This window comes from Nomascus leucogenys, unplaced genomic scaffold (assembly GCF_006542625.1).
Source record: "Nomascus leucogenys isolate Asia unplaced genomic scaffold, Asia_NLE_v1 000844F_81089_qpd_obj, whole genome shotgun sequence".
NCBI lineage: Eukaryota > Metazoa > Chordata > Mammalia > Primates > Hylobatidae > Nomascus > Nomascus leucogenys.
This window is the reverse complement of record NW_022096220.1, coordinates 1-70,852: the sequence shown is the minus strand read 5'-3', so window position 1 is coordinate 70,852 and position 70,852 is coordinate 1. Positions and strand designations below refer to the sequence as shown.

The window sequence follows — 70,852 nt, the reverse complement described above, 5'->3', positions numbered from 1 at the left end:
GCCATGCATTGTTCAACAGGCTCCAGGCCCATCCCAGTAAATGCTATCATCAAAGTCCTAACCAAGACCTGGGGGAGTAGGAGGAGGAGGTAGCAGTGAGACTATACACATCCTGTACTGTAAAAATGGCGAAAGCATGCAGATCAATAGCCTCTGGGCCACACCGAGTGAATTTTAATGCAGGACGGAAGCACACAGATGGGTGAGCAGGTCTCTCTTTACTGAAACACAGAATATGTGCCAAGGTGAGTCCAAGGACACCTCTGGGAACAGGTGAAGCCCCTCCCCACACATATACTCTGGTGGACGGGAGCGAGGGTCCTGTTGCCACATCTGGGGTCAGGGGCTTGGACCTGCTGCCCTTCCTGGGAACCTTGTGTACCTCTCAGCACCGTAACGCAGCTGCAGTCTGTCGGTGGGGGCCCAGGCCGGGGCAGCACCCTCTTTTGGCGTACAGGACATGCCTGGCTGCAGCTGATGTCCGTTAGCCTCTCCTGACGCGCAGTAAGGAGACCTGGAGGCGAGGCACGTGGGCATGGAGTTCCCGGCGGAGCTGGAGAGCAAGGGAGCCAGCTGTCCTTTCAGCCCATCTGGCCCATGAGCTCACCACAGGCAGAGGACAGGAAGGGACAGTGGGACAGAGTGCATGCGGAGGACGGCAACCCTTCCTGGGCCTCCTACATGCCGGACACAGGCTGGTGCCTCACACACATTATGTCATCTAAACCTCACAGCAACCTTGTAAAGCAGGTGTTACGATCCTCATTTTATAAGGGATGAAAGTCGCGTGGAATAACTTATCAAAGATCACACAGTTGGGAACTAGAATTCACACCCAGATCCAGCTGGTTCCGAAGCTCATTGTCTAATCCCTGAGCCCAAACCGTTGGGCTGTCCCCGGACACGAGAACTGACACCCAACCCCACATGGCCTGGTGCCTGCGCCTCAGCTGCTTGACCTGCTCCTGATCTCCCAGTTTCCTTCCGATTCCTGAAATCGTTTCTGGTTTGGGGGCTTAGACCTGAGATTCAAAACTGGCTTCCCGGCCGGGTGCGGTGGCTCACACCAATAATCCCAGTGCTTTGGGAAACAGAGGTGGGTGGGTCACCTGAGGTCGGGTGTTCGAGACCAGCCTGACCAACATGGAGAAACCCCGTCTCTACTAAAAATACAAAAATTAGCCAGGAGTGGTGGTGGGCGCCTGTAATCCCAGCTACTAGGGAGGTTGAGGCAGGAGAATCGCTTGAATCTGGGAGGCAGAGGTTGCAGTGAGCCAAGATCACGCCATTGCACTCCAGCCTGGATGACAGAGCGAGAATCTGTCTCAAGAAAAAGAAAAGAAAAGAAAAAAAAAAGAAAAAGAAAACAAAACTGGCTTCCCAGCCAGGCGCAATGACTCATGCCTGTAATCCCGGCACTTTGGGAGGCCGAGGCGGGTGGATCACAAGGTCAAGAGCTCAAGACTAGCCTGACCAACATGGTGAAACCTGAAACTCCATCTCTCCTAAAAATACAAAAATTAGCCGGGTATGGTGGTGCGGGCCTGTAATCCCAGCTACTCAGAAGGTTGAGGCAGGAGAATGGCTTGAACCTGGGAGGCGAGGTTGCAGTGAGCCAAGATCGCACCATTGCACTCCAGGCTGGGCGACAGAGCGAGACTCAGTCTCAGAAAAGAAAAGAAAACAAAACAAAAACAACTGGCTTCCCCCTCCCACAAGGATTCACACTCGCTGCTTTGCTTATCACGTGCCGGGGCATTTGTCATTTATTTGGCCATCGGGTGTCAAACCCCCGTGCCATGTTTAGGGAACTCCTTACAGTGGGAGTCACGATGGGCCTCGCTGCCGCTAAGAGAACTCCAAGGACACAGATATCCCTTCTTCCCATCCCCTGGCACCTGGCTGTGGGCTCAAGGGAGTATAAGGGCTAAGCTCGGCCTATCGAATGTTCCTACTCAGGACTTTGGCTCTGGAGCAAAAAGTCCAGCGAGACAAAAAGGCAGCGAGAACCTGTGTGAACGTGTGCGCAGGCTGCGTGATGCCCGTTGGCTGTGACGGCATCCAATAGTGACTGACCAGCAAGAGGGACAGTGTCCCAGCCAGCGTGATCCCATTGTCTGGCCCCCAGAGCCCCTGGGGGCCCTCCTGCCTATTTTCCAAGCCTGCTCTCCTGGCATTGCTTTGATTCTATGCACTCTGGGACGCTGCCAGCAAATCCCCCTTTTACTTATGACAGACAGAGGTTTTCTTTCGCCTGCAACAAAGGAGCCCACTCTCCACGGACATATCTTGCTTCCGTCTGCTAAGGGCAATCACTCCACCTGTCTAGCCTGGCTATGAACCCTACACCTGGCATAAGACCCCCAGCCAGCATCTCTGCCAGGTTTACCCTTGCAAGGGATGACAGGAAGCCTGAGCCACTTTTAAGCGGTGCGGCACCCATTGACTGTGAGAGGTGCTAAATGCAAGCTTCAGGTATCAGCAAGGGCGCTGTCAAAGAGGCAACCCACATTAGACTCTGCACTGGGCCTGTTTTCACGGTCACATCTGTGAGCAGAGCTTAGACACTTCCCATCATGCCCCATCTGCTACTTTGTACTGCACAGTAGGAGAACCACCGCCCCCTCAGCAAGGCCAGGCCTGTGACATCTGCACTGAGCTGACGCAGTCTAACCTCCAACAAGCCACACCATCCCCATCCCCAAAACCCTGACCCCGGAATTTCACCATCGGAAGTTCTGTCCAGTGGGTTTTAGGAGAATTTTCCCAGCCTGTGCAAATACATCCCAGTCATGGTCCTCATCTACAGTGCCCATCTCTGGGGATTTTTCTGTCCAGCCTCCCTGTGTTCTTGGGGCCCATCCTTCCTCCTATGGGACCCTGATTGGGTTGTCAGTCATGGTGACCCTTACAGGCCACGGAGACCTGCTCTTCCCCGGATGACATGAAAATTTGGGGAGAGGGGGCCGGGCGCAGTGGCTCACGCCTGTAATCCCAGCACTTTGGGAGGCCAAGATGGGCAGATCACGAGGTCAGGAGATCAAGACTATCCTGGCTAACACGTGAAACCCCATCTCTACTAAAAAAAAATACAAAAAAAATAGCGGTGTGGTGGCGGGCGCCTGTAGTCCCAGCTACTGGGGAGGCTGAGGCAGGAGAATGGCGTGAACCTGGGAGGCGGAGCTTGCAAGGAGCTGAGATTGCGCCACTGCACTCCAGCCTGGGCAACAGAGCGAGACTTTGTCTCAAAAAAAAAAAAAAGAAAGAAAGAAACAGAAAAAAGAAAGGAAAAGAAAATTTGGGGAGAGGGAAGTGCCTTGTGAATCCACGGCTAACAAGGCTGCCTTTTCATACATATGAAGAAAGACTCAAGAATGAAGGGAGTAGAGCTAAGACAGCGAGAGAAAGAGAAAGCCCCCGTGATCGCATTGAAGCTGCTGGATCCAGCCGTACTGAAGCTGAAGAGAAGCTTCTAGGTTTCTCAGACCTTGCCTTTTTTTTTTTTTTTTTTTTTTTTTGCATAAACTGCTCTGACTTGGGTTTCTGCCACTTGCAACCAAGAGTCCGGCCTACCCTCCCATCAATATCACTGACCTTCGCCTCAGGGCCAGAAGGCCAAGCTTCCCAGGACCAGAAGAAATTGGGGGCTCCGGCAGTCACATGTTTACATTGCAGAGAAGGAAATGAAGAACTCGGAGAAGGCACAGAAGCAAAGCCAGGCAGAGACCCTCAGATTCAGCTCCTAATTATCCGTAAGAAACGAGACTCCCTTCCAAATGCGGTAGCTGCTCTTCTGTGTCCTGCGGGTCTTCCCGGCAGCCCCTGCGAACCTCACCCCTTCCTCTACTCCCCGGGAGGCAGAGGCTGTGGTGAACCAAGATCGTGCCATTGCACTCCAGCCTGGGCAACAAGAGCAAAACTCCATCTCAAAATAAAATAAAATCCGACACTTCAACTGCACTTACTGTATGCAAGCAACAGTTCTAAGTATTAAGCTGTATTCATTTATCCTCAACAAAATCATCTGTTTACAAAACAAGAGGCGTGGGGTTTAAGAGGACGGGGCGCCGCGGCTTGCCGGAAGCAAGCCCAGAGGCGCACTGGGAGTCACCGGCCTAGGCAGCGTCTCCCCTCGGCCCGGCCACAGCCACGGCCTGGCCACTGCTGCCCTGTCCCTGGAGCAAAGTGATCCCACCCCCTCCAGGGCTCAGCCTCAGGATGGGGGCTCCTAGTCTCCCACAGGGCGAGCAGTCTCCAGGCCCCCTCTTCTTCCTCCCACCACCAACTCCCAAGGATCCAGGCCCCCTCCTCTAGGCTCCTGAAAACAGCTCAAAGCCATGCCCCGGGTGGTCAGGGCTGGGGGAGACCCAGAGGCCCCTCCCCTGAAGCTCTTCAGAAAGCACAGCCCGGCCTGTTTCACCTCTCCCCTGAAAACACCAGCTAATGCAACCTCTGCTCCACTGTGCCACTCCCCTCCATGCTCCCTGACCCAGCAACAGCGCGCTCTGCACAGGGATGCGCGTGGGAGGACGGGCAGGACTCCGGGATCCCCGGTGAGGGAAGCAGTCCTCAGGTCTCAGTCCAGGGTGACTCCGCAGGGGTCCCACCTCCCTCTAAGTCCCCCACCAGCCCCAAGCTTCTTTGTGCAGCACAGGGCATGGCTGCAGCTCCTCCCGAGTTCAAACACTCTCCAATTCTCCATGGGCCTGGCCCCCAGCACCTCGTGAAGTCTGCACACCTGTGTCCGTCACTACTCTGTGGCCACGCAAACACACAGGCCAACAAGAATGAATGCGGCAGCCGCAGGAGAGGCCGCTTGGCCCGGAACCCCCGTCAAGGCCTCACTGGCGGGGTCCCTCAGCTGCTCCCAGTCTTGCTCTCTGCCTCTCAGTCAAGCGCTGGTGCTGAGGAGCCCAGCCAGTCCCCAGCAGTCCAGCCCCTGCCCCCACTCACTGTGTACAGGCGTCGCCGCAGTCTGGCCAGGAGAGGGAAGAGAGCTCCAGGTCAGGGAACCGACGTGCTGCCGGCATCTCCACGCAGCGGGACCCCCCTGAGCAGTCACTGGGGATCCGGCGGCCTCGGCTCCGGAGCTTCGCACTCTGCCCAGGAGCCCCCCAAATCCCACACCAGGGGTGGGGAAATGAGGAAGAACGGGGTGCGCTCCTCCGCTCTGCTGCAGGCTCAGCTGGGTTTGCACAGCTGGCCAGTCTGGCAGGGAGCGGAGGAGCTTTCCTCACGCTGGCTGCAGCCGGGATCCTCTGTCCTGTTTCTGTCTTCTCTCCGGGGCAGTGGTCACAGTCCAGCCCTACTCCCCGGCTTCCCCACCCGACTGCCTGCCTGCCCTCCCTCTTGCCTGCCTCTCTCTCTCTCTCCCTCCCTCCCTCCCCAGCTGAGCAGCTCTGACACTGGCTGAAAAAGGACCTTTCTGAATCACTGCCAAGAGGGCAGCAGGAATGGGGGGGACTCTTCCTCCCAGCCACCCGCACTGGCCCCCTGCCTCCCCATACACAAGGCTCCTGTCTCTGGCTTCTACCCCAGCCCTCACAGTTGCAGACAACTCCTGGGGACTTTAGGGTGGGGGCTATGTGACTCAAATAGCATGTGGACTCCCACATGGGCTTGTGTGGGGACATGGGACTAACACACAGCCTGAGTGGGAGGCTTGGGCCCCAGAGGCCCTGCTGGGCCCTGCAGATGACTCCTCAGAGACCCTCCCCCACCCCCCAGTCCCAGCCTTGGCTGGGCGTCTCCTGGCTCAGACCCTAATGTGGCCCTGTTACCCTGGTGCCCGACGGAAATAGGAGGCCGGCAGCCTGCCAGAGTGGGGCAGTCCAGCCAAGAGCAAGGGTAGGGTGGGGTAAGGATCCCCACCCCTCCCCGGGTGGCCTTGTCTGCTGCCCAAACACCCAGGTGCCTCCTACCCAGACCAGGTGGCCAAGTTCCCAAACCCCCTCAAACAAACAAATATGCCCTGAGACTCCTGCTGGGACGCCCCCACCCCAAAGCTGTAGGATGTCTCCTGTATAATGCCCCGACACAGACCACAGCCTCAGATTAAGGGGCCTAGAGACACTCCGTCAAGCCCCCGTGGGGCCCCCATGTTTCTAGAACTGACAAATGATCTCTCTGGCCCTCTTCAAAGGGTGCCAGCTGCTCTCACACCCCTCGCTACGGCCCCCAGACACACCTGACAGCTGCAGGAAGCCCTCTCCAGCTCCCCAGGCGCCCCCCTCCCCGCTGAGCCATGCCTAGGGAGCCCGTTTCTTGCACACTGCTCTCTTGTCCCTGTCCAGCTGGCCACCAGCTCAGGGAGCCTCAGCTGGCTGGAGGGGTGGGCAGTGGGGAGCAGGGCTTTGGGGACTCAGCATCCCAGGCTCCCTTCCCAGGCCTCTCCCAGTGCTTGACCTCCCTGATGATGCCGAAAGGGACAGCCATTTTCCTGGTCTAACTCCAGGAGGTGGGGAGGACACCCCAACTTCAGTCCCTCTTCCTCATCCCCCTGCCATCCACCCCACAAAGCTCCTGGAGATAGCAGGTGTGGACTGAGTGGGGCTGAGGTCAGGTGGACAAGGTCAGGCCTACGTGACACTGGAGCTGACTTTTCCCCAAACCTTGGCTGACTGTGCCCTTGCATCAGAGAAGTCTACAGCCTACCCTGGCACCAAGCAGGCCTGGAAGGAGACCCAGGGACCGGGGCCGGGGAACAATTTAAGCAGGGTTATTCCCTCTACTTCAAAATGGGTCTGCTGGATCAGAATGGCCAGATTAAAAACTCTAACGTCCCCAGAAATATGTGTCTCGAAGTCATCAGAACCCCATGCCTGACCTCCCTTCCTGGATGTCCAGTAAGAACAAGACCTGTAACTGGCCCAGTAATCCAGCTGCGGAAGAAGCAAAGTATGTGCGGGTCAGAGCCAGGCCAGCTCCTGAAACCCCCCTCCTTTTTTTTTTTTTTTTTTTTTTTTGAGAGTCTTGCTCTATCGCCCAGGCTTGAGTGCAGTGGCGTGATCCTGGGTTCAAGTGATTCTCCTGCCTCAGCCTCCCGAGTAGCTGGGATTACAGGCACCTGCCACCATGCCCAGCTAATTTTTTTTTTTTCCGCCATGTTGGCCAGGCTGGTCCCAAACTCCTGACCTCAGCGTCCTGGTCTCAGGTGATCTGCCCGCCTCGGCCTCCCAAAGTGCTGAGATGACACCGCGCCCGGCCCAGCCCGGCCGGCCCAGCCCCCTTTCTCCTCCCCAGGAAACAGCCAGACCTTAAGCCCCAACGCTCCCGCCGAGTACCCCCTTTCTCCTGTCGGCTACTGCCTCTGTCGGTCGGGAGAGGAAGTCTTTCTCTCCAAGGGAAGGGAAGCTGCCCCATCCATCAACACAGTGACCATATTTTCAAAAGCAAACAAGGACATCTGGCTTATATTCATACTCAAAAGGCCAGTAAATGGGAATGCCCAGGACATACAGACACAGTTCTCCTAAAAGACTGAACCCCAATCCTAGCAGTGCTTCCTGGACTCCCTTGGGGCATGGAAGACAGCCCGGCGGGCAGCTTTTTGGGGTCCCAGGGGATCCATGCACAGAGACAGATGCCAGCATCACTAAGTCACCCCGCCACACCCACATAAACACACCGCTCTCTGTCCCCTGGCCCAGGAGCAGACACCTTCACTCCTGAGGCTGCCGCAGAGGGCAGCCCTGGGCCCGGCTCACAGCAGACGAAGGGGTCTGGTGCCCAGGTATCTGGCTATCCCCAGCCTTCCCCATTACCTGCGGTCCCTCCTCGCCCCCAGCCAGGCGCTGGTAAGCAGATCTCTCCCCCACGGAGCCCAAAATCCCAGTGGCTGCGGTCAGGGAGAGAAGCAGCGCCCGCAGCCCCCGCCCCGCAGCGGCACCGGCAGCGTCACTGCCCTGCGTCCTGGGGGCCGGGCCTCGAGCATCCTCCAGAGGAGCGCAGGGCCGCTACTGCGTCTCAGCCCCGGGGGAGGCCCCAGTCTGTGACCCCCGCCCCCCACAGCCTCATCCGCCCTCGGCCGGCAGCCGGGTGGTCGCGCCTCTCCTCCTCCTGCGGGCTGCGGCCATTCCCTCCTGCGTCCGAGCTCCGTCCTCCTCTCCGTGGCGCTGCTCCCACCCTCTCCCAGTGAGACAGCTGTGCCAGCCCCGGGCTGACCCCCCCCGAGAGCCGGGGCTCTGCCTTCGCCGGCCGCGGAACCGGGCTCCACTCAGCCCTCGGCCCGCCTCCAGGGCCCCAGAGCCACCAACTGGGCCTCGGGGATCACGAGCCCCCCGTATTCACGGTAAGGGCCAGCCGGGAGGGCTCCGTCCGACTCCATCTGAGACCCCTCCTCCTAGGCGTCCCGGGGCCTGCAGCCCACCCCGCCCCCAGCCTGCCCCGGCGGCCGCTCTGCTCCCAGAACGCCGGGCGCCCACCTGCCCGCAGCTCGGCCCTGAGCTCAGCCGGCTCCGCGCCGCCTCCCAGCGCCCGCCCCCCGCCCCCGCGCAGGCCACGCCCCCCGCCCCGAGGCCCCCCGCGCCGATTCCCCGCGCGCCACTCCCGCAACGCCGCACGCGCTGTGCGCTGGGCACGCACTGACCTCCCTGACTTCAGAGCGGTGACCGAGGGCCCGGACTCCTGCTGAAAAGCCGCCCCAACACAGGCCCACGCGGGGGGTGCCGCGCCCAGCACTGGCGCGAGGCCATCGCCGGCACAGGAAGTCCCAGGGCAGAGGCTCTTCCTCTCCCCCGGGGCCTCAAGGCACCACTTCTCATTCTGGTGGCATCTGAAGCAGCCACTGACTCTTTAGTACCGGGTATTTAGGGCTGAGCTCAGGGCACCCTCCCTGGGTTGGGGCAGAGAGACAGATGCTGCGACCTCTCCTCCCCACGCAGCGTCAAGGCTGAGCCAGACCCTGCTAGGGCACTAGGTGAGGCTCCCCCTAAGGCCCACTCTCCTCACACAGCCCCTTCCCCACCCCGAGCACACCAGGTAGGTGGATGACTGCCGGCGAAGCCCCCAAACGCCTGGTTCTATGCTGTGCAGAAGCGGGCATCTTACTGCAGCTAAAGGCACACACTAGTCTTGGGAGTAGCTGCAAAGCGGGAGGCTGTAGAAGGCAAGGCAGAAAATACCAGGCCCTCCCTTCTTGCCCTGGCTGGATAAAGGATCTGATCCAAACCACTGCCCTTTCCCGCTTTCTCCCTGCCCTCACCTCCCCCTGTAAATCTCTTGCGTCCTAGTACCATCCTAAGACATCCACGGGATCCAAACTACCTCTAGGATTTCGGGAATCCACCCCACGTGTACAGACCCTCTGCTCTTCACTTGTCTCTTCACATCTCCACTCTGCAGAGCTAAAGGAAACAAGAGGCTGGAAACCAGCCCAGCTCTGCTGTCCATTCCCCTCTCCAGCCTCTCCAACTGCATGCGAAGTGACAAATCCACACCAAGGCGCAGACATGACAGGCAATTTCCGGCCAAGAGGGTTTTTCCAAAACCATCTACCATATTCTCAGGAATATACGCCAACCCTCCCTCCCAGCCGGCCCTCTCCCACCTCCACCTCCCTCTTCTCCAAGCCCTGAAGGAAAAAAGAACATACTGAAGAAGAGAAGGGGGCTTACAGCTCCTCCCCCAGCCAGAGGATTATCTTGCTTCCACATGTCAGCCCCACCAAGTTTGGTCAGCCTTAACTCACCCCTCGGTGCGCAGAGCCCAAGCTTCTGGAGCAAGGCCAGGCTGGGTGCCCTCAGAACCTCATCCCAGAGAAACCTGCACCAGGCAACCCTGCACCTTCAGGTCAGCTGGGCCTGACATCACACTGGTCTGGGGAGGAGGCTGGCCAGAGCCCAAGAAAGAAGAGGGAGTGATTCAGACACACACCATGACTGTCCATACTCTCCATCCCCAGGACACAGGGGCCCACTCCCTCCCAGGGGGCCTGGCAGCTGAGGTCCTGAGGGCAGGCAAGGCTGTGTCTGCTGGCAGTGCTAGGCCCATGGTCCAGCCCTGAAGCCTCTTCACCCCCACATGTTCTTTGTTTGTTTGAAATAGGGTCTCACTGTGCCCCCAGACTGGAGTGCAGTGGTGTGATCTTGGCTCACTGTAACCTCTGCCTCCCAGGCTCAAGCAATCCTCCTGCCTCCATCTCCTGAGTAGCTGGGATTACAGGCGTGCACTATCACACCCAGCTAATTTTTGTATTTTTTGTAGAGATGAGGTTTCGTCATGTTGCCCAGGTTGGTCTCAAACTCCTGGGCTCCAGCATTCTGCCAGCCTTGTTCTCTCAAAGTGCCGGGATTGCAGGCATGAGCCACTGCGCCTGCCCACCCCCACCCCGCCCCCAGCTTCTTAACTGTTGGTATTTCCTAAGACTTTTGAACTCATGTTTCCTTCTATTCTCCACTGATGCTCTGCTCCCTGGGGTCACCTACGCCTCCAGGGGCTCCTGTTACCACCATGTGCTGTCTCCATTCCTGAATTCCTGTGGCCCCAGACCCATGCTTCCAGACATTTACAGGGCAGCTCCGCCAGGAGGCTGCACAGGTACCACATACTGCATATCCAAACTGGGCTCAGCATCACCCCTCAAACTCTGCTTCTGCGCTCCTGTGTCCTGCTGAAAACATCACGAGCCAACACCAGCCACCCGAGGTAGAAACCACACCCCACCACGGACCCCCAACCAAGACTCCTCCTCCTCCCTCTACCTTCTCCACCAGGCACACCAGTCCAGCTGCTTCAACCACCTCAGAATTCCTCCCAATGGTGACAGTGAGATCAGGAGTCAGACAGATGGGGGCTGAAATCCTGACTCTATCACGCTCCAGTTGGGCAACTTTTGAGCAAATAACCTCTAAGCCTCAATTTCCTCATCTGTAAAGTGGGGATAAACAGAATCTCCTTCATAAAACTGTCATGAAGAGTCAAGCACAGCACCTGGCTGCCTACTGTTACTGTTACCGGCTGGCACGCAGGCCCTTCCCTCAGTCCTGAGGGCCCAATCCCCTGCTGGCACACAGGCCCTCTGCGCTCCACTCCTCACCTAGTTCCCCACCTCTCTCGCTTAACATTCCCTTCAAATGTCTCTATGTCCCAGCCAAGTGTTTGCCCTTCCCTATGGGGTTCTTGTTTTTTGTTTTTAAGAGACTGGGTCTTGCTCTGTTGCCCAGGCTGGAGTGCAGTGGTGTGACCATGGCTCATTTTAACTTTGAACTCCTTGGCTCAAGTGACACTCCCACCTCAGCCTCCTGAGTAGCTGGATGATAGGCACTAGCCACCATGTCCGGATGCCCTTTAATTTTAATGTCTGCGGCCGGGCTGGGTGGCTCACACCTGTAATCTCAGCATTTTGGGAGGCCGAGGCAGGTGGATCACCTGAGGTCAGGAGTTCGAGACCAGCCCGACCAACATGGTGAAACCCCGTCTCTACTAAAAATATAAAAATTAGCTGGGCGTGGTGGTGTGCACCTGCAGTCCCAGCTACTCGGGAGGCTGAGGCAGGAGAATCGCTTGAATCCAGGAGGCGGAGGTTGCAGTGAGCCAAGATCGTGCCACTGCACTCCAGCCTGGGTGACAGAGAGACTCCGTCTCAATAAATAAATAAATAATAAAAAATAATTTTAATGTCTGAGCTATTTTTTGTCTGTGACACTTCTACTCTTTGTCTACATGATAAACTCCCACACACTCCTCAAGACCCAAGTCAAATGCCATCTCTTCTGTAAATTCCCATTTCCTAGCCACAAATGGTTATCTCTGCTGTTTTGTTGGAGGGATGCTTGAAAACATGTGCAGTAAAACTACACAATAATACATGTGAAAAATAGTCAAAAGAATTTTTTTTTTTAATGGAGTCTTGCTCTGTTGCCAGGCTGGAGTGCAATGGTGCGATCTCGGCTCACTGCAACCTCTGCCTCCCGGGTTTAAGCGATTCTCCTGCCTCAGCCTCCCGAGTAGCTGAGATTACAAGTGTGCGCCACCACGCCCAGCTAATTTTTATATTTTTAGTAGAGTTGAGACGGGGTTTCACCCTGTTGGTCAGGATGGTCTTGATCTCCTGACCTCATGATCCGCCCACCTCAGCCTCCCACAGGGCTGAGATTATAGGCGTGAGCCACTGCACCTGGCCAAGAATTTTTAAAGTTTAAATTATCCATCATGTTCCTATCCTTAAAGGGTCCCTATTCCTATAACTCTTTGTATCAGCACATAATTGTGCTGAAGGAGCCGTCTGAACACCTCTGCTGTGGTTTGTACATCGTAAGGGAACCATCTGTCCACATCTGTTGCCCTGAAGGGAGAGCCTGGCAGGGGCCCTGGGTGTGTCTGCTAAGAAGGACTCAGCCTTTGTGAGGAACACTGGAGAACGGTGGCTGCTTCTTCCCCCATGAGCTGCTGCCAGGTTGCTTTCCCACTGGGTGCCAGGAACAAGCCTGGTTGCCCTCTCCCAGCCCCGGCTTTGCCTCCCCCATGATTTCCAATCCAGAGACACCAGCACCTTTCTGGGAAGAGGGGCTGTCAATGTCATCACAACCACTCCGACCCCAGACCCACTAAGCGACTCAGTCCCCCAAAGCCATCTCAGAACCAGAACAACTCAGCCAGTCCCTCAGGCAGAGGGAGAGCCTGACATTGGCCTTAAGGAAGGTGCCTTCTCACGGGACTGCGGACGGGTGCTGGGGCGTGGGCTGCCACACAGGGTGACGGGAAGGGGGCCTGCGTCTGTCAGGATCCCAGCTCACCGAGAGAGAGGAGGGGAACAGGCAGGTGCCAGGGTGGGAGGACAGAGCACAGAAGCAGAGGCAGACACACCAGACAGGGCCCTGCTATGCCTCGTCCCCTCCAACTCCAGTGGAGAAGGGAGCGTCACTTGAGAGAGGAGGGGCGAGGATCCGACTAAACAGCGTGACCCAGTCCACACTGAACCTGAGGCTGGCTGGACTTGGTGGGGCTGACATGTGGAGACAAGCGCATCCATCTGTACCATGTCTTGAAAGTACTGTGAAACCGTTTCATGCTCCGCCAGCTGAAGACCGGAGTGTCAACGCCGACACACAGAGACAGTACACTGAGGGCCTAATGCGCTCCTGGACCATCGCTCCACAACAGACACCAGCAGCAGCAGGTGGCAGAGGACACATTGCTGCAGCTGTCTGGGCCTCACTCCCATGCACGCCACACATGCCCAGGTGCCGAGGCCGGGACACGAGTGCCGCAGAGAGCTGCCTCTCGTTGCCTGTCCTGCCCTGCACTGCCATGGCACGAGGGCCCAGAGGGAAGGATGCAGTCTAGCTCCCAGCAGCTAGCCACTCCCAGAGAGAGCTCTTCCAGGGCTGGGCAGAGGCTGCCCGGCTCGTCATCTTGCCCGCTGCCAGCTCAGGCCATACCCCACCCCCAAGCCCTACGCAAGAGCCCAGAGCTGAAGGGGCCTATTGTTGGCCCTGGAGGTGGAGTGTGGAAAGGAGTGGAGAGGAGATGCCAGAGCTGGGAAGTGAACATTCAGTCTACAAGATACACTGCTCATCCCCTCAGGACCATGTCTACACCAAGACCCGGAGCTGGGAACATGTCATCTAGAGCAGGCTGGAGGGCCCAGGAAAACCTGGGAGCCAGAGAAATGTCTGGGGCTTCAAGACATACACCTTAAATCCCACTGGATCCTGCTCACCATTTGACCCTTGAAGAGCCCGGGATCCTCAAAGGGAAGGGGCTTGCCTGGTCCAAGGCACTAGGAAGCTGTCATTGGGAATGGAGGCTCAGGATCTGGGGGAGGGCAAATGTTAGGGGAACGGTGACTCTCTTCTGGCCATGGGGTAGGGGGAGAGCCCTGCCAAGGTCAGGGGACCAGAGAAGAGGCCCTGCTTCATTGGCAGACACAGTATACAGAGGACAGAGAGAAACAGAAGAGTCCAGCTGGGGAACCCAGGAGGTACAGCTGCTGCACCCAGGAGGTACAGCTGCTGAGGAGGGGGGCCAGGAACACCTCTCTCCCCGCTCACCCTCCTTAGACACCCACCATGCAGCCCACGTGCCCACCCGATGCTGGTTTCTGGGAGAATATGAAGGGGCAGAAGTCATAGCCTGGGTCTTCAGGAAGACACTTCGCGCCGCTCTTCACTAAGAGTGCACATTCGCTGGCTGACCGAAAACCCGCCTTACTACCCCAGACTATCCCCCCATTTTACAAATGCGGAAACAAGCTCTGGAGAGGCGGCCAAGAGCATCCAGAGAGTAAAAGGTAAAGCCAGAATTCAGCCCATTCACGACTGTGCTGCTTGGCCCAAGGATGCGGGCCCATGGAGGTCCCAGCGGAAGTCTTATAACCCACATCGGACTCGCCGAGTGGATACCATGTCATTCGCTAACGCTGAGTCAATATGTGGATTCTGTGAAGGAGTCTGAAGAAGGCACAGGGGTTCCAGGAAAAAACAGTATATTCCGCACAATGTCACTCCTTCCTGAAACCTCACCAGAACAATTAAAAAAGGATGTTTTGGATGCCATCGGCCCCTAGGGAGGGGGAGAATGGTAGAGGAAAAACCACCACGGAACTTTGGAAGCTGGAAAGCAGACGGGCTGGTGGCACTTGAGAGCTGACCCAAGAAAATCACAAATCCCAGCGTGAGAGATACTTGACTGACCGCCTGGAATCCTCAAAAGCCCAGGAACTGGCAGCCCCGGCAACCTCTGGAAGAAGAGGTGAGTGTTAGAAGGGCAATGCTAAAACACAGAGGATTACTGAAAAGTTATTTAAGAGACAGTAAGGGCCAGGCACGGTGGCTCACGCCTGTAATCCCAGCACCTTGGGAGGCGAAGGTGGGCGAATCACTTGAGGTCAAGAGTTCATGACCAGCCTGGCCAACATGGTAAAACCCCGTTTCTACTAAAAACACAAAAGTTAGCTGGGCACGGTGGCATATGCCTTAATCCCAGCTACTCAGGAGGCTGAGGCAGGACCATTGCTTGAACCCAGGAGGCAGAAGTTGCAGTGAGCCGAGATTGCGCCACTGCACTCCAGCCTGGGCAACAGAGCAAGACTCCATCTCAAAAAAACAAAAAACAAAAAAACAAAAAACAAAAAACACCTCTCAGCAAAGTAGGAATAAAAGGGAGCTTTTTGCAACCTGGTAAAGGTCAGATATGAAAAACCTATAGCTAATACTACTTTTTTTGTTTTGTTTTGTCTTGTGAGACAGTTCCACTCTGTTGCCCAGACTGGAGTGCAGTGGCACGATCTCGGCCCACTGCAACCTCCACCTCCTGGGTTCAAGTGATTCTTGTGCCTCGGCCTCCCAAGTAGCTGGGATTACATGAGCATACCACCACACCCAGCTAATTTTTGTATTTTGGGTAGAGACAAGGTTTCACCATGTTGCCCAGGCTGGTCTTGAACTCGTGACCTCAGGTGATCCACCCACCTTGGCCTCCCAAAGTACTGGGATTACAGGCGTGAGCCACCGCACCTGGCCAGCTAAGACCACCTTTTTTTTTTTTTTTTTTTTTTTTTTTTTTTGAGACAGAGTCGATTGCAGTGGCTCGATCTCGGCTCACTGCAACCTCCACCTCCCAGGTTCAAGCAATTCTCCCACCTCAGCCTCCCCAGTAGCTGGGAATACATGCACCTGCCACCGCACCCAGCTAATTTTTTGTATTTTTAGTGGAGATGGGGTTTCACCATGTTAGCCAGGATGGTCTCAATCTCCTGACCTCGTGATCTGCACACCTCGGCCTCCCAAAGTATTGGGATTAGAGGCGTGAGCCACCACGCTGGGCCAGCTAACACCACTCTTAATGGTGAGAGACTAAATGCATTCCCTGGAAGATCAGAAAGCAGGTATCTACTCTTCTATTCAACATTATACTAGATGAAGCTGGGCTTAGTGGCCCACCCCCATAATCCCATCACTTTGGGAGGCCGAGGCAGGCAGGTCACCTGAGGTCAGGAGTTCGAGACCAACCTGGCCAACATGGTAAAACCCCATCTCTAGCAAGGATACAAAAATTAGCCGGGTGTGGTGGCAGGTGCCTGTACTCCCAGCTACTCAGGAGTCTGAGGCAGGAGAATCGCTTGAACCCAGGAGGCGGAGGTTGCGGTGAGCCGAGATTGTGCCACTGCACTCCAGCCTGGGTGACAAGCGTGAAACTCCATCTCAAAAACGACAACAACAACATTATACCAGAGGATCCAGCCAGTGCAATCAGGCAAGAAAAATAAATAACAGGCATAAAGATCAGAAAGGAAGAAGTAAAACTTTATTAGCAGATGACATGGTGCTCTATGTAGAAATTCCAAAGGAAGTTACAAAAAAGCTTACTAGAACTAATAAGTCAATTTAGCAAGACTGCAGGATTCAAGCTCAAAATACAAAAATCAATGGTATTTACATATATTAGCAACAAACAACTGGAAAGTAAAGTGTAAGCAACGGTACCATCTTATAACAGCATTACTGACAATAGCCAAAAGGTGAAAGCCCCTTGAGGCCAGGAGTTGGAGACCAGCCTGGGCAACATGGCAAAATCCCGTCTCTACAGAAAATTCCAAAAAAAAAAAATATTTGCCAGGCATGGTGGTGCACACCTGTAGTCCCAGCTACCCAGGAGGCTGAGGTGGGAGGATCACCTGAGCCCAGGAAGTCGAGGTTGCAGTGAGCCGTGATCACACCACTGCTCTCCAGCCTGGGAGACAGAGTGAGACCCTGTCTTAAAAAAAAAAAAAGGTGAAAGCAATCCAAGTGAATGGATAAACAAAAAGTGGTATATTCATACAACAGAATATTATTTACCCTTTAAAAAGAATAAAATTCTGACATAGGCTGCAATGTAAATGAACCTTGAATACACTACGCCGAGGTGAAATAAGCCAGGCACAAAAGAACAAATACTGTAAAATTCTCCTTCTATGGGGCACCTACAGGAGCCAAATTCAGAGTCCGAAGGTAAAATGGTGGTTCTCGGGGGCTGAGAGAGGAGGGAGTGGGAAGTTACTGTTTAACAGGTGCAGTTTCAGTTTCACGAGATGAGAAAAGTCCTGGAGATGGATGCTGGTGATGGCTGTGCAACAGTGCGAATGTATTTACCACCATTGCAGATGGTTAAAATGGTAGCATATTATGTATATTTTACCACAATTAAAAGTTTTTAAAAATAAAAAACCGATACTACCAGGAAAAACCAGTATCATTTACAACAGCATAAAAATAGGTACTATTTAAGGATATGTTCAATAAAAGATGGAAAAGACTGATATACCAAAAACTACAAAACACTGCTGAGAGACAGTAAACAAAGCCTAGATAAATACAGAGATACACACTGTTCATGGTCAGAAGGCTCAATATTGCTAACCCATCGATTCTCCCCAAATTGATCATACTCCCAATCAAAATCCCAGCAGGCTTTTTCGTAGAAATTGACAAACTAATTCTAAAATGTATATGGAAGTACAAAGAACCCAGAATAGCTAAAGCAATTTTGAAAAGACAAAACCAAGTTTGAGATCTTATCCTGATTTCAAGACTTACTATAGTTTATAAACCCACAGTAATCAAAATAGTGTGATACTGGGATACAGATAGACAAATAGATCAATGGAACAAAACAGAATCCAGAATTAGACACACACAAACAACTGATTTTTTTTGTTTTTCTTTTTGAGATGGAGTCTCACACTGTCGCCCGGGCTGGAGTGCAGTGGCGCAACCTCGGCTCACTGCAACCTCCGCCTCCCGGGTTCATGCGATTCTCCTGACTCAGCCTCCCAAGCAGCTGGGATTACAGGTGCCCGCCACACCTGGCTAATTTTTTGTATTTTTTAGTAGAGACAGGGTTCCACTATGTTCACCAGATTGGCCTTGAACTCCTGACCTCTTGATCTGCCCACCTCAGCCTCCCAAAGCGCTGGGATTAGAGGCGTGAGCCACCGTGCCCTGCCAGCAATTGATTTTTGACAAAGATTCAAAGGCAACTCAGTAGAGAGATACATCTTTTTAATAAATTGTGCTACTAGATCAATTAGATCTCTACATGCAAAAAAACGGGACATTGATTCATACCTTGCACCACATACAAAAATTAACCCCAAGTGAATCCTAGATCTCAATGTAAAGCCCCAAACTATAAAATGTCTACAACAAAACACAGGGCAAAACTGTTGGGACATTGGGTCAGGCAAAGATTTCTTGGACATGACATCAAAAATGCAATACACAAAGTAACAAATTAGTAAATTAATCAAAATTTAAAACTTCTCTTCAAAAACACACCATTTTGCACTACTGATCGTGAGAATTTTTTTAGAAGACATTGTTAAGGGATCAAAATACAAAGCCACATGCTGGAAGAAAAGATTTGTAAATCACATGCCTGATAAAAGTCTTATATCCACAATATATCAAGAACTCTTCAGAACTCAACATGAAAAAACCCCACATAATTAAAAGTGGGCAAACAATCTGAACAGACACGTCACCGAAGACATACATATGGTAAATGAGCACAGAAGATGCCCAACAACATGAGTCATTAAGGAAATACAAATTAAAATCATAATGAGATACTACAGATATGAGAATGTCTAAAATTAGAGACTGACCACATCGAGATGTGGACATATCAAAGACGTGGACAAACCAGAACTCTGATACACAGTGGGTGAGTACATAAAATGTACAACCACTTTGGAAAACAATCTGGCAGTTTCTTAAAAGTTAAATGTATACCTACCACATGACCCAGCCATCCAGTCCTAGGAATTTACTTCAGATAAATAAAAGCACACATCCACACAAAGACTAACAAACACGTTCACAGCAGCTTTCTCGGAAAACCCATCAACAGGTTAATGGATAAACAGACTTTGGCACACGTCTGCAATGACTGTTGATAGGTACAGCCACGTGGACAAACTCCAAAATACTTCTGTTGAATGAAAGACGCGATTCTGTTTACAGTAAATGCTGCAAACTCAGATACAGTGACAGAAAGTAGACCAGCCTGTTACCTGGGGTAGGGGATGGCAGAGGAGCGGGGAATGGAGGGGTTCCACAAGAAAACTTTTGGGGACAGGGGAATAAGGGGGATGTTCACTATCTCGAGGGTGGGGTGGTTTCACAGGTATATACATAGGCCACAACTTATTAAGTTGTATGTTTTAAATATGCTCAGTTTACCATACGTCATTATATCTCAATGAAACTGTTATTTAAAACAAACAAACAAAAAGAAACTGCATCTTCTAGACGAAGCACAAGGTGGGGCCTAATCTCGGGCTCAGGGGCCAGAGGGAACAGTCTGCACTTCCTCCCCGATGTCTGCCGGGGCTCCGGGGAGGTGGGCACCAGGCTCCAAAGGGCCTGAGGTTTCTTCACTCACGACACTGCAGGGGAAGCCCTGGCCCACTGCAGACACCAGGAAACTGAAACCTAAAGACATTATGTTGCCCAAGGAAGTTACACAGCTCGTAAGCGATGTAACCAGACCAAAAGCAATCTGTGTGATGCCAAGGCCTTTCTCCCATTCATCTACCACAAGTTCAAAAACGCCGACCTAAGTAGGTGAAGACTGCGTGTATGTGTTTAAAACAGTTCTCTCCACTGAAGCCAGACAGTGACAGCCACTCTGGCCATTCCAGAAGCGTCAGGCACCGTGGGCACAGCAGCTGAACTTCCGGTGCATGAGTGTTTGGGTGGCAGCGCGACAGGCATGGGACGAAGCTGACAGGCGGGTTTGAGTTTGTATGAGGAGCAGGCTAACCGGCTCCTCCAGCAGCTGCTACCTCCAGCACCACTCCCTCTGCCCCCACAGGAGAGCACCCAGTCTGGTTCGGGACAGGGGCCTGGGACCATCTGACTCAGAGCCACACCTCGGGCTGGGGCAGAGAGGGTCCTCTAGCTCAGGCCCTGGGCAAGCAGCAACCCTGCACCCATCTCCACCCAGGGGCAGGGGAAGCAAGAACCTGACAGTGCCAGGTAAGAGGCGAACAGCTCTAGGAGAGTAAGGCCCACAAGCAGCCCGCCAAGCCCCCCCGGGGGCACGAGGCCACGAGGGAGTCAACAAGCCAAATACAGCCCCCACCCTTGGCCCCTACAAGCCCTACCTCTAGACTGCGCTAGGAGCTCCCGTCCTGACAGGTGCAGAGCCCATGATACCACAGCGGCCCATCTGCAAACCTCCCCAGGGTGGGGCCACAGAGGCAGCCCAGAGCCCTGGGGTGCAGGTGCACCCTCCTCTCCCGCCCCTCTCACGCTGGGGTCGTGAAGTCCCACTCAGAGACGGGAGGGCTCACCAGTTGCTCTCCCTCCTTCCGCCCACTAATCATCCTTGGCTCTGGGCCCTCAGGGTAAATCAGCTGTGACAGGACGGCGTGGCAGGAGCGGGTCAGGCTCGTGCCGTACCCAAGCCACTAGCTGTCACACTCACATCTCAGCTCACGTGACCAACAGGGCTACAAGATAAGGTTCTGTTAATCCCACGCTGCCCTCTTCCCTTCTGTGGAACGTGTTTTGAGGATTCGTGTGTTGACTGCACCATGCAGAGCATATGGCATGGAGGCACCCCTACTGCCATCGGAGGGCAGGTGGAGGGGTGACCGTCCTGCAGCTCCTCCCTGGGGCTACCCCTCTCTTCCCTCTGCACAGACCTGGCAGCCACCCAGACGTCCGGCCTGCTGCCTAGACTCTAAGATGCCCTATCACTCCAATTACCATACACAGTACTGGGAGGAGAGAGGTCCTGCCTTGCAGCTGAAAACTGCACTGCTTCCTCCCTCCAGGGATGAAAAGGCCGAGAGAACGAGGGCAGTGTGGAGACTACCCTCTCGCCAGGGACCTGCAGCCTCTCGCTTCCAAGCACACCAACTCCAGCTAACAGGACTGGGCTTCCTTACCTGCTGCCTTCCGCTGCCTCCCCGCAGACACAGCTTCAGCGACGCCCAGGCTGAGATAGAAGAGGTTCCCGCGGGCCGCGGCCTGCCCTCAGGCAGTAGCTCCCAGAGCTCACCGGTTCCCCGCAGTCTTCTGCGCCCGACTCCCCACGCCCCTACATCCTGCGTTCCCTTCAGCCCCGGAGGGACGGTGGGGCCCGGGCGGCGGCCTGCCAGTCACCACCTCCTCCTCCGCCGGCGCCTCCGGGGCCTGAGCCCTTCGCCAGGTCCCTCTCCCTCCTGGGGCTCCTTCCCGTTCAGGTAGGTTTCCTGGACAGCCCGCACCACCTGTCCCTCCTGCACCCCGGGCAGCCAATTCGCCTCTTGCACCCCCAGGCGCCCCTCCCCCGCAGGCCCCCGGGGCCCCACCGGCCGGGCCCTCCCCACCAGCTCGGGGCGGCTTCGGGGCGCCGGGGCCGCTCCCAGGACCACCGCCTCCCGCCCGACGCTCTCCCACGGCCGCTCCCCCAGTTCACCGGAACTTTCTGGCCCCTCCCTGCGCTCGCGGGGGCCTTCCCCGGACTCGGACGCCGGCTCGGGCTGCTGCAGCAGCCTCCGCGGGCTCCCCTCCCCGCGCTCCTGCACCCCGGCCCGGGCCTCGCCGCGCTCCTGCACTGCGGGGCTGCCTCCCCCCTTCTCCTGGTGCTGCCCGCGGGGCCCCAGCCCCTCCTCCTGCGCCACAGGCCAGCCCGCCGAGCCAGTCCACCGCAGCGGGCGCCCCCACTCCGCGCCGTCCGGCGGCCCCCACACCACCCCCCGGCTGGGCTCGTGGCCGCGGCCGCCGCGCTCCTGCAGCCCCGGGCCCACCCCGCCCTCCTCCTGCACCGCCGGGCCCACCCCGGCCCGCTCCTCCACGCCGTGCTTCAGCCCGCGGAGCTGCTGCGGGCCCCAGCTGAGAACCCCTACGCGCTGCGGTTGCTGCTCCGGCAGCGCAGGGCTCAGCCCGCCGCGCTCCTCCTGCGCGCCCCGCCGGGGGCCCCCGACCGACTCGGCCCAGCGCACTCGCTTGCCCCCCAGAGGCCGCGCGCTCCCACCCCTCCAGATGGTGCTGCCCTCGGCGCCCGCTCACACCGCCCGCCCCCCGCCCCCGGCCCTCCCCCCCTCCCCGCCCCGGGCCGCCCCCGAGGCCCGCGCCCGCCTCCCCGCCCTCGCCTCCGGGCGTCAACGTCGGCCCGCCGGGCCCCCGCCCCGCGCCGGCCCCCGCAGGTGAGCGCCCGCCCGCTGTCCCTCCTGCCGAGCGCTCCGAACCCGCCTGCGCCTGCGCCTGCGTCGCCCCGGGTTGGGAGGCGGGGGGTCGGCCCGCCCTCTTAAAGGGCCCGGCTCATCGCTCCTCCCCCGCTCCTCCCCCAGCCTCCGGGGCCCTACCCCGCTTTCCCCCACTCCCCCAGGCCCGGCCTGCGCCGTCCTGCGGTGCCCAGGAACGGTGGCGCCCAGGGTGAAGAAGTAACCGCCGAGTTGAGGGGCGCTGTGGAGGAGCGCCGGAACGAGTCTCTCATGCCGAGTAGCTACCGTTGCACTGTGCGAGTGTAAAAGTCACTTCCACCCGGTCTCAGTTGCTTCAACCTCAGTTGAAGTGAGGAGGTTGGACTGGAAGGTTTCTGGGGTCACGCCAGTGAGGCTGGGGTTCTAGTCCTAATCTCACCGTGGCACCCCAAAGGCCCAGAAACTCGGACCATCACCTCTCTTTCCCCGGGGCCAACGGAGGACTCCTGAAGGAGGGAGGGTTTGTCTCAGGCCTGACAATTCCTGATGAGGACTTGGGCAGAAACAGCCCCAGACAAGCGGACCTTCATCATTCCTGCACTTGAGCCGTCTCCTCCCTGCCCCACCCCCCGCCCCACCCCAGAGGGAGAAAACCCAGCGCTCTGATTCCCAGCGGCGGGGCATCCTGCAGGCCCAGTTCCCAGCCCACAGACCCATGTCCCAGCCCAAACGGAGTGGGCAGCGGGCGCTTGGAGCCCAAGGACTCAGGGCCACTCAGCCCTTGTTACTGTCCCTCACCTAGAAAATGGGTGTAATAACAAAACAATTCGCGGTAGATGGCAAGATCTACGTACTGCGTAGGGCTGGTCTCTCTGCACTCACACTGTCCAGCAGTGGGCCCCGGGGCCTTGGCCAGAGCGCAGTAGGGCAATGAGAAAGGGGTGGCTTCCGGAAACCTACACGAGGCCCAGGCTGGGTGGGTTTGGGTGGCGGTGCCTTGCCTGTGAGGTGGGCGGGGCAACTTTCTACTAAATTGTCTAACACTGCAAGTAATGGCAGCCCTTACCCAGGGAGCCAGGAGGCTGGGCCAGGAACACCCCCCTGTCGCCCGGCTTCAGGGAAGAAAGTGGGGAAGACAACAGATTTGGGAGAAGGAAACAGGAGGTTTTCTCCCAGTCTCCCTCACGCTGCCTCAGTCATGGCCATTGCTAAGACTCACAGAGCCCAACTGTGCAAGGCCCTGCACTTCGCATTCTTCTCATCCAACCCCACAACAACCCAAGGAGACACATAATATCCCCATTTTACACGTGGCAGAACTGAGGTTCTACATGGCCAAGTGACTTGTTCAGCGCCATACAGCTGGTAGTACTGAAGCCAGGATTCAAATCCAGTTTTCCCACTCTAAAGTCTAAGGCACAGACCGAATGTGGTGACTCATGCCTGTAATCACAGCACTTTGGAGGCTGAGAGGGCAAATCATTTGAGCTCCCAAGTTCAGGACCAGCCTGGGCAACATGGCAAAACCCTGTCTCTACAAAAAAAAAAAAAAAAAAACACAAAAATTAGCAGAGCATGGTGGCACGCACCTGTAATCCCAGCTATTCGGGAGGCCGAGGTGGGAGGATCGCTTAAGCCTGGGAGGTGGAGGTTGCACTGAGTAGAGATACACCACTGCACTCCTGCCTGGGCAATAGAGCCAGACCTTGTCTCAAAAAAAAAAAAAAAAAAAAAAATCTGAGGTACAAAAAAGCAACACCAAATCCAGGGGCCCTGCTTCAGGAAGCATCAGGACTAACTAGATTTTATTGGTCAATAGATGCAAACAACTGATTTAGAGCAAACTTCCCCTCCAGTAAATCAAGCTCCAAATCAAACAAAGCTAGGGGTCAAAGCGCCTCCATCCTGGTTGGTCCTGCTCCTAGGGCTGCCCAGCCCCCAATTTCCCCAGCCCCCCATCTCTCTAGTTTCTCTCAAGAAGCCAGCGCCACTCCCTGTATGCACCTCTAGTGTAGGGTTATCTGGAGCTTTAGGTTCAAAGGAAAGAGTGAGGTCTGCTGCTCCCTTCCTCCCTCCTACCCTGTTCCTCACCAACTCCTGGACGGTCCCCACCATGGGGTTGAGAACTGGGGCTATGCTGGGATGTGTCCGTGACACTGATCGTGGTGGCCAGAGAGACACCGAGGGAGACTGCTCTGCCACCAGAGAGCTGACATGAGGAAGGAGCCCCAGACTAAAAACAGTGAGTCTCAGGGACTTGGGAGGTGGCCGCAGGGATAACCCAACCCTCCAATTAACGTGCCTGAGCCAGTCTCCTCCTACGTCTGGAACTTTAGGAGAGCTGCCCACAGCAGAATGACTCGGCAAGGAGAAGGGCTTGTCGGGTCTAGCTGGGAGCGGAGGTGGGCCAGGCTGCCAGAGGGAGGCTCTGGGTGGTGCCCTTAAGAGTCTCCGTCATGAGCTGTTTTGCACTGTGAGGTAAGCAAGAGGGCAAGGAAGGCCATTGCTGGGGAATGGGCCACCTGGCTCACACCTGCAGGCAGCTGCTAAGCCAAGAGTGGGTGGGTGCTGCTGAGGGATTGGGCTTCTAGTTTGTTTTTATTTTTTTATCTTTTTGAGATGGAGTTTCGTGCTCGTTGCCCAGGCTGGAGTGCAGTGGTGCAATCTCAGCTCACTGCAACCTCTGCCTCCCGGGTTCAAGCGATTCTCCTGCCTTTGCCTCCCTAATAGTTGGGATTACAGACACCCGCCACCACGCCCAGCTAATTTTTTGTATTTTTAGTAGAGACAGGGTTTCGTCATGTTAGCCAGGCTGGTTTTGAACTCCGGGCCTCAAGCAATCCACTCATCTCAGCCTCCCAAAGTGCTAGGATTACAGGCGTGAGCCACTGCGTACACCTTGTTTTTAAATAAAGCAGTTTTTAAAACTACTGTTGCAACCTTTTAGAGGGAGGTAAACTGAATATGGTTGATTTTGAATGACTATTTTTTTGTTTTATGAAAGAGGATAATAATAGAATAGAAAATATGAGAATGTTTGGCCGGGCGCGGTGGCTCACACCTGTAATCCCAGCACTTTGGGAGGCCGAGGCAGGTGGATCACCTGAGGTCAAGAGTTAGAGACCAGCCTGACCAACATGGTGAAACCCCGTCTTTACTAAAAATACAAAATTAGCCGGGCATGGTGGTGCACGCCTGTAATCCCAGCTACTCGGGAGGCTGAGACAGGACAATCGCTTGAACCTGAGAGGCAGAGGTTGCAGGGAGCTGAGATCACGCCACTGCACTCCAGACTGGGCAACAGAGCAAGACTCTGTCTCTCCAAAAAAAAAAAAAAAAGAAAGAAAGAAAGAAAGAAAATATCAGAATGTAATTTTTGAACTTTTTATTGACATACAGCATACCTCCAGAGAAGTGCCGAAAGCTTGCATTCTTGCAGGTAATACACCCAGCACCCAGATCAAGAAACGGAACATAATCGGCACCCCAGAACCCCACCCTAAATATGTAATTTTAAAAAAGATTTTAATAAATATCTTTTAGCACGCCCTTTATATACATGGTTTACTTTTAACTTTCTGACCCCCTTGCCCTCCTCCTAGAATAGAAACCTCCCAACAACCAGGGATTTCTTCTAGACACAGCAGCTAGAACGAGGCCTGGCACAAAGCAGGTGCCAAAACTACCTGCTGAATGGATGAGAGTGCAGAGTGCACCCCAGGTGGTGAAGGCATTGTTTCTGTGGCGTTCTTGTTTCATCGTTGTAAAGTCCATTTCTTTCTGTAGGTCACAGTCAAAACATTGAGAGCCACGGCTACAACTTGAGCAAGTCAAACACGCTGTGATTCAGGCCAGGGACATGAGCATGGGTAAAGAACCCTGTACGAACTAGCTCAGGGCTTCTGGAACTGTGTGCGGCTGAATCACCGGGGCGTCTTGGTGAACTGTAAATTCTGATTCAGCAAACTGGGAGGAGGGCGCTGAGATCCAGCATTTCCGTCAAGCTTCCCATGGACCACACTCTGACTATCAAGGCCTTAGATGCAGACAGTCTCAATACAGCTGCACGCAAGAATCACATGGAAAGCTTTAAAAATGCTGATGCCAGGCCAGGTGCAGTGTCTCACGCTTGTAATCCCAGCACTTCGGGAGGCCGAGGCGGGCAGATCACGAGGTCAGGAGTTCGAGACCAGCCTGGCCAACACAGTGAAACCCCGTCTCTACTAAAAATACAAAAATTAGCTGGGCATGGTGGCAGGCACCTGTAATCCCAGCTACTCGGGAGGCTGAGGCAAGAGAATCACTTGAACCTGAGAGGCAGAGCTTGCAGTGAGCCAAGATCGCTCCATTGCACTCCAGCCAGGATGACAGGGCAAGACTCCGTCTCAAAAAAAAAAAAAAAAAAAAAAAGTGCTGATGCCCAAGCACCACTCTAGAACACTTAAATTGGAATCTCTTGGATGGGGGTTGGCATCTTCATTTTATTGTTTTGTTTTTGTTTTTTGGTAGAGACAGGGTCTCAAGATGTTGCCCAGGCTGGTCTCAAAGTCTTGGGCTCAAGCTATTCTCCTGCCTCAGCCTTCTCAAAGTGCTGGGATTACAGGCATAAGCCACCCCGCCCAGCCTTAGCATCTTAGTTTTTTTGTTTGTTTGTCTCTGTCACCCAGGCTGGAGTACAGTGGTGCGATCTTGGCTCACTGCAACCTCTGTCTCTCAGGTTCAAGCAATTCTTCTGTCTCAGCCTACCGAGTAGCTGGGATTACAGGCACACGCCATCACATCACACCCGGCTAATTTTTATATTTTGAATAGAGACAGGGTTTCACCATGTTGGTCAGGCTGGTCTTGAACTCCTGACCTCAGGTGAGCCACCCGCCCTGGCATCCCAAAGTGCTGGGATTACAGGCGTGAGCCACTGCTCCCGGCCAGCATCTTAGTTTTTAAAAGCTCCTTAAGTGATTCCAACTGGCTACCAGACATGGGAGGTGCTTGGCTGAAGGCAAACTCCGGCGGGGAGGAGGAGCCAGTCTGTTCCCAAGCACATCCTCACTGCCTAGAAGGAGGCCCGGGCTAAGGCCCACGGAAGGGAGGGCTGGGATCAGGACCATCTGACTTGACAAAGGGCCACCATTTCTGAGTCAGGAGGGCATCACTTGCCTCCTGGTGGAGGTGAAGAGACGGATTTCTGAAGGAATTCTTAGGCATGGTGTGTATCTGCTAACGCCGGCCACATCCTTCCAGGACCGAGAACAGACTGTGCCTTCACCCTATTGCCCAAGTCGGAGGTCCCTGGAGCTGCCAAGGGGGCTGTGCTCACGTGCCCCCGAGCAATTCAGTTTTCAAGACCTTACTAGGCCATTGGGAGGAGCCACTGCCAGCTGCTCTCACACACCTGCCCCCTCTGCCCAACCACAGCAAGAGCCAAACGAGCCCAGAGATGACAAACCCTGAGGTCATCATGGGCTCTTCTGAAACAGAGCCTCATGGAGCCCTGGGCTCCAGTGCCCCCTGGTGGACACCTAGAGTTGTGGTTGGTAACCAACAAACGGACCAGTGAGTTCGGTTACTCCTGATCAGTGTTCAGGCAGTGTCAGGCACAGTCATGCCAGATGTGGCCCCATACACACCATCAAGGAATTTCTAGTGTGGCGCGGTGGCTCACACCTGGAATCCCAGCGCTTGGGAGGCAGAAGCAGCAGGATCAGTTGAGCGTAGGAGTTCAAGGCTGCAGTGAGTATGATCTGCACTCCAGCCTGGGTGACAGAGAGACACCCTGTCTCCAAAAAAATTAACTTTTTTGAGACAGTGTCTCGTTCTGTCACCCACGCTGGAGTGCATGGCATGATCTCGGCTCACTGCAACCTCTGACTCTCGGGTTCAAGCGATTCTCCTGCCTCAGCCTCCCCAGTAGCTGGAATTACAGGTGCCTGCCACCACGCCTGGCTAATACTTGTATTTTAGTAGAGACAGGGTTTCACCATGTTGGCCAGGCTGGTCTCGAACTCCTAAGCTCAAGTGATCCTCCCGCCTCGACCTCCCAAAGTGCTGGGATTACGGGCGTGAGCCACTGCGCCTGGCCAAAAAAAAAATTAATTTTTAAAAAAGAGGCTAGGCACAGTGGTTTATACCTGTAATCCCAGTACTTTGGGAGGCCCAGGTGGGAGGATTGCTTGAGGCCATGAGCTCAAGACCAGCCTGGGCAACATGGCAAGACTCCCTACCTACAAAAAATTTAAAAATTAGTCAGTTGTGGTGGTGTGCACCTGTCATCTCAGCTACTCAGGAGGCTGAGGTGGGAGGATTGCTTGAGGCCAGCAGTTCGAGGCTGCAGTGGGGTACCATCACGCCACTGCACTCCGGCCCTGGGCAACAGAGAGAGACCTTGTCTCAAAAATAAATAAATTAAATCAACAAACTTCTAGTGGAGGAGTCGAGACTAATATGAAGGATGGGCTCCTTTGATTCTTCACCTACTCCTTCTTTAACTCCCTGAAATCTGGCCTCCCCTGGAACCCACCATACTAAGCGTGGAAAATGTTGCAGTCAAGGCTTGCCTTTAAATGGGGAGGTACTGTGTCACTCTTGCACCTTTCTTCTGCCTTCTGCAAATCTCCCCATTTGCAGTGCAGACACTGCACAGTCTTTAGCTAACTGTTCTTCCTCCTTCTGCTAAAATGGTGAGCCTCCCAGGCAAGCCCACACCTGCTCCTTTTTTGGCTACCCTCTCCCAGCTTGGTAAGATCATTTCCACCCACTGCCACTCCCCGCCTCCCCTCCCACAGCTGAGCCAATGAGGCCCCCAGGTACCGAGCTCCCTGCATCTGCGGCTGCCTGCCTGAGCACTGATGTTGAGTGGACACCCAGACTTTTGTTCCATCTTAGGAGGTAGAAACAGAACCCAAACTCTCAATTCCAGCTCTCCTTCCCTTCTCCCCGGCTCTCTCATTTGCCCAGAAAGCAGACTCAGGTTCTTGGCAGCCTCCTTTACCCATCTCCTCCTTCAGCACCTAACATGCCTACTTCAGCCCCAGATACCTCAGAGGTCCATCCTCCTGCCTCCTCTCTCGACTCACTTCCTCAGCTACCACTTTATTCCATGTAGAAAGAAACTGTATCCAAGTCCCAGCTTCCCCACGTTCGTTTTTCAAACAGTGATCAAGTACCTTTGGGATCCCAGACACCTAACCATGAGGTGACTTCCATGTGAGTGGCATCAAATCCTTCCATTAGCCAGCCTCTGCGTCTAAGAAATGATCCCTCACCGGAGACTGTAAGAATTACACAAGATAATGCGATGATATTCACACCCTTGAATGGCATTATTACAATAAACATTGTGTAGATGACCTTGCTGACTTCAGTCCCTGTACCTCCTTGTTAATTCCCTGTTAATCTTCCTAAAACATCCATTTCATCATGTCACTCCCTTACTCAAGAACTCCGCATTGCTCCCCAGTTCCAAGCAGCATTGCTCCCCGGTTCCACGCAGCATTGCTCCCCAGTTCCACGCAGCATTGCTCCCTCATTCCCCATAGGTGTAAGTGTTCTACAAATCACAGCAGCCCTTAGGGGATTATTCATCACAGTAGCAGAGTGGGAAGTTGGGTCTAGAAGGGCCAAAAAGCCAAAACACACAAAAAGCCACAGCGAAGACAGATCTGTGGGTTAAAACTCAAGGAAATTCCATGTCTAGAAGACAAGGCAGGCAGTATGTCAGGAATTCAGGGAAGCAGGTGAAGCCACAGATACAAGTCACCCTCAGCAAGGATGCTAATCTGTAACTTCTGCAGAGACGGGCTTGTCCATAGAAAAAAGGCATGTTCCTGGAACATTCGCTGTAGTTGTCCAAGACACCTCACTATTAGCAGACCCAAAGAAGGTGACCGGGTGGTTAGACCCAGAGGAACACTCGCAGGGGAGCGCAGGGCACCTACGAGATAAGCACAGCTTCTATGGTCTCACCAACAGCACTTCTGTGTTACTGGGACGCGGAGGAAACGATTATGAAAGAATAAATTTAGGTCGGGTGCAGTGGCTCATGCCTGTAATCCCAGCACTTTGGGAGGCTGAGATGGGCGGATCACCTGAGGTCAGGAGTTTGAGACCCGCCTGGCCAACATGGTGAAACCTCATCTCTACGAAAAATACAAAAATTAGCTGGATGTGGTGGCGGGCACCTGTAGTCCCAGCTACTCGGGAGGCTGAGGCTTGAGAACCACTTGAACCTGGGAGGCAGAGGTTGCAGTGAGCCGAGTTCGCGCCATTGCACTCCAGCCTGGGCAACGGAGCGAGACTCCATCTCAAAAATAAATAAATAAATAAATAAATAAAAATTCGAAGGGTAGAATTGAATCTGGGTGTGAAGTTTGAAGGAGGGAATGTACATTCGCAATGGGAGAGGGATTTTATGTTAGAGCTGAAAAGACCTTAGAGAACATCAAGTCTAACACTCACTTAGCAGTGAGGACACAGGCTCTGAGAGTCGAGTGGGTGACCCACGGACACACAGCAATTGAAGGGTAGAGCGGGTGACCCACGGACTCACAGCAATTGAAGGGTAGAGCGGGTGACCCACGGACACACAGCAATTGAAGGGTAGAGCGGGTGACCCACGGACTCACAGCAATTGAAGGGTAGAGCGGGTGACCCACGGACACACAGCAATTGAAGGGTAGAGCGGGTGACCCACGGACACACAGCAATTGAAGGGTAGAGCGGGTGACCCACGGACTCACAGCAATTGAAGGGTAGTGACTGCAATTGGATTAGAATCTCCATGACCAAGATAGAAATCCAGGGCGCCTACTCTGCTCTCTCTCTCCCTTACCCAACTCTCTAACGCTCTAATACACACGTAAATACCACGCCAAAGCTGCGCTGCAACAAACCCAGACGCGAGAAAAGTATGTTAGTGAATCTTGGGAATTTACATACGGGGATTGTATATGGCCCTGTCTTGATTTGCCTGGTTACAGGTGATGAAAAAGTACTTTGGCCAGGCACAGTGGCTCACGCCTGTAATCTCAGCATTTTGCGAGGCCAAGGCAGGAGGATTGCTTGAGGCCAGGAGTTGAAGACCAGTCTGGTCGAGACCCCATCTCTACAAAAATAAAAGAAAAAATTAGGTGGGTGTGGTGGTACGCGCCTGTAGTCCCAGCCACTCGGGAGGCTGAAGCCGGAAGATTTCTTGAGCCCAGGAGTTTGAGGTTACAGTGAGCTATGATACTGCCACTGCACCCCAGCCTGGGCAACATAAGCAAGACCCCTTCTCAAGACATAAAAGCCGGGTGCGGTGGCTCACGCTTGTAATCCCAGCACTTTGGGAGGCCGAGGCGGGCGGATCACGAGGTCAGGAGATCGAGACCACGGTGAAACCCCGTCTCTACTAAAAATACAAAAAATTAGCCGGGCGTGGTGGCGGGCGCCTGTAGTCCCAGCTACTCGGAGAGGCTGAGGCAGGAGAATGGCGTGAACCCGGGAGGCGGAGCTTGCAGTGAGCCGAGATTGCGCCACTGCACTCCAGCCTGGGCGACAGAGCAAGACTCCTTCTCAAAAAAAAAAAAAAAAAAAAAAAAAGACATAAAAGAAGCCAGGTTCGGTGGCTCACGCCTGTAATTGCAGGACTATCAGAGGCCAACACAGGAGGATCACTTAAGCTCAGGAGTTCGAGACCAGCCTGGCCAACATGGTGAAACCCTGTCTCTACTAAAAATACAAAAATTAGCCGGGCGTGGTGGCGGGTGCATATAATCCCAGCTACTCAGAAGGCTGAGGCAGGAGAATCGCTTGAACCCGGGAGGCAGAGGTTGCAGTGAGCTGAGACCACGCCATTGCACTCCAGCCTGGGCAACAAGAGTGAAACTCCATCTCAAAAAAAAAAAAAAAAAAGAATTTACTTTAGTTATCTCATATCCCATCTGTCATCCTTCTACCTGTATATTTGTACAGAGAGATATCCAGAATGATGTTTGCTTGATGTTTTGTTTTGTTTTATTTTGTTTTTTGAGACCGAGTCTCACTCTGTCGGCCAGGCTGGAATGCAGCAGTGCGATCTCGGCTCACTGCAACCTCCGCCTCCCGGGTTCACGCCATTCTCCTGCCTCAGCCTCCCGAGTAGCGGGGACTACAGGCGCCCGCAATCACGCCTGGCTAATTTTTTGTATTTTTAGTAGAGATGGGGTTTCACCATGTTGGCCAGGATGCTCTCGATCTCCTGACCTCGTGACCCACCCACCTCGGCCTCCCAAAGTGCTGGGATTACAGGCCTGAGTCACGGTGTCCCACCTAGCTTTAGCTCTTTTTTTTTCTAGAGATGGGGTTTCACCATGTTGGCCAGGCTGGTCTCGAACTCCTGACCTCAGGTGATCCACCCTCCTTGGCCTCCCAAAGTGCTGGGATTACAGGCATGAGCCACCGTGCCTGGCCAGAAAGACATATTTTTCTAATTTAACCCATGTTCCCTAGATTTGGGGGATGCAGGGACTGGTACCCAGCTCGTACATGAAGCAGAATGGCAGAGCAAGGAAATGGCCACAGGTGGGCAGGAGTAGACCCTAGCAAAGGGAGTCAGACTTGACTGTCTTGAATGGTGCCTTGTCCTAGAGGCCCAGAAGCAGGAGGGCTGACAGATCCGAGGACTTAAGAGAGACATTGACTGCACCAGGGCGCTGGAGTCAAAGATCTCCAGCAGGGATTTCTGAAGACCACGCAAATGCCCTCCTTAACAGGACACTGGCATTTGGACATCTGCTGCACCCAGAGAGAAGCATCTAGCTAAGCCAGACCTTTCTGCCTCTTTCCTCTCCTCTTCCACATCTCGGATGGAGCCAGGGGCAGCGAAGTGAGTAAAGGAGTAAGATGGGAAAATAACAAAGAAACCAATGACATTTAGTTAAAAAAGAAAGTTAAAAAAAAAAAGTTTAAAAAACAAAGTTCAGGCCAAGTGCGGCGGCTCCTGCCTGTAATCCCAGCACTTTGGGAGGCCGAGGCGGATGGATCACTTGACCACAGGAGTTTGAGACCAGCCTCGCCAACGTGGTGAAACCCCATTTCTACCAAAAATACAACAGTTAGCCAGGCGAGGTGGTGCATGCCTGTAATCCCAGCTACTCGGGAGGCTGAGGCAGGAGAATCGCTTGAGCCCAGGAGGTGGAGCTTGCAGTGAGCCAAGATCGTGCTACTGCTCTCCAGCCTGGGTGACAGAGGGAGACCTTGTCTTAAAAAATAAAAAATAATGCTGCTTTCTGCCTGCATACTGAGTCCTTTTCATTTAAAAACCAGTTATGTGTAACTATGAATATATGACACTCTTTTTACATGTTCTGTCATGCAAATGGATTTTTAATTTGGCATGTTGAGATCTATCGTTGCTGAAACATACGGTTCATTTTAACCTCCAGATATACACGATGGCATGAATATACAATTTTTCTCAATCCTCATTCAGGGACATTTTGAGTGTTTCCAATTTTTTGCTATTACAAACACTTCTGTGATGAACATCATGTATACACGTCTCCTTGTGAGAAGACAGACGGACCTCTCTTCCAGTTTAACTAGGTCACAGGCATGATGTGCATTTTCAGATACCATCTGCAATGCCAAACTCTTTTTCCAAAATGCGTATATCAGTTTTCACTGTCACCATCAGCGTTTATGAGTTTGTGGGAGATTCTTCCCTTCTTTTCCTTACATTGATTAAATTTATTATGATTTTTTTTAGAAAGGGAGTCTCACTATCTTGCTCAGGCTGGAGTGCAGTGGCTATTCACAGATGCGATCCCACTACAGTGAGTTTTGACCGGCTCCATTTCTGACCTGGGCCATTTCACCCACTTTAGGCAACCTGGTGGTCCCCCCATCCTGAGAGGTCACCATATTGATGCCGAACTGAGTGCAGACACCCAATCAAAGTAGGGCACAGCTGCCCAGAGCTCCTGGGCTCAAGCCACCCTCCTCCTCAGCCTCCCAAGTAGCTGGGATTACAGGCATGCACCACCGCACCTGGCAAGATTCTCAGCTTCTTTGAGACCTTCTGAGAGTGGTGTTTTTCCTTCAGAGCTATTAAAGGCAGCTGTGCTTCCTGTTTTATAGACATTTTTCCTGCAGCCTGAGGCCATTGAATTGGCACTGAGAGTCTGATGCCATCCTTGGGCCTGGTCCTCACTGGTGAAAGGTTTTTCCCAGAGTTTATGCCACCAGGTAAGAGATGGGGTGATACCCTCGGGCCTCTAAGCCTCCCGCGTGCAGTGACAGACAGCATTTCTGACATTCAGCTCTATTGTTCCCTATTCCTGTTTCTCCTTAGTTTCCTCGAAGGGAGAAAAGGTTGCCCTTCTCCAGTAGGAACGCTCAGCGTTTTGATGACTCATCATTTTGCCTTTCGTGGGCGTAACGGCACAACCTCTTTGCCACACTGCATTCATCTACAGAATTTTCTGTTCCTTTCCTTGAAGGCCACTCTGGAAAGCTTCCAGCATCAGGTTGGACCTGCTTGTGAGATTGGTTCTGATGCTGCTCCTCTGCTGGGCGCCACCCACGTCCTCATCCCGGTCAATTTCGCGGTTGGAAGGGAGCTCGCCTTTCAGCCCTCCACCTGACCCTGGAAGCATTCTGCATGTTAATTATGTACCCAGACACTTAACAAATCCTTCCTTCTACAAAGTATAAGAAAAACGCTTCAGCCACACCCGGAAGCACTTGCCACACATAACAGAGGGAGCACTTCTGTCACACAGGAGCACGACTCCGCATCAAGGAATTCAAGAACCCAACAGAAAAATACAGAACAGAAAATACTGTGATAAAGCGCTAATACTTGATTTGAGTGACAGTTACTCTTACATTTTCCAAAATTCATAAAGTTTACATTTAAGATCTGTTGCAGGGGGAGGGGGCGAAGGGAGGGAGAGCATCGGGACAAATAGCTAAGGCATGCGGGGCTTAACACCTGGGAGACGGGTTGATGGGTGCAGCAAACCACCGTGGCACACGTTTGCCTGTGTAACAAACCTGCGTGTTCTGCACATGTATCCCAGAACTTAAAAAAAAAACAACTGTTCATTTTATTGTATGTAAAATATACTTTAATTTTTTTAATGCAGTAAGGTAAAAGTAGGCAGCCCTAGTAGTGGCCAGAGTATAAAAGGATGAATAATTGTCAATTTCCTTCCTTCCAGGTGTAGGAAGGTACATAAAATCAAAGATACAGGAGAATCCTAGGCATTGGACGAATAGCAAGTAAAAACAATAGTTATAATTTGAAAATGTTATATATATCAGGCATTATAATAATGCTTTTTACCTGCATTATTTCAGTTAATCCTTGAAACAGTTTTTTGAAGTAGATACTTCTCATTCAATACATATTGACTTTCTTCTACGCACTCAGTATTGGGCTGGCTGTAAATCCAGGAGTGAGCAAGTCAGATACGGTAGCGGCTTCTTTTTTAAAAAAAGTTTTGAGATGGAGTCTCGCTCTGTCGCCCAGGCTGGAGTGCACTGGTGCGATCTTGGCTCACTGCAACCTCCCCCAAGTTCAAGCAACTCCCCTGCCTCAGCCTCCTGAGTAGCTGAGACTACAGGCGCACCACCACACCTGGCTAATTTTTGTATTTTTTTTAGTAGAGATGGGATTTCACCATGTTGGCCAGGTTGGTCTCGAACTCCCAGCCTCAAGTGATCTACTTGCCTCAGCCTCCCAAAGTGCTGGGATTACACGTGTAAGCCACCATGCCTGGCCTATAGGAGCTGTTTCTAGGAAGCTTAAATTGTTTATTTTATAAAAGAAGAAACTGGCTGGGTGTAGTGGTTCATGCCTGTAATCCTAACACTTCGGGAGGCCAAGGCGGAGGATTGCTTGAGTTCAGAAGTTTGAGACTAGTTAGCCTGGGAGACACAGTGAGACCACGTCTCTATAACAAAGAAAATTAGCCAGGTGTGGAGGTGCATTCCTGTAGTCCTAGCTCTCGGGAGGCTGAGGTAGGAGAGGATCGCTTGAGCCCGGGAGGTGGAGGCTGCAGTGAGTTGTGATCGTGCCACTGCATTCCTCCTGGGTGACAGAGTGAGACCCTGTCTCAAAAAAAAGACAGAAGAAACCATGAGAACCTAAGTAAGTTGCCCAAGGACACACCAGGAGTTGATGGCAGTCTTTTTTTTTTTTTTTTTTTTTGACAGAATCTCACTCTGTCACTCAGGCTGGAGTGCAGTGGCGCCATCTCAGCTCACTGCAACCTCTGCCTCCGGGTTCAAATGATTCTCCTGACTCAGCCTCCCGAGTAGCTGTGCCACCACAACCGGTTAATTTTTTTTGGTTTTTATAGTAGAGACGGGGTTTCACCATGTTGGCCAGGCTGGTCTTGAACTCCTGGCCTCAAGTGATCTGCCTGCCTCAGCCTCCCAAAGTGCTGGGATTACAGGCGTGAGCCACCGCGCCTGTCTGCAAAGTCATTATTTTTTGAACCAACCTCCTTGTAACTTCAAATACTTTACTCTTAACCACTGTATTAAAGCAGTAGTATTTAAATATCCAATATTCCATCTGCTTCTCCACATTTTCCAGCTCCCTTGCAGTTAGACAGGGCCACGGGCCTAGTTCTGGCCAATGAATCATGAGACATGACATATGTCACTTATTTGGCTGAGGCAATAAAGAGCTCTGGGTGATTCTCCAATCTCTTTTTCTCACGTGATGATGGAGAGTGCTGCATATTCTAGATGCAGCTGTCACAAAATGTGGGAAATTCAGTCGTCAATGACCCCGCTTGACAATGTGGACAACAACTCCTGCCAGCTCCGGGAGGAGTAGGTAGCATGAATGAAAAACAAGCTTCTGTTCTGTTTGGTCACACAGTTCACTGATGAGCCTGGGGAAGAAATGGAAATGTATTCATACATTGCTGATGGGAGTATAAGTTGGTCCAACATCTTTGGGGATCAACCTAAAAGTTACCTAACAAAATTCTAAATGCCTAAGCCATTTGATCTGGAAATTCTATTTCTAGGTATTTATCCTATGGAAAAACCCTCTACTTGTGCACAAAGATAAATAAATAGAAACATACACATACATACACACACAAATCATAGGCACTCTGTTAAATATAACATGCAGTAGCAAAATGGTTCAACCTACTTAGATGTTCTTTAAAAGGGGAATGATTTTTAAAAAGATATGGCATATCTATGTAATGTCTAATATCCAGTATTTTTAAAGAATAGATTTATTCATCTAGATATGAATCAGTCAAGATCTGTAATTAAGTGAACAAAGCAAGATGCTATGGTGTATAGGTACACTTTTAATTTTACTATTTTATTGAGGTATAATTGATGTGCAATGCACTACACAATTTAAAATAGATAACGATGGATTCGAGAAGGGCGCACACTGTGACACCATCCCATCCCCACTATCACGTGTCCATCACCTGCAAAAGTTTCTTTGTGCATCTTGGGCATCTCTCCCTTCCACAACTGCTCACATCCTCCAGTGCCGCTACCTGTCGCCAGGCAACCAGCGATTTTCTGTCTGCCACTATCAATTAATTTGCATTTTCAAGAATTTTATATAAATGGAACCAATAGTTCATTTTCATAGCTAAGTAGTAGTCTATTGTATAGCTGTAACACATTCTGATAGCTATCTGGGTTGTTTCCACTTTTTAAAATATATCTATATTTAGAGGGTACAAGTGTAGGCTTCTTATGTGCACACATTGCATAGTGGTGACGTCTGGGCTGTAGTGCTTCCATCACCTGAATAATGAACATTTTACCCAAAAGGTGGTTTTCCAGCCCTCACCGGCCTCCCACTCTCTCATCTTTTGGAGTCTCCAGAGTCTGTCATTCCGTCTGTATGACCATATCTACCCACTGTTTAGCTCCCACTTACAAGTGAGAACATGCAGTATTGGACTCCCTCCTTCCCACCCTCCCGCCCTTCCTCTCTTCCTTCTCCTCCTCTTCTACTTTCTTCTTTCTTTTTCCTCTTCTCTCCTTCTTTCTTCTTTTCTTTGACTGAGTCTCACTCTGTCACCCAGGGTGGAGTGCAGTGGTGCAATCTCGGCTCACTGCAACCTCCGCCTCCCGGATTTAAGCGATCCTCTCGCCTCAGCTTCCTGAGTAGCTGAGATTACAGGTGCACACCACCACACCCGGATCACTTTTTTTATTTTTCATAGGGACGGGGTTTTGCCATGTTGGCCAGGCTGGTCTTGAACTCTGACCTTAAGTGATCTGCCCACCTCATGACTTTGTTTCTAAATTAGTTCATTGTTCCCACTTTTGAGCTATTGCAAATAAAGCTTCCATGAACCTCTGAGCACAAGCGTTTGTGTGGATGCAAGCTTTCGTTTCTCACGGATAGCCCTAGACATAGCATGGCTAGTCACATACTGGGTATTTATTTTTTAAGGAAACTACCAAATTGTATTCTAAAGTAGTAGCAACAGTTTATATTCCCATCAGCAGCATGTAAAATTCCAGTGGCTCAACATCCTCACTAATACTTAGTATAGTCTGTCTCTTCAATTCTGGCCCTTTTAATGAGCACGTAGCGGCATCTCGCTGTGGCTTCACTTGCATCTCCCTGACCACTAACAACGTTGAACATCTTCCATGCACTTAGTGCTCATTTGTGCATCTTTTATTAAGTCTTTATTCAAATATTTTGCCCTTTTTAAAAATTTTGCTTGTCTTGAGCTATAAGAGATCTTTATCTATTCTGGATATACATTATTAGATATATGATTTGCAAATATTTTCTTCCCATCTGTGGTTTGCCTTTTCATTTTTTAAACAGTATCTTTTGAAAAGCAAGTTTTTCATTTTGATGAAGTCTAACCTGTATTTTTTTTTTTTTTTGAGACGGAGTCTCGCTCTGCCGCCCAGGCTGGAGTGCAGTGGTGTGATCTCGGCTCACTGCAACCTCCGCCTCCCGGGTTCATGCCATCCTCCTGCCTCAGCCTCCCCAGTAGCTGGGACTATAGGTGTCCGCCACCACGCCCAGCTAATTTTTTGTATTTTTAGTAGAGACGGGGTTTCACCACGTTAGCCAGGATGGTCTCGATCTCCTGACCTCGTGATCTGCCCGCCTCAGCCTCCCAAAGTGCTGGGATTACAGGCGTGAGCCACCGCGTCCGGCCGAAGTCTAACCTTTTCTTTCTTTTGTATTCTACCTAAGAAAGTTTTGCCTACCCTAAAGATTTTCTCCTATGTGTTTTTAATGAAAATTTCATAATTTTAGATTTTACAGGGAGGTCCATGACTTTTTGAGTTAGTTTTTGTGGATGGTATGTGGTAAGGGTCAATGTTTACTTTTTTGCCCCTATAGATATCCAGTTGATCCAGGACCATTTGTTACAAAACCTTGCCTTTCCCCATTGAATTGCCATGGCACATTTGTCAAAAATCAATTGGCCATATATGAATGGGTTTATACCTGGACTCTGTTATGTCAATCTATGTATCTATTTTTTATTTTTATTTTTATTTTTGAGATGGAGTCTTGCTCTTTTGCCCAGGCTTGAGTGCAGTGGCGTAACCTCGGTTCACTGCAACCTCCGCCTCCCAGGGTCAAGTGATTCTCCTGTCTCAGCCTTCCAAGTAGCTGGGACTACAGGTGCAAGCCACCACGCCCAGCTTATTTTTGTATTTTGTTCTGTATTTTTGTTTTACCATTTGGCCAGGCTGGTCTTGAACTCCTGACCTCAGGTGATCCACCCGCCTTGGCCTCTGGAAGTGCTGGGATTACAGGTGTGAGCCACCGCACCCGGCCTATATATCTGTTTTTTTGCCTGTACCAAACTGTCTTGGTTCCTGAGAGTTTATAAGCTTTGAAATCAGGTAGGGTAATACCTCTAGCTTTGTTCTTCTTTCCTTCCTTCTCCTTCTTCTGCTCCTACTTCTCCATCTCCTTCTCCAGGCACCAGATACTGCAACCCCAGATTAATGAGTGGAATGGACAGAACAAGCTCCTATTCTATTTTCTTGCTCTAGACACCCGTTTAATATATTGTCCTCAGATAGAGGACATATCAAATACTAAACCAATAATATAGACTACACTTAATCTTTGCCAAAAGGCTGAGAAAGAATTGTTCTTCTCTAAAAAAACAAACAAACAAAACTGCTTCTGGCTGGGCACCGTGGCTCACACCTGTAATCTCAGCACTTTGGGAGGTTCAGGCAGGCAGAGCACATGAGGTCAGGAGTTCAAGGCCAGCCTGGCCAATGTGGCAAAACCCTGTCTCTACTAAACATACAAAAATTACCTGAGTGTGGTGTCAGACACCTGTAATTCCAGCTACTCGGGAGGCTGAGGCAGGAGAATCATTTGAACCTGGGAGGCGGAGGTTCCCGTGAGCTGAGATTATGTCACTGCACTCCAGCCTGGGCAACAGAGAAAGACTCCATCTCAAAAATAAACAAACAATACAAAATAAAATAAAAAATTGCAACCAAGCGCAGTGGCTCATGCCTGTAATCCCAGCACTTTGGGAGGCTGAGGTGGGTGGGTCACCTGATGTCAGGAGTTCAAGACCAGCCTGGCCAACATGGCAAAACTGTTTCTACTAAAAATACAAAAATTAGCCAGGCATGCTGGCAGGCAAATGTTATCCCAGCTACTGGCGAGGCTGAGGTCGGAGAATCCCTTGAACCCAGGAGGCAGAGGTTGCAGTGAGCCGGGATCACGCCACTGCACTCCAGCCTGGGCGACAGAGCAAAACTCCGTCTCAAAAAAAAAAAAAAAAAAAAAAACGCTTGTCTAGGTCCTACATATTTCCATATAACTTTTAGTATCATGTTGTCAATTTATGTAAAAAAGCCTTAAATTTTGTATGGGGTTGTGTTAACTCTACAGATCAATTTGGGAAAATTTGACATCTTAACAACTGCTATCGATTGAATGTCTTTGCCCGCCTCCCAAATGTACATGTTGAAACCTGATACCCAATGTGGTGGTATTTGGACGAGGGGACTTTGGGAGATGATAAGGTAATGAGGATAGAGCCCACATAAATGGGATTCGTGTCCTTACAGCAGAAACCCAAGAGAGCTCCCTCACTCCCTCCGCCATGTGAGGACACAATAAGAAGACAGCTGTCTATCAACCGGGAAGCCAGTGCTCACCAGATACCAAATCTTCTGCTGCCTCCATCTTATACTCACCAGCATCCAGAACATGAGAAATAAATGTTTGCTGTTTACGCCACCTAATCATATTGCTGTAGCAGCCCAAACAGATTAAGACAATCATACTGAATCTTCCAATTCATAAATGAGATATATTTTTGCCAATTCAGAAATTTGGTATATTAATTGAAATCTTTAATTTCTCTCACCAACATTTTGTAGTTTTCAGCATTAAAAATTTTAACATCTTTTGTTAAATTTTTTCCTAAGCATTCCATGTTCTTTAGCACTATTGTAAATTAATTTTTAATAATTATTTGATGCCATTACATAATACAAATGATTTTATTTATTTTTTTGTAGAGACAGGGCTTTGCCACATTGTTCAGGCTGGTCTTGAACTTGTGAGCTCAGGCATTCTTCCCGCCTCTGTCTCCCAAAGTTCTGGGATTACAGGCATGAGCCACGGCTCCCAACCAAGAATACAAATCATCTTAATATAGCAATCTTGTATCCCGTGACCTTGACAAATTCATTTATTTATTCGTTCTAGAAGTTTTTGTAAATTTCTTGGGATATCATACAGAAGCAACCATAAACTTTGTAAATAAAGATAATTGTACTCATTTCTTTTTTAAAAAAATTTACTTTAAGTTCTGGGACACATGTGCAGAACATGCAGGTTTGTTACATAGGTATACACGTGCCATGGTGGTTTGCTGCACCCATCAACCCATCAACCCATGCCCTGCATGCATTAGGTATTTGTCCTAATGCTCTCCCTCCCCTTGCCCCCCAACCCCCCCCACAGGCCCCAGTGTGTGATGTTCCCCTCCCTGTGTCCGTGTGTTGTCATCGTTCAACTCCCAGTTAGGAGTGAGAACATGCGGTGTTTGGTGTTCTGTTCCTGTGTTAGTTTGTTGAGAATGATGGGTTCCAGCTTCACCCTTTTCCCTGCAAAGGACATGAACTCATTCTTTTTCATGGCTACATTTTATTTATTTATTTATTTATTTATTTATTTATTGAGACAGAGTCTCCCTTTGTCACCCAGGCTGGAGTGCAGTGGCACAATCTTGGCTCACTGCAGCCTCCATGTAGAATCAAGTGATTCTCCTGCCTCAGCCTCCCGCGTAGCTGGGATTACAGGTGCCTACCACCAAGCCTGGCTAATTTTTGTAATTTTAGTAGAGATGGAGTTTCACCGTATTGACCAGGCTAGTCTCAAACTTCTGACCTCAATGATCCTCCTGCCTTGGCCTCCCAAAGTGCTGGGGTTACAGGCGTGAGCCACCGCGCCTGGCCCAATTATAACTATTTCTGATCATTATACCTTTTCTTTCTTTTTCTAATCTTATCGCATTGGCTAGGGCCTTCCCAACAATGTTGAAAAGGTGGTGAGGGGAAAGTGGAGCAAGATGCTCAAGTAGGGCCCTCCAGCAATCACCCCCCACTTCCCCGCAGCCCACCCACACCACCCCCCACCGCACCCCCCCCCACCCAGGACCACTAAACCAAAAGCTCTCAAGATGAGAAAGCACCTGCATAAGAACCGAAAATCAGATGAACAATTGCTGTATCTGGTTTTCATATCATCTCAAGAAAAGAGGCACTGAAGAGGACAGGAAAGATGATCTTGAAATGCTAACATCACCCATCTCCTATCCCACGGCAGCAGTCCCACGGCACGGAGAGAGAATCTGTGTGCTGGGGGAGGTAGAGCACAGCGATGATAGGACTTTGCACGGCACGGAGAGAGAATCCGTGTGCTGGGGGAGGTAGAGCACAGCGATGATAGGACCTTGCATTGGCACTCGGTGCTGCCCAGTTACAGTGAAAAACAACACAGGGCAGCACTCACAGACACAGCATTTACACCAGCCCTAGCAAAGGCAAATCCTCAATCTCAGTGGTGTGAACCTGAATTCTAGCAAGCCACACACTGGCTAAGGCTCTGGGTCCTAAATAAACTGAAAGGCAGCCTAGGCCACAGGACTGCAATCCTGAAATGCCCTGGAGCCAGTGGACTTGGGGTCCTAAATAAACCTGAAAGGCAGCCTAGGCCACAGGGACTGCAATTCCTGGAAATGCCCTGGAGCCAGTGGACTTGGGGTGCACATGACCTAGTGAGACACCAGTGGTGGCAGCCCAGGGAGTGCTTGTGTCAACCCTCAGCCACCCCCAGGCTGTGCCGCTCACAGCACTGGGAGAGACTCCCTCCTTCTACTGGATGAGAGGAGGGAGGAGGATAACGAGGACTTTGTCTTGCCACTTTGGTACCAGCTCAGCCACAGTGAAATAACTCACCCAGCAGAGTCCTGAAGCTCCCCTGTTCTAGGCCCCAGCCCCTGGACAGCATTTCTAGACACATACTGGGCCAGAAGGAAACCTGCCGCCTGGAAGGAAAGGGTCCGTCCCAGCAGCCTTCTTCACCTCCCGACTCAATAGCCCTTGGGCCTTAAATAAATATCAGCAGTACCCAGGCAGGCAGCACTCGCCACTGGCCTTGGGGGAGACTCAAAGCCTCACTGGCTTTAGGTGTGACCCAGCACATCTCCAGCTGTGGTGGCCACAGAGAGAGGCTCCTTCTCCTTGAGAAAAAGGGAGAGGAGAGTAAAGAGGAGTTTGTCTCACACTGGGGGTACCAGCTCAGCCATAGTAAATAAAGCAGCAAGCAGATTCCTGAAGTCCCAGATTCCCGGCCTTAGTTCCTGGATGGCATTTCTGCACCTGCTCTGGGCTGGAAGGGAATCTGCCGCCCTGAAAAGAAAGACACAAGCCTGGCTGCACTTGCCACCTGCTGACTGAAGAGCCCCTAGGGCTTGAAGAAACATCAGCGGTCGCCAAGCAGTTCTTGCCACAGGCCTGGGGTGGTAGCGGCCATGGGGAGAGACTCCTGCTTGGGGAAAGAAGAGGGAAGAGTGAAAATGACGCTGTCTTTAACTCGGGTGTCAGCACACCCACAGTAAAATCAAGCACCAAGTAGATTCCAAAAATTCCCAATTCTAGGCCCTAGCTCCCGGAAAGCATTTCGAGATTCACCCTGATTTCTAGACCCACCCTGGGCCAGAAGGGAACCTGCCACCCTGAAAGGAGAAAGACAAGCCTGGCTGCATTCACCTCCTGCTCAGCAAAGAGCACTTGGGCCTTACTAACATCAGTGGGAGTGAAGCCATAGTTGCCACAGGCTGTGGGAGAGACCCAGTGCTGGGCTGGCTTCAGGTCTGACCCAGCATGGTCCTGCGGAGAGAGACCATTTCTCTTACTGTCTCCTGTCTCTGAAGAGAAGGAGGAAGTAAAAGCCGAAAAACAACAGGAAGGAAGTCAGTAGCAAGACCAGCTGGCACACTGATGACCAGGCCTGAGGTTAAAGATTAACCCCCCACTCTAACCACATGTGCCCTCTATAGGTCTCAATCTATCACCACCCTTTCACGTGCACCCCTTAGAGTTGTAAGCCCTTAAAAGGGCCAGGAACTCTTTCTTCAAGGAGCTTCATTCTTGAGATGCAAGTCTGCCGACGCTCCCGGCCGAATAAAGCCTCTTCCTTCTTTAACCTGGTGTCTGAGAGGTTTTGTCTGCAGCTCATCCTGCTACAGTCCCAGTGCTGGTAGCCACAGGAGTGCTTGTGTCACCCTTCCCCTAACTCCAGACAGCTCAGCATGGAGAGAAAGACTCCATTTGTTTGGGGGAAGGTGAAGGAAAAGAACAAGAGGCTCTGCCTGGTAATCCAGGGAATTCTCCTAGATCTTACTTAAGACCACCAAGGTGGTCCCTCTATGAGTCTGCAAGAGTCACAGTGTTACTGGGCTTGAGGTGCCTCTAATGCAGATATGACTGCAGTGACCAAAGACTTAGATCACAACCCTCAGTTCTCTTTGAATACGGGGAAAGCCTCCTCAAGAAGGATGGGAGGCCAGGCGCGGTGGCTCACGCCTGTAATCCCAGCACTTTGGGAGGCTGAGGTGGGTGGATCACCTGAGGTCGGGAGTTCGAGACCAGCCTGACCAACATGGAGAAACCCCACCTCTAATAAAAATAAAAAATTAGCAGGGTGTGGTGGTACATGCCTGTAACCCCAGCTACTCAGGAGGCTGAGGCAGGAGAATCACTTGAACCCGGGAGGTGGAGGTTGCAGTGAGCTGAGATTGCACCACTGCACTCCAGCCTGGGCAACAAGAGTGGAACTCTGTCAAAAAAGAAGAAGAAAGAAGAAGGAGGAGGAAGGAGGAGGAGGAGGAGGAGGAGGAGGAAAGACGAAGAAGGAGAAGGAGAAGAAGGAGGGAGAAGGAGAAGAAGGAGAAGAAGGAGAAGAAGGAGAAGGAGGAGAAGAAGAAAAAGAAGAAGAAGAGGAAGAAGAAGAAGAAGAAGCTCAGACGTGGTGGCTCATGCCTATAATTCCAGCACTTTGGGAAGCCGAGGAGGGAGGATCACTTGAATCCATGAGATCAAGACCAGCCTGAGCAACATACTGAGACCCTGTGTCTACAAAAAATACAAAAATCAGCTGGACATGGTGGCATGTGCCTGTAGTCCCAGCTGCTTGAGAGGGTGAGGTGAGAGGATCGCTTGAGCCCAGGAGGCTGAGGCTGCAGTGAGCCATGATCACGCCATTGCACTCCAGCCTGAGTGGCAGAGTGGGACTCTGTCTCAGAAAAAAGAAACAAAGAAAGAAAGATGGGTACACACTAGCACAGACTGTGGAGATTACAATAAATAACTAATTCTTTAATGCCCAGGCATTGACCAACATCCACAAGCATCAAGAACATCCAGGAAAACATGACCTCACAAGATGAACTAAAGAAGGCAGGAGTGACCAATCTCAGAGTGATGGACATGTGAACTTTCAGAGAAAACATTCAAAATGGCTGTTTGGAGGAAGTTCAGTGAAACTCAAGACAACACAGAGAAGGAATTCAGAATCCTATCAAATATATTTCATGAAGAGATTGAAATAATTTTTTAAAATCAAGCAGAAATTCTTGACCTGAAAAATGTAATTGACATACTGAAGAATGCATGAGATCTCTTACCAGCAGAACTGATCAAGCAGAAGAAAGAATTAGTGAGGTTGAAGACAGGCTATTTGAAAATACACAGTCAGAGAAGACAAAAGAAAAAAGAATAAAAAACTATAAAGCAAGAAATAAAATAAAAACAATGAAGCACACCTGCAAGATCTAGAAAATAGCCTCAAAAGAACAAACCTAAGCATTAGAGGAGGTAGAGAGAGAGATCAGCATAGAAAATCTGTTCAAAGAGATAGTAACAGCTTCCCAAACCTAGATAACAATATCAATATTCAAATGCAAGAAGATTATAGAACACCAAGTAGATTTAACCCAAAGGAGACGACCTCAAAGGCATTTAATAATCAAACTCCCAAAAGTCAAGGATGAAGAAAAAACTCTGAAGGCAGAAGGAGAAAAGAAACAAATAACATAGAAGGAGCTCCCATATATCTTGGAGCAGACTTTTCAGTGGAAACCTTATAAGCCAGGAGAGAGGGGCATGGCGTATTTAAAGAACTGAAGGAAAAAAAACTCATCCTAGAATAGTATATCCAGTGAAAATATTCTGAGGCCAGGAGTTTCAGACCAGCCTGGCCAACATGGTGGAAACCCATCTCTAGTAAAAATACAAAAATTAGCCGGGTGTTGTGGCATGCACCTGTAATCCCAGCTACTCAGGAGGCTGAGGCAGGAGAATCATTTGAACCCAGAAGGTGGAGGTTGCAGTGAGCTGAGATCGCGCCACCGCACTCCAGCCTGGGTGACAGAGTGAGACTCTGTCTCAAAGGAAAAGTGCAAAAATTCAAGCAACAGAAACTGGGCAAAAGAGCTGAACCGGCCCTCCACAGAAGAGGAAATGTGGAGGAATGGCTAATGAAAACAGGAAGAGGGGCTCAGCCTAACAGGGGGAGATATCACGTGACACCCACCAGATGGGCAAAAATCCCACCACCCAATCCATGCCGGTGTTGGGGAGAATGAAGAGAAGTAGGAACACCAGGCACTGCTAAGAACGGTTGTGAAGTATATTTCTGTTATGCTTGTATACGAAAGTGTGTGTGTTGTGGGTTATGAGGAAAATTACATTTCTTACCTGGGATGAAATTTTAAAACTTGAAAGCTACTGACCAGAAGAAACTTGCACTTGTGTACAAAAGAAACGCCCAAGAACGTTCCCAACAAAACACAGTCCTAAGGGCCCCAACCTGGCCAAACACTCATCCACAGGAAGATGAAGACATTTCCCATGTTCCCCTCAGACGACGGGAGATCAATCACGCAGCAATGAAATGAACCATGTCAGTGTGGGTGGGTCTCAGGGAGAGAATGGAGGAAAAAACAGACGCGGAGCAGATGCTCAGAGCCACGCAGTGTAGGGGCAGCCACGCAGAAGAATTTCCTCACATCAAAGTTCAAAACTACAGCTGAGGCAACAGAGCAACACCCTGCCTCAAAAAGAAAACAAAGTTTAAAAACTAAATGGCACATTTTTTAGGGATGTACACACATGGTGAAAGAAACGTACTATGAAGGAAAGTGTGGGAATAATAAAGACTAAAGCAGGAAGTGATTCCCTCCGTAGGACAAGGGAAGGGACCGGGACTCAGGCAGGGCCTCCAGGGAGTATCCAAAGTGATGTCTCTTGAGATTCTACTCCCTAAACTTGGTGGCGGTCCTCTGTGTCCAACGTGTCAATATTCTGTATACCTTACCCGTACTGTACAAATGCTTTATTTCTACTCAATATTTAGAAGACAGTTATAAACAAGATGCACTAAATAGCAAGGTGGCAGATGAACATCAGGAAGGAACATCCAGGAGGTTCCATCCACGGACCCTCACCATGGATACGCTTGTGATCAAGGGCCTGGTCTCCCCTCAAGACACGGTCACAGATCTGTGACAGAGGCCACACCATCATAGAAGGGGAGGCCACACCATCATAGAAGTGATCACAGAGGCCATCACAGAGGCCACACCATCACAGAAGTGGAGCAGGCCAGCCGGGACAGGGTCCTTCTGTGGCACCTGCTGCATCACCAGGCTGTGTGAACGGACTCAATTGCCAGAACTCACAGAACAGCAGTATGAGCACCAAAACCTCACAGGAAAAATGGTAAGTTCTAAGTTTCTCCATTAACAGTAACTCTCAGATTAATCTCTGTCATCCATCGCTTCTCCAAGAAATAACTTTTTAGGTTGACGTGCCAGGCGCCATGTTGGAGGGTTGGTGGTAGCGGCTTGGGGAGGTGCTTGCTCTGTCGGTCTCACTCTCTCACACGCTTCCCCTGGCTCCCTTCGTTCCCCCCCACCCCACTTGCCCTGCATGCTGGAGTGTGTGCGAGGGAGTGGGAGGACGTCGGGGGTGGGGGGAGGCGTTCCGGTCCCCAAGAGACCCACGGAGGGAGGCGGAGGCTGTGAGGGACTCCGGGAAGCCATGGACGTCGAGGGGCTCCAGGAGGCACTGGAAGATTTTGAGAAGAGGGGGAAAAAGAAAGCTTGTCCTGTCCTGGATCAGTTTCTTTGTCATGTAGCCAAGACTGGAGAAACAGATTCAGTGGTCCCAATTTAAAGACTATTTTATTTTCAAACAGGAGAAAGTGATGGATGATTTCAGAACTTCAGCTCCTGAGGCAAGAGGTCCTCCCAACCCTAATGTCGAATATATTCCCTTTGATGAAATGAAGGAAAGAATACTGAAAATTGTCACTGGATTTAAGGTATCCCTTTTACTATTCAGTGACTAGGTGAATTGTTAACAGATCCAAGGAGAAACTATACAGGAACAGACAAACTTCTCAGAGGAGTCGAAAAGAATGTGATGGTTGTTAGCTGTGTTTATCCTTCTTCAGAGAAAAACAATTCCAATAGTTTAAATCGAATGAATGGTGTTACGTTTCCTGGAAATGCACCAAGCTATACTGAGAGGTCTAATATAAATGGGCCTGGGACACCCAGGCCACTTAATCAACGAAAGGTTTGTCAGCCCCCAGCAGCTGGAGACCTGGCGGGGAGCTGATGTTCCAGTTTGAGGGCCATGCAGCTGGGTACCCGGTGGGAAGCTGAAGTTCCAGTTTCAGGGCCGTGAAGCTGCAGACCCGGTGGGGAGCTCATGTTCAATTCTGAGGGCGTTGCAACTGGAGACTTGAGGGTAGACAATATTGCAGTTTGAGGGCCGTGCAGCTGGAGACCCGGGTGGGAAGAGATGCTCCGGTTTGGGAGCGATGCAGCTGGAGGCACTGCGGGGAGCAAATGTTCCAGTTAGATGTTCCTCTCTGGGTCTCCAGGTGCACGGCCATCAAACTGGAACATCAGCTCCCCGGCCCTCAAACTGCAACTGGAATATCAGCTCAACATCAGCTCCTCTCCAGGTCTATGGCTGCAAGACCCTCAAACGAACATCAGCTCCTCCCCAGGTCTGCGGCTGCACGATCCCCAAACTGAAACATCAGCTCCTCCCGGGGTCTGAGGCTGCAAGACCCTATAACGGGAACATCAGCTCCTCCCCGTGTCTGCGGCTCCGAGACCCTCAAATCCGAATATCAGCTCCTCCCCGAGTCTGCGGCTGCCAGACCCCAAAACCGGAACATCAGCTCCTCCCCGGGTCTGCGGCTGCACGACCCTCAAACCGGAATATGAGCTCCTCCCTGGGTCTCTGCCTGCAGGACCCTAGAACCGGAACATCATCCCCTCCCCGGGTCAGCGGCTGCACGGCCCTCAAACCGGAACATCAGCTCCTTCCCGGGACTGCGGCTGCATGACTCTCAAACCGGAACATTAGCTCCTCCCCGGGTCTGCGGCTGCAAGACCCCCAAACCGGAACATCAGCTCCTCCCCGGGTCTGCGCCCGAAAGACCCTGAAACTGGAACATCAGCTCCTCCCCGGGTCTGTGGCTGCGAGAGCCTCAAACCGGAACATCAGCTCCTCCCTGGGTCTGTGGCTGCAAGAGCCTCAAACCGGAACATCAATTCCTCCCCAAGTCTGCGGCTGCAAGACCCCCAAACGGGAACATCACCTCCTCCCCGGGTCTGGGGCTGCAAGACACCCAAACCGGAACATCAGCTCCTCCCCAGGTCTGCGGCTGCAAGATCCCCAAACCGGAACATCAGCTCCTCCCCGGGTCTGGGGCTGCAAGACCCCCAAACCATAACATCAGCTCCTCCCCGGGTCTGCAGCTGCACGACCCTCAAACCGGAACATAAGCTCCTCCCTGGGTGTGTGCCTGCAAGACCCTCAAACTGGAACATCAGCCCCTGCCCGGGTCAGCGGCTGCACTACCCTCAAACCGGAACATCAACTCCTTCCCGGGACTGCGGCTGCACGACCCTCAAACCGGAACATCAGCTCCTTCCTGGGTCTGCGGCTGCATGACCCTCAAACCGGAACATCAGCTCCTCCACGAATCTGCGCCTGCAAGACCGTGAAACCAGAACATCAGCTCCTTCCTGGGTCTGTGGCTACACGACTCTCAAACTGGAACATCACCTCTTCTCTGCGTATGCGGATGCACGACCCTCAAACCGGAACATCAGCTCCTCCCCAGGTCTGCGGCTGCGTGACCCTCAAACCGGAAGATCAGCTGACCGCAGGGTCTGCGGCTGCAAGACCCCCAAACCAAAACATCAGCTCCTCCCCGGGTCCACGGCTGCAAGACCACCAAACCGGAACATCAGCTCCTCCCCGGGTCTGCGGCTGCAAGAACCCCAAAGCGGAACATCAGCTGCTGCCCAGATCTGCGGCTGCAAGACCCCCACACCGAAACATCAGCTCCTCCCGGGGTCTGCGGCTGCAAGACCCCCAAACCGGAACATCAGCTCCCCGCCGGGTCTCCAGCTGAACGGCCCTCAAACTGGAACATCGGCTTACCACCAGATATCCAGCTGCATGGCTCTCAAACAGGAACATCAGCTCCCCACAGGGTCTCCAGCTGCACGGCCCTCAAATTGCAACATCAGTTCCCCCTGGGCCTCCAGGTGCACCGCCTCAAACTGCAACATCAGCTCCCCGCTGGGTCTCCAGCAACACAGCCCTCAAACTGGAACATCAGCTCCCCCCGGGGTCTCCAGTTCCACGGCCCTCAACCTGCAACACTGGCTCCCCACCAGGTCTCCAGCTGCAAGGCACTCAAACTGGAACATCAGCTCCCCACCGGGTATCCAGCTGCACGGCCCTCAAACTGGAACATCAACTCCCCGCTGAGTCTCCAGGTGCACGGTCCTCAAACTGGAATATCAGCTCAATGCCAGGTCTCCAGCTGCACAGCCCTCAAATTGGAACATCAGCTCCCCGCCGGGTCTCCTGCTGCACGGCCCTCAAACTGCAACATCAGCTCCCCCGCGGGACTCCAGCTGCACAGCCCTACAACTGGAACATCAGCTCCCCCCGGGAAGTGAGGCGCTCCTCACTTCCCAGATGGGGCGGCCGGGCAGAGGCGCTCCTCACTTCCCACACGATGGGTGGCCGGGCAGAGGCGCTCCTCACTTCCCAAATGGGGCGGCGGGGCAGAGGTGCTCCTCACTTCCCAGACGATTGGTGGCCGGGCAGAGGTGCTCCTCACTTCCCAGACGATGGGTGGCCGGGCAGAGGCGCTCCTCACTTCTTCCCAGGCGGGGCGGCCGGGCAGAGGTGCTCCTCACTTCCCCCCGGGTCACCAGCTGCACAGACCTCAAACTTGAACATCAGCTCCCCCCCGGGTCATCCTGCACGGCCCTCAAACTGGAACATCAGCTCCACCCCAGGTCTCCAGCAGCACGGCCCTACAACTGCAACATCAGCTTCCCCCCGGGTCTCCAGCTGCACAGCCCTACAACTGGAACATCAGCTCCCTCCCAGGTCTCCAGCTGCACGGCCCTCAAACTGGAAAATCAGCTACCCGGCCCTCAAACTGCAACTGGAATATCAGCTCAACATCAGGTCCTCTCCAGGTCTGCAGCTGCAAGACCCTCAAACCAGAACATCAGCTCCTCGCCAGGTCTCCGGCTGCACGACCCTCAAAGCAGAACATCGGCTACACTCCGGGCCTGCGGCTGCAACACCCTAAAACCAGAACATCAGCTCCTCGCCGGGTCTGCGGCTGCACGACCATCAAACCGGAACATCAGCTCCTCCCCGGGTCTGCGGCTGCACGACCCTCAAAGCAGAACATCAGCTCCTCGCCAGGTCTGCGGCTGCACCACCCTCAAACCGGAACATCAGCCCCTCCCGGGTCAGGGGTTGCACGACACTCAAAACAGAACGTCAGCTCCTTCCCGGGTCTGCAGCTGCACGACTCTCAAACTGGAACATCAGCTCCTCCCCGGGTCGGTGGCGGCACGATCCTCAAATTGGAACATCACTGCCTCCCCGGGTCTGCAGCTGCAAGACCCTCAAACCGGAACATCAACTCTTCCCCGGGTCTGCGGCTGCAAACCCTCAAACAGCTCCTCACTTCCCAGACGGGGCGGCCCGGCAGAGGCGCTCCTCACTTCCCAGACGGGGCGGCCGGGCAGAGGCGCTCCTCACTTCCCAGACCATGGGTGGCCAGACAGAGGAGTTCCTCACTTCTTCCCAGACGGGGCGGCCGGGCAGAGGCGCTCCTCACTTCCCAGATGGGGCGGCCGGGCAGAGGCGCTCCTCACTTCCCAGACGATGGGTGGCCAGGCAGAGGCGCTCCTCAATTCCCAGACGGGGCGGCCGGGCAGAGGCGCTCCTCACTTCCCAGATGGGGCGGCCGGGCAGAGGCGTTCCTCACTTCCAAGACGATGGGTGGCTGGGCAGAGGCGCTCCTCACTTCCCAGACGGGGCAGCCGGGCAGAGGCGCTCCTCACTTCCCAGATGGGGCGGCCGGGCAGAGGCGCTCCTCACTTCCCAGACGATGGGTGACTGGGCAGACGCACTCCTCACTTCCCAGACGATGGGTGGCCGGGAACAGGCGCTCCTCACTTCCCAGACGATGGGTGGCCGGGCAGAGGCGCTCCTCACTTCCCAGATGGGGCGGCCGGGCAGACGCGCTCCTCACTTCCCAGACGGGGTGGCCGGGCAGAGGCGCTCCTCACTTCCCAGATGATGGATGGCCGGGCAGAGGCGCTCCTCATTTCTTCCCAGACGGGGCGGCCGGGCAGAGGCGCTCCTCACTTCCCAGACAATGGGTGGCCGGGCAGAGGCGCTCCTCACTTCCCAGAAGGGGTGGCCGCGCAGAGGCGCTCCTCACTTCCCAGACGATGGGTGGCCGGGCAGAGGCGCTACTCACTTCCCAGATGGGGCGTCCAGTCAAAGGTGCTCCTCCCTTCTCAGACGATGGGTGGCCGGGCACAGGCGCTCCTCACTTCCCAGACGGGGCAGCCAGGCAGAGGCGCTCCTCACTTCCCACACGATGGGTGGCTGGGCAGAGGCGCTCCTCACTTCCCAGATGGGGCAGCCGGGCAGAGGCGCTCCTCACTTCCCAGATGGGGCGGCCGGGCAGAGGCGCTCCTCACTTCCCAGACGATGGGTGGCCGGGCAGAGGCGCTCCTCACTTCCCAAATGGGGCGGCCAGGCACAGGTGTTCCTCACTTCCCAGACGATGGGTGGCCGGGCACAGGCGCCCCTCACCTCCCAGACGATGGGTGGCCAGGCAGAGGCGCTCCTCACTTCCCAGATGGGGCGGCCGGGCAGACGCGCTCCTCACTTCCCAGATGGGGCGGCCAGGCAGGGGCGCTCCCCACTTCCCAGACGATGGGTGGCCGGGCAGAGGCGCTCCTCACTTCCCAGACGGGGCAGCCGGGCAGAGGCGCTCCTCACTTCCCAGATGGGGCGGCCGGGCAGAGGCGCTCCTCACTTCCCAGACGATGGGTGGCCGGGCAGAGGCGCCCCTCACTTCCCAGACGATGGGTGGCCAGGCAGAGGCGCTCCTCACTTCTCAGACGGGGCGGCCAGGCAGAGGCGCTCCCCACTTCCCAGACGATGGGTGGCCGGGCAGAGGCGCTCCTCACTTCCCAGATGGGGCGGCCGGGCAGAGGCGCTCCTCACTTCCCAGACGATGGGTGGCCGGGCACAGGTGCTCCTCACTTCCCAGACGATGGGTGGCCGGGCACAGGTGCTCCTCACTTCCCAGACGATGAGTGGCCGGGCAAAGGCACTCCTCACTTCCCAGATGGGGCGGCCGGGCAGACGCGCTCCTCACTTCCCAGATGGGGTGGCCGGGCAGAGGCACTCCTCACTTCCCAGATGGGGCGGCCGCGCAGAGGCGCTCCTCACTTCCCAGACGATGGGTGGCCGGGCAGAGGCGCTACTCACTTCTCAGACGATGTGTGGCCGGACACAGGCGCCCCTCACTTCCCAGACGATGGGTGGCCGGGCAGAGGCGCTCCTCACTTCTCCCCAGACGGGGTGACCGGGCAGAGGCGCTCCTCACTTCCCAGATGGGGCGGCCGGGCAGAGACACTCCTCACTTCCCAGACGGGGTGGCGGCTGGGCAGAGGCGCTCCTCACTTCCCAGGCGATGGGTGGCCAGGCAGAGGCGCTCCTCACTTCCCAGACGACGGTTGAGGAGCGCCTCTGCCCGGCCGTCCCGTCTGGGAAGTGAGGAGCTCCTCTGCCCGGCCGCCCCGTCTGGGAAGTGAGGGGCGCCTCTGCCCGGCCTCCCCGTCTGGGAAGTGAGGAGCGCCTCTGCCCGGCCACCCATCGTCTGGGAAGTGAGGAGCGCCTCTGCCCGGCCACCCATCGTCTGGGAAGTGAGGGGCGCCTCTGCCCGGCCACCCATCGTCTGGGAAGTGAGGAGCGCCTCTGCCCGGCCGCCCCGCCTGGGGAGTGAGGGGCGCCTCTGCCCGGCCGCCCCGCCTGGGGAGTGAGGGGCGCCTCTGCCCGGCCGCCCCGTCTGGGGAGTGAGGGGCGCCTCTGCCCGGCCGCCCCGGCTGGGGAGTGAGGGGCGCCTCTGCCCGGCCGCCCCGGCTGGGGAGTGAGGGGCGCCTCTGCCCGGCCGCCCCGGCTGGGGAGTGAGGGGCCCCTCTGCCCGGCCGCCCCGGCTGGGGAGTGAGGGGCCCCTCTGCCGGGCCGCCCCGGCTGGGGAGTGAGGGGCGCCTCTGCCCGGCCGCCCCGGCTGGGGAGTGAGGGGCCCTCTGCCCGGCCGCCCCGGCTGGGGAGTGAGGGGCCCTCTGCCCGGCCGCCCCGGCTGGGGAGTGAGGGGCCCTCTGCCGGCCGCCCCGTCTGGGGAGTGAGGGGCGCCTCTGCCCGGCCGCCCCGTCTGGGGAGTGAGGGGCGCCTCTGCCCGGCCGCCCCGTCTGGGGAGTGAGGGGCGCCTCTGCCCGGCCGCCCCGTCTGGGGAGTGAGGGGCGCCTCTGCCGGCCCCGCGGGGGTGAGGGGCCCGCCCGGCCCCCGTCTGGGGAGTGAGGGGCGCCTCTGCCCGGCCGCCCCGTCTGGGGAGTGAGGGGCGCCTCTGCCCGGCCGCCCCGTCTGGGGAGTGAGGGGCGCCTCTGCCCGGCCGCCCCGTCTGGGGAGTGAGGGGCGCCTCTGCCCGGCCGCCCCGTCTGGGGAGTGAGGGGCGCCTCTGCCCGGCCGCCCGTCTGGGGAGTGAGGGGCGCCTGTGTCCGGCCGCCCCGTCTGGGGAGTGAGGGGCGCCTCTGCCCGGCCGCCCCGTGTGGGGAGTGAGGGGTGCCTCTGCCCGGCCGCCCCGTCTGGGAAGTGAGGAGCGTCTCTGCCCGGCTGCCCAGTCAGGGAAGTGAGGAGCGCCTCTGCCCGGCCACCCATCGTCTGGGAAGTGAGGAGCGCCTCTGCCCGGCCGCCCCGTCTGGGAAGTGAGGAGCGCCTCTGCCGGCCACCCATCGTCTGGGAAGTGAGGAGCGCCTCTCCCCGGCCACCCATCGTCTGGGAAGTGAGGGGCGCTTCTGCCCTGCCACCCATCCTCTGGGAAGTGAGGAGCGCCTCTGCCCGGCCACGCATCATCTGGGAAGAAGTGAGGAGCGTCTCTGCCCGGCTGCCCAGTCAGGGAAGTGAGGAGAGCCTCTGCCCGCCCACCCATCGTCTGGGAAGTGAGGAGCGCCTCTGCCCGGCCACCCATCATCTGGGAAGTGAGGAGGGCCTCTGCCCGGCCACCCATCTTCTGGGAAGTGAGGAGCGCCTCTGCCCGGCCACCCATCGTCTGGGAAGTGAGGAGCGCCTCTGCCCGGCCGCCCCGTCTGGGAAGTGAGGAGCGCCTCTGCCCGGCCGCCCCGTCTGGGAAGTGAGGAGTGCCTTTGCCCGGCCGCCCCGTCTGGGAAGTGAGGAGCGCCTCTGCCTGGCCGCCCCGTCTGGGAAGTGAGGAGCACCTCTGCCCGGCCGCCCCGTCTGGGAAGAAGTGAGGAGTGCCTTTGCCCGGCTGCCCCGTCTGGGAAGTGAGGAGTGCCTCTGCCCGGCCGCCCCGTCTGGGAAGTGAGGAGCGCCTCTGCCCGGCTGCCCCGTCTGGGATGTGCGGAGTGCCTCTGCCCAACCCCCCGTCTGGGTGGTCTAACACGGGGGCCAGAAGCAATGTGGGGGCTCGACGTGGTGGCTCACACCTGTAGTCCCGGCGCTCTGGGAGGCCGAGGCGGGTTGATCACTTCAGGCTTGGAATTCGCGACCAGCATGGCCAACATGGGGAAACATATGAAAAATACAACAGACCAACCAACCCAGCGACAACAAAGCAGAGTTAAAAGACCTCTACTTCCCAGCTCCTGCATTATACATAAGTAGAAAGGAAGAAAGATGAGCTAAAGATCCTGGAAAGCAGAAAATCCAATTGTCGTTCTGGATTCTAAACATTACCTGTGTGGCCTTGGATAAATTTCAATCTTTTCATATGTAAATCAAAGGAAGTTGAATTAAATTATTTCTAACCAAAAAAAAAAAAACCCTCAAACCGCAACATCAGCTCCTCCACGGGTCTGCGGCTGTAAGACCCTCCAACCGGAACATCAGCTCCTCCCTGGGTCCAAGGCTACAAGACGCCCAAACCGGAACATGAGCTCCTGCCCGCGTCCGCAGCTGTAGGACCGTCCAATCGCAACATCAGCTCCTCCACGGGTCTGCGGCTGCAAGACCCTCAAACCGGAACATCAGCTCCTCCTCGGGTCTGTAAGACCCTCAAACCCGAACATCAGCTCCTCCCTGGTCTCGGGCTGCGAGACCCTCAAAGCGGAACATCAGCTCCTCACCGGGTCTGCGGCTGCAAGGCGCCCAAAGCGGAACATCAGCTCCTCCCCGGGTCCGCGGCTGCAAGACCCCGAAACAGGAACATCACCTCGTCCCCGGGTCCGCGGCTGCAAAACCCTCAAATCGGAACACCAGCTCCTTCCTGAGTCGCGGCTGCAAGACCCTCAAACCGGAACATCTGCTCCTCCACGGCTCCGCGGCTGCAAGACTCTCAAACCGGAACATCAGCTCCTTTCCGGGTCTGTGGCTGCAAGACCCTCAATCCGGAACATCAGCTCCTCCCCGGGTCTGCGGCTGCACGACCCTCAAATTGGAACATCAGCGCCTCCCCGTGTCTGCCGCTGCACGACCCTCAAACTGGAACATCAGCTCCTCCCCTGGTCTGCGGCTGAACGACCCTGAAACTGGAACATCAGCTCTTCCCCAGGTCTGCAGCTACACGACCCTGAAACTGGAACATCAGCTCTTCCCCGGGTCTGCGGCTGCACGACCCTCAAAATGGAACATCGCTTCCACCCCAGGGATTTCGGCTGCATGAACCTCAAACTGGAACACTGGCGCCTCTCAGGGTCTGCGGCTGCAAGATCCTCAAACTACAACATCGGCTCCTCCCCGGGTCCGCGGCTGCAAGACCCTCAAATGGGAACATCAGCTCCTCCCCGGGTCCGTGGCTGCACCACCCTCAAACCGGAACATCAACATCTCCCCGGGTCCGCGACTGCAAGACCCCCACGCCGGAATATCAGTTCTTACCCGGGTCCGCGGCTACAAGACCCCCAAACCGGAACATCAGCTCCTCCCCGGGTCTGCAGATGAACGACCCTCAAAGCAAAACATCAGCTCCTCACCGGGTCTGTAGCTACACGACCCTCAAACTGGAATATCAGCTCCTCCCCTGGTCCGCTGCTGCAAGACCCCCAAACCGGAAAAGCAGCTCCTCCCCAGGTCTGCGGCTGCAGGACCCTCAAATTGGAAAACCAGTGCCTCCCCGGGTCTGCGGCTGCAAGACCCTCAAACCGGAACATCAGCTCCTCCCCGGGTCTGCGGCCTCAAGACCCTCAAACCGGAATATCAGCTCCTCCCCGTGTCTGCGCCTGCAAGACCCTGAAACCGGAACATCAGCTCCTGCCTGGGTCTGCAGCCGCAAGACCCTCAAACCGGAACATCAGCTCCTCCACAGGTCTGCGGCTGCACGACCCTCAAATTGGAACATCAGCGCCTCCCCAGATCTCCGCTGCATGACCCTCAAACTGGAACATCAGCTCTTCCCCGGGTCTGCGGCTTCACGACCCTCAAACTGGAACATCAGCTCCTCGCCGGGTCTGTGGTTGCAACAGCCTCAATCTGGAACATCAGCACTTCCCCAACTCTGCGGCTACAAGACCCTCAATCCGGAACATCAGCTCCTTCCCGGGTCTGCAGCTGCAAGACCCTCAAACCGGAACATCAGCTCCTCCCCAGGTCTGCGGCTGCAAGACCCTCAAGACGGAACATCAGCTCCTTCGCGGGTCCGCGGCTGCAAGACCCTCAAACCGGAACATCAGCTCCTCCCCGCATCAGCGGCTGCACGACCCTCAAAGCAGATCAGCTCCTCGCCGGGCCTGAGGCTGCACGACCCTCAAACTGGAACATCAGCTCCTCCGCTGGTCTGCAGATGCAAGACCCTCAAACTGGAACATCAGCTCCTCCCCCGGTCTGCGGCTGCACGACCCTCAAATTGGAAAATCAGCGCCTCCCTGGGTCTGCGGCTGCACGACCCTCAAACTGGAACATCAGCTCCTCCCGGGGTTTGCGGCTGCAAGACCGTCAAACCGGAACATCAGCTCCTCCCAGGTCCGCAGCTGCAAGACCCTCAAACTGGAACATCAGCTCCTCCCCAGATCCGCGGCTGCAAGACCCTCAAAACTGGAACATCAGCTCCTCCCCAGGTCCGCGGCTGCAAGACCCTCAAACCAGAAAATCAGCACCTCCTCGGGTCCGCGGTTGCAAGACCTTCAAACCGGAACATCAGCTCCTCCCCGGGTCCGTGATTGCACCACCCTCAAACCGGAACATCAGCTCCTCCCCGGGTCCGTGGCTGCAAGACCCCCAAACTGGAACATCAGCTCCTCCCCGGGTCTGCGGCTGCAAGACCCTCAAACCAGAACATCAGCTCCTCCGCGGGTCCGCGGCTTCAAGACCCTCAAACAAGAACATCAGCTCCTCCCCGGGTCCGCAGCTGCAAGACCCTGAAACCAGAACATCAGCTTCTCCCCAGGTCCATGGCTGCAGGACCGTCCAACTGGAACATCAGCTCCTTCACGGGTCTGTAAGACCCTCAAACCCGAATATCAGCTCCTCCCTGGTCTGCAGCTGCGAGACCCTCAAAGCAGAACATCAGCTCCTCCCCAGGTCTGCGGCTGCAATACTCCAAAACGGGAACATCAGCTCCTCCCCGGATCTGTGGCTGCAAGACCCCCAATCCGGAACATCAGCTCCTCCCCGGGTCTGCGGCTGCAACACCCTCAAACCGGAACTTCAGCTCCTCCCCGGGTCCGCAGATACAAGACCCTCAAACCGGAATATCAGCTCCTCCACCGGTCTGCGGCTGCATCATCCTCAAACCAGAACATGAGCTCCTCCATGGATCCGCGGCTGCAAGACCCAGAAACCAGAACAGAAGCTCCTCCTCGGGTCCATGGCTGCACCACCCTCAAACCGGACATCAGCTCTTACCCGGGTCTGTGGCTGCACGACCCTCAAACTGGAACATCAGCTCTTCCCTGGATCTGCGCGTACACGACCCCAAACTGGAACATCAGCTCCTCCCCTGGAATGCGGCTGCACGACCCTCAAACTGGAATATCTGCTCTTCCCCGGGTCTGCGGCTGCACTACCCTCAAACTGGAACATCGGCTTCTCCCCGGGTTTTCGGCTGCACGAACCTCAAACTGAAACACCGGCGACTCTCAGGGTCTGCGGCTGCAAGATCCTCAAACTACAACATCGGCTCCTCTCCAGGTCTGCGGCTGCACGACCCTCAATGTAGAACATTGGCACTTCTCTGGGTCTGCAGCTACAAAACCCTCAACAGGAACATCCGCGCCTCCACGGGTCTGCGGCTGCAAGACCCTGAAACCGGAACATCCGCTCCTCCCTGGTCCACGGCTGCAAGACCCTCAAACTGGAACGTCAGCTCCTCCCTGGGTTTGCGGCTGCAAGACCGTCAAACCGGAACATCAGCTCCTCCCCGGGTCCGCAGCTGCAAGACCCTCAAACCGGAACATCAGCTCCTCCCCGGGTCCGCGGCTGCAAGACCCTCAAACCGGAACATCAGCTCCTCCCCGGGTCTGCGGCTGCACGACCCTCAAAGCAGATCAGCTCCTCGCCGGGCCTGCGGCTGCACGACCCTCAAACTGGAACATCAGCTCTTCCCCGTGTCTGCGGTTGCACGACCCTCAAACTGGATCATCAGCTCCTCTCCGGGAATGTGGCTGCACGACCCTCAAACTGGAACATCAGATCTTTCCCGGATCTGCGGGTACACGACCCTCAAACAGGAACATCCGCTCCTCCACTGGTCTGCGGTTGCACGACCCTCAAACTGGAACATCAGCTCTTCCATGGATCTGCGGGTACACGACCCTCAAACTGGAACATCAGCTCCTCCCCTGGAATGCAGCTGCACGACCCTCAAACTGGAATATCTGCTCTTCCCCGGGTCTGCGGCTGCACTACCCTCAAACTGGAACATTGGCTCCTCCCCGAGTTTTCAGCTGCACGAACCTCAAACCGAAACACCGGCGCCTCTCAGGGTCTTTGGCTGCAAGATCCTCAAACTACAACATCGGCTCCTCTCCGGGTATGTGGCTGCACGACCCTCAATGTAGAACATTCGCACCTCCCCGGGTCTGCGGCTGCAAAACCCTCAAACAGGAAACATCCGCGCCTCCACGGGTCTGCGGCTGCAAGACCCTGAAACCAGAACATCAGCTCCTCCCTGGTGCGCGGCTACAAGACCCTCAAACCAGAACATCAGCTCCTCCCCAGATCCGCGGCTGCAAGACCCTCAAACTGGAACATCAGCTCCTCCCCAGGTCCGCGGCTGCAAGACCTTCAAACCGGAACATCAGCTCCTCCCGGGTCCGTGATTGCACCACCCTCAAAACGGAACATCAGCTCCTCCCCGGGTCCGTGGCTGCAAGACCCCCAAACCGGAACATCAGCTCCTCCCCGGGTCTGTGGCTGCAAGACCCTCAAACCGGAACATCAGCTCCTCCCCAGGTCTGCGGCTGCAATATCCTGAAACCAGAACATCAGCTGCTCCAAGGGTCTGTGGCTGCAAGACCCTCAAACCGGTAACATCAGCTCCTCCGCGGGTCCGCGGCTTCAAGACCCTGAAACCAGAACATCAGCTCCTCCCCGGGTCCGCAGCTGCAAGACCCTGAAACCGGAACATCAGCTCCTCCCCAGGTCCATGGCTGCAGGACCGTACAACTGGAACATCAGCTCCTTCACGGGTCTGTAAGACCCTCAAACCCAAATATCAGCTCCTCCCTGGTCTGCAGCTGCGAGACCCTCAAAGCAGAACATCAGCTCCTCCCCAGGTCTGCGGCTGCAATACTCCAAAACGGGAACATCAGCTCCTCCCCGGATCTGCGGCTGCAAGATCTCCAATCTGGAACATCAGCTCCTCCCCGGGTCTGCGGCTGCAAGACGCTCAAACCGGAACTTCAGCTCCTCCCCGGGTCCGCAGATGCAAGACCCTCAAACCGGAATATCAGCTCCTCCCTGGATCCGCGGCTGCAAGACCCAGAAACCAGAACAGAAGCTCCTCCTCGGGTCCATGGCTGCACCACCCTCAAACCGGAACATCAGCTCTTACCCGGGTCTGTGGCTGCACGACCCTCAAAACTGGAACATCAGCTCTTCCCCGGATCTGCGCGTACACGACCCTCAAACTGGAACATCAGCTCCTCCCCTGGAATGCGGCTGCATGACCCTCAAACTGGAATATCTCCTCTTCCCCGGGTCTGCGGCTGCAAGATCCTCAAACTGGAACATCGGCTTCTCCCCGGGTTTTCGGCTGCACGAACCTCAAACTGAAACACCGGCGACTCTCAGGGTCTGCGGCTGCAAGATCCTCAAACTACAACATCTGCTCCTCTCCAGGTCTGCGGCTGCACGACCCTCAATGTAGAACATTGGCACTTCTCTGGGTCTGCAGCTACAAAACCCTCAAACAGGAACATCTGCGCCTCCAGGGTCTGCGGCCTGCAAGACCCTGAAACCGGAACATCCGCTCCTCCCTGGTCCACGGCTGCAAGACCCTCAAACTGGAACGTCAGCTCCTCCCCGGGTCCGCAGCTGCAAGACCCTCAAACCGGAACATCAGCTCCTCCCTGGGTCCGTGGCTGCAAGACCCTCAAAACCGGAACATCAGCACCTCCTCGGGGCCGCGGCTGCAAGACCCTCAAACCGGAACATCAGCTCCTCCCCGGGTCTGCGGCTGCACGACCCTCAAAGCAGATCAGCTCCTCGCCGGGCCTGCGGCTGCACGACCCTCAAACTGGAACATCAGCTCTTCCCTGTGTCTGCGGTTGCACGACCCTCAAACTGGATCATCAGCTCCTCTCCGGGAATGTGGCTGCACAACCCTCAAACTGGAACATCAGCTCTTCCCCGGGTCTGCGGCTACACGACCCTCAAACTGGAACATCAGCTCCTCCCTAGGTCTGTGGCTGCACGAACCTCAAACTGGAACATCGGCTCCTCCCCGGGTTTTTGGCTGCACGAACCTCAAACTGGAACACCGGCTCCTCTTAGGGTCTGCGGCTGCCAAGATCCTCAAACTACAACATCGGCTCCTCTCCGGTCTGCGTCTGCACGACCCTCAGTCTAGAACATCGGCTCCTCCCCGGGTCTGCGGCTGCAAAACCCTCAAACAGGAACATCCGCGCCTCCACAGGTCTGCAGCTGCAAGACCCTAAAACCGGAACATCAGCTCCTCCCCGGGTCTGCGCCTGCAAGACCCTAAAACCAGAACATCAGCTCCTCCACGGGTCTGCGCCTGCAAGACCCTTAAACCGGAACATCAGCTCCTCCCTGGTCCGCAGCTGCAAGACCCTCAAACCAGAACATCAGCTCCTCCCCGGGTCCGCGGCTGCAAGACCCTCAAACCAGAATATCAGCTCCTCCCCGGGTCTGCGGCTGCAGGACCCTCAAAGAAGATCAGCTCCTCGCCGGGCCTGCGGCTGCACGACCCTCAAACTGGAACATCATCTCCTCTGCTGGTCTGTGGATGCAAGACCCTCAAACCGGAACATCAGCTCCTCCCCGGGTCCGCGATTGCACCACCCTCAAACCAGAACATCGACTCCTCCCCGGGTCCATGGCTGCAAGACCCCAAACCAAAACATCAGCTCTCCCCGGGACTGCGGATGCAAGACCCTCAAACTGGAACATCAGCTCCTCCCCAGGTCTGCGGCTGCAAGACCCTCAAACCGGAACATACGCTCCTCCCCAGGGTCTGCGGCTGCACGACCTTCAATGTAGAACATTGGCACCTCCCCGGGTCTGTGGCTGCAAAACCCTCAAACAGGAACATCCGCGCCTCCACGGGTCTGCGGCTGCAAGACCCTGAAACCGGAACATCAGCTCCTGCCTGGGTCTGCAGCCGCAAGACCCTCAAACCGGAACATCAGCTCCTCCACAGGTCTGCGGCTGCACGACCCTCAAATTGGAACATCAGCGCCTCCCCAGATCTCCGCTGCATGACCCTCAAACTGGAACATCAGCTCTTCCCGGGTCTGCAGCTACACGACCCTCAAACTGGAACATCAGCTCCTCGCCGGGTCTGTGGTTGCAACAGCCTCAATCTGGAACATCAGCACTTCCCCAACTCTGCGGCTACAAGACCCTCAATCCGGAACATCAGCTCCTTCCCGGGTCTGCAGCTGCAAGACCCTCAAACCGGAACATCAGCTCCTCCCCAGGTCTGCGGCTGCAAGACCCTCAAGACGGAACATCAGCTCCTTCGCGGGTCCGCGGCTGCAAGACCCTCAAACCGGAACATCAGCTCCTCCCCGCATCAGCGGCTGCACGACCCTCAAAGCAGATCAGCTCCTCGCCGGGCCTGAGGCTGCACGACCCTCAAACTGGAACATCAGCTCCTCCGCTGGTCTGCAGATGCAAGACCCTCAAACTGGAACATCAGCTCCTCCCCAGGTCTGCGGCTGCACGACCCTCAAATTGGAAAATCAGCGCCTCCCTGGGTCTGCGGCTGCACGACCCTCAAACTGGAACATCAGCTCCTCCCGGGGTTTGCGGCTGCAAGACCGTCAAACCGGAACATCAGCTCCTCCCCAGGTCCGCAGCTGCAAGACCCTCAAACTGGAACATCAGCTCCTCCCCAGATCCCGGCTGCAAGACCCTCAAAACTGGAACATCAGCTCCTCCCCAGGTCCGCGGCTGCAAGACCCTCAAACCAGAAAATCAGCACCTCCTCGGGTCCGCGGTTGCAAGACCTTCAAACCGGAACATCAGCTCCTCCCCGGGTCCGTGATTGCACCACCCTCAAACCGGAACATCAGCTCCTCCCCGGGTCCGTGGCTGCAAGACCCCCAAACTGGAACATCAGCTCCTCCCCGGGTCTGCGGCTGCAAGACCCTCAAACCAGAACATCAGCTCCTCCGCGGGTCCGCGGCTTCAAGACCCTCAAACAAGAACATCAGCTCCTCCCCGGGTCCGCAGCTGCAAGACCCTGAAACCAGAACATCAGCTTCTCCCCAGGTCCATGGCTGCAGGACCGTCCAACTGGAACATCAGCTCCTTCACGGGTCTGTAAGACCCTCAAACCCGAATATCAGCTCCTCCCTGGTCTGCAGCTGCGAGACCCTCAAAGCAGAACATCAGCTCCTCCCCAGGTCTGCGGCTGCAATACTCCAAAACGGGAACATCAGCTCCTCCCCGGATCTGTGGCTGCAAGACCCCCAATCCGGAACATCAGCTCCTCCCCGGGTCTGCGGCTGCAACACCCTCAAACCGGAACTTCAGCTCCTCCCCGGGTCCGCAGATACAAGACCCTCAAACCGGAATATCAGCTCCTCCACCGGTCTCGGCTGCATCATCCTCAAACCAGAACATGAGCTCCTCCATGGATCCGCGGCTGCAAGACCCAGAAACCAGAACAGAAGCTCCTCCTCGGGTCCATGGCTGCACCACCCTCAAACCGGAACATCAGCTCTTACCCGGGTCTGTGGCTGCACGACCCTCAAACTGGAACATCAGCTCTTCCCTGGATCTGCGCGTACACGACCCCCAAACTGGAACATCAGCTCCTCCCCTGGAATGCGGCTGCACGACCCTCAAACTGGAATATCTGCTCTTCCCGGGTCTGCGGCTGCACTACCCTCAAACTGGAACATCGGCTTCTCCCCGGGTTTTCGGCTGCACGAACCTCAAACTGAAACACCGGCGCCTCTCAGGGTCTGCGGCTGCAAGATCCTCAAACTACAACATCGGCTCCTCTCCAGGTCTGCGGCTGCACGACCCTCAATGTAGAACATTGGCACTTCTCTGGGTCTGCAGCTACAAAACCCTCAAACAGGAACATCCGCGCCTCCACGGGTCTGCGGCTGCAAGACCCTGAAACCGGAACATCCGCTCCTCCCTGGTCCACGGCTGCAAGACCCTCAAACTGGAACGTCAGCTCCTCCCTGGGTTTGCGGCTGCAAGACCGTCAAACCGGAACATCAGCTCCTCCCCGGGTCCGCAGCTGCAAGACCCTCAAACCGGAACATCAGCTCCTCCCCGGGTCCGTGGCTGCAAGACCCTCAAACCGGAACATCAGCTCCTCCCCGGGTCTGCGGCTGCACGACCCTCAAAGCAGATCAGCTCCTCGCCGGGCCTGCGGCTGCACGACCCTCAAACTGGAACATCAGCTCTTCCCCGTGTCTGCGGTTGCACGACCCTCAAACTGGATCATCAGCTCCTCTCCGGGAATGTGGCTGCACGACCCTCAAACTGGAACATCAGATCTTTCCCGGATCTGCGGGTACACGACCCTCAAACTGGAACATCAGCTCCTCCCCTGGTCTGCGGTTGCACGACCCTCAAACTGGAACATCAGCTCTTCCATGGATCTGCGGGTACACGACCCTCAAACTGGAACATCAGCTCCTCCCCTGGAATGCAGCTGCACGACCCTCAAACTGGAATATCTGCTCTTCCCCGGTCTGCGGCTGCACTACCCTCAAACTGGAACATTGGCTCCTCCCCGAGTTTTCAGCTGCACGAACCTCAAACCGAAACACCGGCGCCTCTCAGGGTCTTTGGCTGCAAGATCCTCAAACTACAACATCGGCTCCTCTCCAGGTCTGTGGCTGCACGACCCTCAATCTTGAACATTCGCACCTCCCCGGGTCTGCGGCTGCAATACCCTCAAACAGGAACATCCGCGCCTCCACGGGTCTGCGGCTGCAAGACCCTGAAACCAGAACATCAGCTCCTCCCTGGTGCGCGGCTACAAGACCCTCAAACCAGAACATCAGCTCCTCCCCAGATCCGCGGCTGCAAGACCCTCAAACTGGAACATCAGCTCCTCCCCAGGTCCGCGGCTGCAAGACCTTCAAACCGGAACATCAGCTCCTTCCCCGGGTCCGTGATTGCACCACCCTCAAAACGGAACATCAGCTCCTCCCGGGTCCGTGGCTGCAAGACCCCCAAACCGGAACATCAGCTCCTCCCCGGGTCTGGCTGCAAGACCCTCAAACCGGAACATCAGCTCCTCCCCAGGTCTGCGGCTGCAATATCCTGAAACCAGAACATCAGCTGCTCCAAGGGTCGTGGCTGCAAGACCCTCAAACCGGTAACATCAGCTCCTCCGCGGGTCCGCGGCTTCAAGACCCTGAAACCAGAACATCAGCTCCTCCCCGGGTCCGCAGCTGCAAGACCCTGAAACCGGAACATCAGCTCCTCCCCAGGTCCATGCTGCAGGACCGTACAACTGGAACATCAGCTCCTTCACGGGTCTGTAAGACCCTCAAACCCAAATATCAGCTCCTCCCTGGTCTGCAGCTGCGAGACCCTCAAAGCAGAACATCAGCTCCTCCCCAGGTCTGCGGCTGCAATACACCAAAACGGGAACATCAGCTCCTCCCCGGGTCTGCGGCTGCAAGATCTCCAATCTGGAACATCAGCTCCTCCCCGGGTCTGCGGCTGCAAGACGCTCAAACCGGAACTTCAGCTCCTCCCCGGGTCCGCAGATGCAAGACCCTCAAACCGGAATATCAGCTCCTCCCTGGATCCGCGGCTGCAAGACCCAGAAACCAGAACAGAAGCTCCTCCTCGGGTCCATGGCTGCACCACCCTCAAACCGGAACATCAGCTCTTACCCGGGTCTGTGGCTGCACGACCCTCAAACTGGAACATCAGCTCTTCCCCGGATCTGCGCGTACACGACCCTCAAACTGGAACATCAGCTCCTCCCCTGGAATGCGGCTGCATGACCCTCAAACTGGAATATCTGCTCTTCCCCGGGTCTGCGGCTGCAAGATCCTCAAACTGGAACATCGGCTTCTCCCCGGGTTTTCGGCTGCACGAACCTCAAACTGAAACACCGGCGACTCTCAGGGTCTGCGGCTGCAAGATCCTCAAACTACAACATCGGCTCCTCTCCAGGTCTGCGGCTGCACGACCCTCAATGTAGAACATTGGCACTTCTCTGGGTCTGCAGCTACAAAACCCTCAAACAGGAACATCTGCGCCTCCAGGGGTCTGCGGCTGCAAGACCCTGAAACCGGAACATCCGCTCCTCCCTGGTCCACGGCTGCAAGACCCTCAAACTGGAACGTCAGCTCCTCCCCGGGTCCGCAGCTGCAAGACCCTCAAACCGGAACATCAGCTCCTCCCTGGGTCCGTGGCTGCAAGACCCTCAAACCGGAACATCAGCACCTCCTCGGGGCCGCGGCTGCAAGACCCTCAAACCGGAACATCAGCTCCTCCCCGGGTCTGCGGCTGCACGACCCTCAAAGCAGATCAGCTCCTCGCCGGGCCTGCGGCTGCACGACCCTCAAACTGGAACATCAGCTCTTCCCTGTGTCTGCGGTTGCACGACCCTCAAACTGGATCATCAGCTCCTCTCCGGGAATGTGGCTGCACAACCCTCAAACTGGAACATCAGCTCTTCCCCGGGTCTGCGGCTACACGACCCTCAAACTGGAACATCAGCTCCTCCCTAGGTCTGTGGCTGCACGAACCTCAAACTGGAACATCGGCTCCTCCCCGGGTTTTTGGCTGCACGAACCTCAAACTGGAACACCGGCTCCTCTTAGGGTCTGCGGCTGCAAGATCCTCAAACTACAACATCGGCTCCTCTCCGGGTCTGCGTCTGCACGACCCTCAGTCTAGAACATCGGCTCCTCCCCGGGTCTGCGGCTGCAAAACCCTCAAACAGGAACATCCGCGCCTCCACAGGTCTGCAGCTGCAAGACCCTAAAACCGGAACATCAGCTCCTCCCCGGGTCTGCGCCTGCAAGACCCTTAAACCAGAACATCAGCTCCTCCACGGGTCTGCGCCTGCAAGACCCTTAAACCGGAACATCAGCTCCTCCCTGGTCCGCAGCTGCAAGACCCTCAAACCAGAACATCAGCTCCTCCCGGGTCCGCGGCTGCAAGACCCTCAAACCAGAATATCAGCTCCTCCCCGGGTCTGCGGCTGCAGGACCCTCAAAGAAGATCAGCTCCTCGCCGGGCCTGCGGCTGCACGACCCTCAAACTGGAACATCATCTCCTCTGCTGGTCTGTGGATGCAAGACCCTCAAACCGGAACATCAGCTCCTCCCCGGGTCCGCGATTGCACCACCCTCAAACCAGAACATCGACTCCTCCCCGGGTCCATGGCTGCAAGACCCCCAAACCAAAACATCAGCTCCTCCCCGGGACTGCGGATGCAAGACCCTCAAACTGGAACATCAGCTCCTCCCCAGGTCTGCGGCTGCAAGACCCTCAAACCGGAACATACGCTCCTCCCCAGGTCTGCGGCTGCACGACCTTCAATGTAGAACATTGGCACCTCCCCGGGTCTGTGGCTGCAAAACCCTCAAACAGGAACATCCGCGCCTCCACGGGTCTGCGGCTGCAAGACCCTGAAACCGGAACATCAGCTCCTCCCTGGTCCGCGGCTGCAAGAACCTCAAACTGGAACATCAGCTCCTCCAAGGGTCTGTGGCTGCAAGACCCTCAAACCGGAACATCAGCTCCTCCGCGGGTCCGCGGCTTCAAGACCCTCAAACCAGAACATCAGCTCCTCCCCGGGTCCGCAGCTGCAAGACCCTGAAACCGGAACATCAGCTCGTCCCCAGGTCCATGGCTGCAGGACCGTCCAACTGGAACATCAGCTACTTCACGGGGCTGTAAGACCCTCAAACCCAAATATCAGCTCCTCCCTGGTCTGCAGCTGCGAGACCCTCAAAGCAGAACATCAGCTCCTCCCCAGGTCTGCGGCTGCAAGACCCCCAATCCGGAACATCAGCTCCTCCCCGAGTCTGCAGCTGCAAGACCCTCAAACCGGAACTTCAGCTCCTCCCCGGGTCCGCAGATGCAAGACCCTCAAACCGGAATATCAGCTCCTCCACCGGTGCGCGGCTGCACCATCCTCAAACCGGAACCTGAGCTCCTCCCTGCATCCGCGGCTGCAAGACCCAGAAACCGGAGCATCAGCTCTTCCTCGGGTCCATGGCTGCACCACCCTCAAACCGGAACATCAGCTCTTACCCGGGTCTGCGGCTGCAAGACCCCCAAACCGGAACATCAGCTCCTCCCCGGGTCTGCGGCTGCAAGACCCCCAAAGCGGAACATCAGCTGCTCCCCAGGTCTGTGGCAGCAAAGGCCCTAAAACCGGAACATCAGCTCCTCCCCGGGTCTGCGGCTGCAATACTCCCAAACGGGAACATCAGCTCCTTCCCAGGTCTGCGGCTTCAAGACCCCCAAACGGGAACATCAGCTCCTCCCCGGGTCCGCGGCTGCACGACCCACAAACCGGAACATCAGTGCCTCCCTGGGTCTGCGGCTGCACGACCCTCAAACTGGATCATCAGCTCCTCTCCGGGAATGTGGCTGCACGACCCTCAAACTGGAACATCAGCTCCTCCCTTGGTCTGTGGCTGCACGACCCTCAAACTGGAACATCTGCTCCTCCCCGGGTTTTTGGCTGCACGAACCTCAAACTGGAACACCGGCTCCTCTTAGGGTCTGCGGCTGCAAGATCCTCAAACTACAACATCGGCTCCTCTCCGGGTCTGCGTCTGCACGACCCTCAGTCTAGAACATCGGCTCCTCCCCGGGTCTGCGGCTGCAAAACCCTCAAACAGGAACATCCGCACCTCCACAGGTCTGCGGCTGCAAGATCCTAAAACCGGAACACCGGCTCCTCCCCGGGTCTGTGCCTGCAAGACCCTGAAACCGGAACATCAGCTCCTCCCC

General features: G+C 54.7%; 2 long non-coding RNA genes, 1 other non-coding gene and 2 pseudogenes across 3 annotated transcripts; 3 read left to right on the top strand and 2 right to left on the bottom strand.

Annotated features, from left to right (window-relative positions):
* Positions 1 to 24,387: 24,387 nt before the first annotated feature.
* On the top strand, positions 24,388 to 25,671 carry LOC115833856. The gene is made up of 2 exons (XR_004029098.1): positions 24,388 to 24,595; positions 25,517 to 25,671. It is a non-coding gene; the product is annotated as an uncharacterized LOC115833856 (long non-coding RNA).
* A 10,950-nt stretch (positions 25,672 to 36,621) lies between these two features.
* On the bottom strand, positions 36,622 to 42,881 carry LOC115833855. The gene is made up of 3 exons (XR_004029097.1): positions 42,793 to 42,881; positions 39,974 to 40,050; positions 36,622 to 36,981 (listed from the first exon to the last, which is right to left on the bottom strand). It is a non-coding gene; the product is annotated as an uncharacterized LOC115833855 (long non-coding RNA).
* LOC115833857 lies at positions 40,027 to 40,213 on the bottom strand. Its single transcript, XR_004029099.1, has one exon. It is a non-coding gene; the product is annotated as a U2 spliceosomal RNA (small nuclear RNA).
* A 5,472-nt stretch (positions 42,882 to 48,353) lies between the features above and the next one.
* LOC100605073 lies at positions 48,354 to 49,310 on the top strand (annotated as a pseudogene).
* Positions 49,311 to 50,882: 1,572 nt separating this feature from the next.
* On the top strand, positions 50,883 to 57,537 carry LOC115833854 (annotated as a pseudogene).
* The last annotated feature ends 13,315 nt before the right edge of the window (positions 57,538 to 70,852 follow it).